The 69,417-nt window shown below is 41.1% G+C and overlaps 6 protein-coding genes, 1 long non-coding RNA gene and 2 other non-coding genes across 15 annotated transcripts in view; 4 read left to right on the forward strand and 5 right to left on the reverse strand.

Annotated features, from left to right (window-relative positions):
- The first annotated feature begins 14,322 nt into the window (after positions 1-14,322).
- On the forward strand, positions 14,323-43,931 carry fdps (farnesyl diphosphate synthase (farnesyl pyrophosphate synthetase, dimethylallyltranstransferase, geranyltranstransferase)). Of its 2 annotated transcripts, XM_062423399.1 has the most exons (11): positions 14,323-14,332; positions 38,668-38,729; positions 39,111-39,263; positions 39,349-39,489; positions 40,493-40,573; positions 40,684-40,806; positions 40,925-41,013; positions 41,140-41,212; positions 41,389-41,466; positions 41,606-41,740; positions 43,120-43,931. In XM_062423399.1, the coding sequence occupies exons 2-11, from the start codon at positions 38,727-38,729 to the stop codon at positions 43,318-43,320; spliced, it is 1,077 nt and encodes a 358-aa protein (XP_062279383.1). In that variant the 5' UTR covers positions 14,323-14,332; positions 38,668-38,726; the 3' UTR covers positions 43,321-43,931. The 2 variants fall into 2 exon arrangements, with proteins under 2 accessions (XP_062279383.1, XP_062279382.1); XM_062423398.1 differs by lacking the exon at positions 14,323-14,332 and having other exon boundaries at positions 38,567-38,729.
- rps27.2 (ribosomal protein S27, isoform 2) lies at positions 14,721-20,441 on the reverse strand. Its single transcript, XM_062422642.1, has 4 exons — positions 20,369-20,441; positions 18,974-19,082; positions 18,286-18,396; positions 14,721-16,233 (listed from the first exon to the last, which is right to left on the reverse strand). The coding sequence occupies exons 1-4, from the start codon at positions 20,372-20,374 to the stop codon at positions 16,205-16,207; spliced, it is 255 nt and encodes an 84-aa protein (XP_062278626.1). The 5' UTR covers positions 20,375-20,441; the 3' UTR covers positions 14,721-16,204.
- On the reverse strand, positions 17,000-17,131 carry LOC133984155 (small nucleolar RNA SNORA13). Its single transcript, XR_009925405.1, has one exon. It is a non-coding gene; the product is annotated as a small nucleolar RNA SNORA13 (small nucleolar RNA).
- Positions 18,509-18,640, reverse strand: LOC133984154 (small nucleolar RNA SNORA13). The gene has a single exon (XR_009925404.1). It is a non-coding gene; the product is annotated as a small nucleolar RNA SNORA13 (small nucleolar RNA).
- Positions 22,082-28,324, forward strand: rab13 (RAB13, member RAS oncogene family). The gene is made up of 8 exons (XM_062423405.1): positions 22,082-22,663; positions 23,351-23,411; positions 24,287-24,347; positions 24,591-24,668; positions 26,071-26,160; positions 26,452-26,517; positions 26,640-26,690; positions 26,775-28,324. The coding sequence occupies exons 1-8, from the start codon at positions 22,540-22,542 to the stop codon at positions 26,844-26,846; spliced, it is 603 nt and encodes a 200-aa protein (XP_062279389.1). The 5' UTR covers positions 22,082-22,539; the 3' UTR covers positions 26,847-28,324.
- On the forward strand, positions 30,271-36,396 carry fam189b (family with sequence similarity 189 member B). Its single transcript, XM_062423386.1, has 14 exons — positions 30,271-30,504; positions 30,605-30,661; positions 31,389-31,496; positions 31,659-31,769; positions 31,891-31,998; positions 32,129-32,289; positions 32,639-32,738; positions 32,846-32,918; positions 33,670-33,952; positions 34,072-34,433; positions 34,515-34,556; positions 35,565-35,734; positions 35,853-35,999; positions 36,142-36,396. The coding sequence occupies exons 1-14, from the start codon at positions 30,271-30,273 to the stop codon at positions 36,394-36,396; spliced, it is 2,211 nt and encodes a 736-aa protein (XP_062279370.1).
- On the reverse strand, positions 34,188-39,305 carry LOC133984129 (uncharacterized). The gene is made up of 4 exons (XR_009925396.1): positions 39,168-39,305; positions 35,474-35,615; positions 34,466-34,544; positions 34,188-34,325 (listed from the first exon to the last, which is right to left on the reverse strand). It is a non-coding gene; the product is annotated as an uncharacterized LOC133984129 (long non-coding RNA).
- Positions 43,932-50,694: 6,763 nt separating the features above from the next.
- Positions 50,695-60,434, forward strand: rusc1 (RUN and SH3 domain containing 1). 2 transcript variants are annotated; one of them, XM_062423385.1, is made up of 10 exons: positions 50,695-50,741; positions 53,784-53,906; positions 54,017-54,093; positions 54,570-54,744; positions 55,097-55,202; positions 55,503-55,549; positions 55,629-56,137; positions 56,221-56,465; positions 56,759-56,926; positions 57,787-60,434. In XM_062423385.1, exons 2-10 carry the CDS (start codon positions 53,837-53,839, stop codon positions 57,950-57,952), a joined length of 1,563 nt encoding a protein of 520 aa, XP_062279369.1. In that variant the 5' UTR covers positions 50,695-50,741; positions 53,784-53,836; the 3' UTR covers positions 57,953-60,434. The 2 variants fall into 2 exon arrangements, with proteins under 2 accessions (XP_062279369.1, XP_062279368.1); XM_062423384.1 differs by lacking the exon at positions 50,695-50,741 and adding an exon at positions 51,402-52,602.
- Positions 60,435-60,711: 277 nt separating this feature from the next.
- Positions 60,712-69,417, reverse strand: part of LOC133984106 (histone-lysine N-methyltransferase ASH1L-like) — a 14,550-nt gene continuing 5,844 nt past the window's right edge. The window contains exons 3-15 of one of the 5 annotated variants that reach the window (XR_009925393.1): positions 67,768-69,417; positions 65,591-65,942; positions 65,237-65,410; positions 64,961-65,055; positions 64,804-64,877; positions 64,626-64,671; positions 64,475-64,515; positions 64,309-64,379; positions 64,004-64,179; positions 63,377-63,468; positions 63,126-63,268; positions 61,017-63,045; positions 60,712-60,985 (exon numbers count right to left, since the gene is read on the reverse strand). The exon at positions 67,768-69,417 is cut by the window's right edge and continues 2,485 nt beyond it. Coding sequence is in view for 2 of the 5 variants with exons in the window: in XM_062423369.1 (XP_062279353.1) it covers positions 63,140-63,268; positions 63,377-63,468; positions 64,004-64,179; positions 64,309-64,379; positions 64,475-64,515; positions 64,626-64,671; positions 64,804-64,877; positions 64,961-65,055; positions 65,237-65,410; positions 65,591-65,942; positions 67,768-69,417 (2,900 nt within the window). In the remaining 3 variants the exon portion in view is untranslated. Of the gene's footprint in view, positions 63,046-63,125; positions 63,269-63,376; positions 63,469-63,990; positions 64,180-64,308; positions 64,380-64,474; positions 64,516-64,625; positions 64,672-64,803; positions 64,878-64,960; positions 65,056-65,236; positions 65,494-65,590; positions 65,943-67,767 lie in introns of those variants that run through there. The other 4 variants (XM_062423369.1, XR_009925394.1, XR_009925395.1 and 1 more) reach the window with 4 other exon arrangements.

Here is a 69,417-nt window from a genome sequence, read left to right on the forward strand (position 1 = left end):
GACAATATTCAAAACTGTCTCATAGCTACACGCTGTGGCCGGAATACTGAATTACATACGCTTGGAATATTGTACAGTATGCTGTTAACGAAATCTAGCTTTGGATTGCTTAGTCTTTTCTACCATTATGATTAAACGCAGTTATAGCTGATATCTAATATTACTAAACTATAGTATTCTTCTCATTCGTTATGACAATTATGATATATGTATTAACAATATGTTAAATAATTATGAAGAAGGAAAGTGCCGTTTGAGGTTGAAATTATTTTGTAATTTTATTTTATCAGAGAGAATTAATAAAGTATATATCTATAACATTACAGCTTCCATGTTTTCTGTGTCGCTGATTGTTATTTATTTATTTTATTCTGTACTTTCTGGGCCGGCGAGGGGACTTAAAATTGGTATCGCCAGTTTCTTCTCAATGCAGCTGTATTCAGCAACAACTAAAATGGTTTGTGTCTTCATTGGGATTTAGTCATAGTCAGGGGAAGGGTATATCAGAGATGTTGACTTGTGTTGCTTGTGGGTTTACATTTGTGGTAAACTTCTTACAACTTTTACCTGGCATGCAACACTCAATGCAAAAACAGTGATTATGCAATGATGCAGATGACTCAGTGCTGCTGCAAAAAAATTAAGACAGATTAAAGCATGCATGAATACAACACATTCCCAAAACTTCACTGGACTGAAAGACAGCAGGAATAATCTAAATTACTGAAAGGCATGTTGTCTAAAATAAAAACAAAAATACATGAAAAAGAAAGCCATTTCCTACTTACTGGAATATGCATTCATTAGCACTCATGTGACTAACTGATTTTCAATTAGGTCCTTGTTGAATGCCTGAAAGCTTGTGTTAACATTTCTGGTCAGTCATACCGCAAGACTGTTTGCCCTCTTTTCCATTTTTCTGTAATTCAAATTGCAGTTGGAAGTATTTCGTGCCAACAAGAGATGCATTTTACAACACAAAATTGTTGGTTTTCGGATTTGCATATTTGTCAGATGTTTTCATTCTAATTGGGTGTAATCCTTTGTTGTATTTATAATATCACCATAGCAGGCCTAGCTAAGTGTGGGTTGTAATGTTTTAGCAGTGAAAATGCTCACAATAGTCAAATAGGGTGAAGTCGGTTTTCTCTTTGTCTTTGATTTTTTTTTTCATTCATCTAAACAATTTCTGACTTGTCTTGTGGATTTGTCAAACTGATATTGGCAGAGTATAAAGAGACAGAGCAAAGGAATACATACATTCCAGTCTCATCTAACAAATATATAACAAGTTATTGTATTTTGCTGTAATTCTGGCCAGGGCTCTAAAAAATGATCTTTTGTCTCAAGAGAACATCCTGAGAGGTCTAATGGAAAATAGCTGTTTAGAATAGTCTAAAAATGTGCCAAACTTGATGTAATAAGTCACAATCTGAATGTGAGCACAGGTAGGTCCAGTCATTTCAGCCTGACACACTTCCTATAGTGCCACTGTGCCGGGTGACAGGTCGTCAGCCAGGAGCCACCCTTCACTGATGTTTCACTCCTTTAATCCCAGAACATCTCAAAGTGGTGGAGCAGCAGCAAGGCAGCAAAGCTCCCTTATTCTGCCTCCTCCATCAGGTATTTGAGAGCCTTCCTCAGTTTAGATCCTGGGATCCCAAGAGACTTCAGGAACAGCTCTGTGAATGCTTCAGCGTAGCCTCTGCAACTGACTTCCGCTGGATAGATGAACGCCCTCCACCCTGCTCCCTGCTTGTGAGCACGAAGGCAGCCTCCATTCACTCTTCCCATGGAACAGTCAATTCAGCCATAATGACTGTCCTAATAGAGGTGGACCACAGCATGATATCTGGCCACAGCATGATATCTGGCCACAATTCATACCAGCCCTGCATCAACATTGTCCTACAGGCTCAGGTTCTAGGAATCACAGAGTTGGTAGGTCTCCTCTGAGTTGTACAGAGGTGCAGATTCTGAGGACTGGGCAGCTTGTCATATTTGGCCCTCACTTGCAGTGTCCTCCACATATAAGCCCACATAACAGCCCTGTTGGTCACAGCCTCCCAAGTTGTCCAGCTCCCTTGCTGATCTTTCTTTCTCTATGACGCAAATCTGTTGACCACATCTTGAATACTGTTCCCCATCCAAAATCGGCTGTCTGGATAGCATTCCACTTGTGTCCTGTGCAAACTTGGGCCTTGTTTTGGACTGACAGGTCAGATGAGTCTCTCAGCTCGAACACAAGCCTTACATTCTCCTTTAGCCCAAGCTAATGGATTTCAAAGCTTCATGGTGTTTTTCTCAAACAATGCCATCAAGGAATGTCCAGCCATTTACAGATGTAGTAGATATAGTTGTTGGCCTATGAGTCCATCTTCAGATAATATATGGCTTAAGTACATAATATATAATATTAAAATATTTTGTACCTTCCCTTTATTCATGTCTTCTTATTCATTAGTGATAGTTGAGTCAAAGCTAAATTAAACACCTTCCCATTAGTTCACACCAATGTTTGTCTCAAAGGTAACCACATGCTAATATTTTCAGGGTTTATCATGTATAAGTAAATCAAGGTGAATGTGACCATTCACACTATTATTCTTTTACAGACAAAATTGATTTTTTTTTTTTTCATAAAACAGGCATCATATAAACGTAGTCTGTTGTGTGATCAGCCCAGGGTGAAAATAAAGTAACAGTAACAGCGGTGTGAAGGCCAGGCAGCCTGAGGCAGTGCTCTGCCCGGGGCACGGCAGATACCCAGACATGATGAGCTTGTTATCTGTGTTATTTACTGGCAGGCTCTACTGCACCCATGGCTGTTATCATCCTTCCCAGGCTATGTGTATTTTCATGATTGGGGGTCATAATTTTTAGGCCAAGGTAATGTCTGTGATGCATGACATCTTTTTTCCCACAAACAGTTTACTCTCTGCTTTTCTATTTCTCTCACCACCTGTTTTTCAGTCTCTCTTTTTCAGGAAACTCACCCACTTTCAAGGTGGGTGTTTGGGCACATAGCAAAGAAGATACAGCTCAAGACATACAGACGTAGAGACATGACAGACTAAAGAAATAAAAATGGACATTGGATAGGTTTTTTTTCTTATTCCAATCCAAACTTAGCCTAAAAGGTGAAAGAATATGACTGCAGAAAAACTTAAATAAAAGCAAAGGCAAGAAATGGCCATGCATGTAACACCAGAAAGATTAGAGAAACATTAGCGGAATTAACAAAATAAAACATTTATAGAAATGTTCAATGTCAGTTGTCTGAACTGAAACTAAACTGCAGTTGTTCACGATGATTATGCCAGTGCATTGCTTGGTAGGTTGATGACATCAGCAATAAATAAAGGATAAATAATAAAGAGCTTTGACGAAATGTACTAAATGTAGTCTATTAAAAACACACAAATCATTTGCTGATTAATAGCTTTGACTATTGTGTCTTTTAAGATGTAGATTCAATGAAACAAGTGCTTCCTTATTTGTCTTTTTATTATCTTCCTGTCTCTTCCTGCCCAGATGTGACCCTTGGTCTGGAGATCAGTTATGTGTCGAGCAACAGCGCCCAGACAACAATAATTATGTTGTCACTGTGAACCAAGACAGCCACTCTGACAGCTGTCTGCTACAATAGAGCAATCTTGTTTTGGGTTTTTTTTCTTCTTCTTCTTCTTCTTCTTCTTCTTCTATTGGGATTCTTGTGACCTACTGAATAGGTAGTTGTTAGGTATAAAAAATAAAAAAAGAGTGATGCCTGAATTCCATTTGCTGCTTTGGTTTTGGGGCAATGGTGTTGTATATGTTAGCTTACTGGGACTTTTAAAATAGAACTTGACCATTGTTAATGCTATTACAAAAAACCTGAGCTTATCCTACTGCTGCACAACAAGTCAAAATATCTTCTGTGAGAAAAGCCTATTAAGGAACACACTCTTCCTGGCTATGGTTCATCCCCTCATCCCAGCTTTATTAAGGTGACTTTGTTTATAATTTGAATTCAAAACCCTGGTCTGTAAAAGTAAACTTCAGCAGAGTGAATTCTCTGTGGACTATGCAGTATATATAAAGAAAGTGTGGCTCACATGCAGTCACACAAGCCACAGATACACAACATGGTCTCTTTTTTCAGGCGTTGAACTCTGTGTGTCCTGCTGCTCTGCCAGTGTGGCAGAATCCAGCTGCCTCATAATGCCTAAGGTCCCACCCCAAATATCTGTTTTTCTTCTTATTCCTATAGTTGGATGTTCGAACTCCACTGTGTAGAATGATGTATGTGCAGAGTTTGACACAAGAAGGCTGTTTTCACATTCATCTGCTGAGAGTGGAAAGTTTCTCTGTGCTCAATGAAAATCTGATTTTAAGGGTGGTCAGGTTTATGAGCAGGATTTGTGACATCACAGGTAATTTGTCAATCCTGGTCCAATCTTCAATTTACACAGGTGTGATGTAGAGACTTAAAGCCTGCAGTGCACAAACACTAAGAATGAACTTTACAGTGAACTGGGAGACATCTTCTCTTCATCAGTTAAACTTCTGAAATTAAACATATTTATAGTACCAGACAATTGTTTGGACTCATCAACACTACCTAGACACAACACAACTGATGGTCCCAAACACAATACAAAGGCAAAAAATACCAAGGCACTCCTATCAATTGAAAACGCTTCCAGGTAACAACCTCATGAAGCTGGTTGAGAGAATGCCAATACTGTGTAATCAAGGCAAACAGTGGCTACTTTGAGAAATCTAGAATATGAATGATAGTTTGGCTTGTTCAATAGTTTTTTGTTCACTACATCATTTCAGATGTATTATTTCATCATTTTGATGTCTCCAGTATTTTTCTATGATATGGAAAATATATATATTTTTTTTAAATAAAATAAAATAAAAAATAAAGAAACACCCTTGAATGAGTAGATGTATCCTAACCCTTTAGCGGTACTGGACACATTTTTAGATTATGGAAATTTTAATGAGGGATGAATGAGTAGGTGCAATTTTAAGATGATTAAAGAGTAAATTATACATGTTTGTGGAAAAGCCATGTTAGACACACATTATTGTTCCAAGCAGAGAATTTGTATATACCTTAATACATGTCTGAAGGGGATCTTTAAAAACAGTAAGTCTGTTTAAGGTGCTGGTACTAATAGCAGAATTCAGACAGGATAAATAGGAAAACGTACCGCGCACTGTACTCCTGTAACAGTTGGGATTGCCTATCTGTGAGTGTTTCTGTTCAGATATGTGTGCATGTAGCTTTATTGGTAGAAGAGGAAGTAGACGGTTTATTGCTGGAGGTCGGATACAATTTTCACCTGCCTTTGCTCATCCACGATCATGTGCTACACCTGTCAAATGTAATGTCATCATCATAACAAGCGGCCCAAATGTCACCTGGTTCTGTCAGCAGGTCACTATTCCCATCATAATGGCATCCTTTTATCTCTTACTTCTCTTTGTGTAGACATTGCAGATGAGTCGAAATGCATACCTGTACTGAAAGCTTCTACTACCAAAACATATTATGTTGTGGAGACACACATAGCTCTTCAATATTGCAGCAGACACATGGAAATGGTGCATGTACTCACACATACACAAACACACACACTGACTATTATTCACGCTCCCTCCCTTTTCATGGCAGTAAAAACCCTCTGATGACCCCACCAGTCATAGTTGACCGGGAAGTGCAGATCTATGAACCCCTCATTCTGATGCAGGGTGTCTCCTTGGCAACCAGAGACAGATTTGCCAATATATACAGGTCTGTACATGTGTGTGCATGCATGCTGTGAGCTGGTCAGATAGTGACAGTCATGTTGCCTTGGTGATGATGAAAGGAGGGAATAATATCAGAAAAGAAACTAGGGCGGGAATTTGATTCAGGTATGAGATGTGCTTAACCTTCAACACACCACAGCAGGATAGATGAGTGTATACATAAACATTGAGTAAATAAATTGTAGATTCATACTAAAAAAAGCTAAATGTTCAGTCACTACTTGTGTCATATTGCCACCAGCTCTGTGTCCTTTCTTCCTCTCTCTAGTCCCTGTTTTCTCGGTTGATCCGGTCTTTTCAACAGATGCCCTTAAATTTTCCCAACCTTTGCTCAGGCACCTGATCATGCTCCACTTACACACCTGTCCCCCATTACCCATTAAGTCCCAGAGTGTATATTCTAGCTACTTTTCACTCACCTCCCATTGTTGCATCCATTCCTGCCAGCCTGTTCCATGTTGCGTAAACCTGCCTGCATTTACCGTCTGTGATCTGCTTTCTGACTTAACCATATCGGACTGGTTTGCACATTTGGACTGCCTCCATTTACCAAACTTGTACAAAAGCATGGTTATTGACCATTGTTTCAAGTGTGGTAGTTTCATGTTGAATCAAGTGCTGTTAACTTAACCCAGTCAGCTTTTAGTTGTGTGTGCATTTTGGGCTCTCCTTTCCTGTAGCTGTTCCTGTAACACCTTGACTTTCTCCCAGTTTTAAACTTCCTCTCGCTCTCATCTGTCCAGATGTCTGTGTTAAGGCCAATTCATCTTGTTTTCCTCCAGAGAGGAAACTGCAGGGGTGAAGACCATCATGCTCCCTGTGTGGGGAGCGAGAACCAAACCAGTGTGCTGGTTTTAGGCAATCTCCAGCCCTCTTCCCTACATCCAGGGTCAGGCCATTCCACTTTCTGTTGGAGGCCACAGACTGCACCCTGCTCAATCTCCTTATCAGCATGTGGCCTTAAAGCATCTTAATTGCAGGAAAATGTGTTGCAATGTCTTTTTTTATAATAACCATACTCAGTGAAGCTTAAAGATGGTGTGACTATATAAAATTATAAAACTGCAAGACTATCACACCTCTGTGTACAACATATTAGTCAGTTAACTTTTATGATGAGGAAGGATAAGTGGAGAGGAAACATGAGTGGAATTTAGTGTCTGGAGCTGATGATGCCACCACAAGAGTGGGGGAGGGCAGCTGAGTCAGTGTCTGCCCAGCATCTTCTCTACAGCACACACACTTTGTTACCTCAACACTTTGCATCTTACATTAATGATATGTGCAGTCTTCAGCTCTGCATGGCTTGGTCCAAGATAGCTGAGGAAGCAAATTGCCATCCCTTACTTGTTTGCTTATTGCCAACCCTACCTTTTACATTACTACTTCTAAATGCTAAGGAGTTTATAGCAATATGTTATCCGTTTTTTTCTGTTCAATTGACTTTTCTCATGCCATTAGAGACATAATTGGTTGAGAGGGGTCTCTCTCACATAGACAGTCCTCGAAGTAATGTTGACACTCCATTAGCATTACTGTATAAAATCATTAATGCATGCGCGTGTGTGTGTGTGTGTGTGTGTGTGTGTGTGTGTGTGTGTGTGTGTGTGTGTGTGTGTGTGTGTGTGTGTGTGTGTGTGTGTGTGTGTGTGTGTGTGTGTGTGTGTGTGTGTGTGTGTGTATGTATGTGTGTGTTGGTACAACAGATCTGATTACAGGCTCTTAAATGTCCTGATCCTTTCAAGCTTTAGTTAAGTGTGCCGTCAGCTTCCTGTGCATTAAAATCAAACAAGCCCTGACTGTACTGCAGTCCTTTTTTGTTTTTTAAAATCCATAAATGGTTTATGTAGATTTCATGCCAAGACCTGAAAACATTTAGCCAGCATCTTAACAGCAGTTTATACAGTAACGTGGACTGCATCTACTTTCAGCTAGACAGGTTAATGAAAGGGAAAAGATACATTTGTTGAAGTGTTACTCTGATGGTGTCTAAAGAGCTATCTGCTGTGTGTGAGAAAATTCCTTGTCCTTTTTTCCAAAATGCATCAAATTTTTTGTTTGTAAACCTTGTTGATTTGATCAAAGTCCTGATTTCTGCGCAGGTAGAAGCAGTGGTACCAGGACATACCCATGTCACCATCACCACAGACCGGTATGATATTAGCTCCATGGCAACACTGGCCGCCCACACTCCCATCAGGCTGTGTACAGGGGATGTGCCTATATGTATATATCTGTGTGTGAGAGAGAAAGAGGTAGTAAGAGAGCAGAGGTTGTTAATTGACCTATTTTCAGGCTGTTCAGTTGAATTGGGATGAAGGAAGAAACGATAGGGTTTTTAATGATGCCACAGGGGAGTTTTGCATTGCTTCCTCCCCTGACAGAACTTCTACTGTAGCCACTTCCACTGACACAACTCTGCTACTGTACCTGTAACTCCTCTGCATACTACGCTCAAAGCCCAGTACCACTCATGCGTTTAATTCCCAGTTCACTCACTGTGTCTGATGTTTTCTCTCTCTTTCTAGGTTTCTATGACTGAGGCAGTACTCTCTGTTAGTGTGTCACGCCTCATTATATATGAGGCAGTCCCAATTTGTGGCCTCTGGCCCATTAGAGGAAGCCATGGTAAGGCTGAAGGTGGAGAAGACAGTCAGCCAATTAAAGCCTAGGAAGGGCAAGCAACATGCCAGCAGTGTGTGGCTTTTGGTGTCCAGGTGGCAGTCCGGTTTGTGGTTCAAGTCAAATGTGATATTTTTAGTGTCACAGCTTCATTCCACAGTTATCTCTGGACCAGTTGGTAGCCTATATTTTTATATCAAGGTTGTGCATGTATGTCTGTCCAGCAACTGGTGTTTGTCACTGTTACAACTTTAGGGCTCTAACCAGCAGCCATCGAAGAAGAGAACAAGCTGAAAGTGGTCCCCTGCTACTTTGTCTCATTCTCTCCTCCTCATCTTCATCCTCTGCTCTATCCTTCATGGGGGCCAAACCCTGCCCTCAGTCCCACTACCCCACAAGCACAGAAAATTTCTTCTTTCATTTTCATTTCCTTTGTTTTTACCATCCTGCCTCCTCCTGCTAGTGCTATAACTTATTCTTCTTATCACACTTATGCATTCGTAGACAGATGCTGAGGCACGCACGTGTACGTGTTCACACACAAACACCACAAACACAGACAGAATTTTATATATATTTGAACTCTGTGCTTTTACCCCCCCCCCCCCCCCCTCAATCTCTACCTCCTCCCAGCCCTCTCCATTTACTTGCCTGAGAAGTGATGCTGGTTTCCATAGCAACCATCTGTGTCTGTATTAGAGGGGAGTTTCCTTACACAGACTAGAAAGGATGCGAAGCAAGGGGAGTCACAAAGACACTCGCTCGCATGCACACATTTGTAAAACTGTTGATTAGCAATCAGCGTGTCCTTCACACCGACTGTTTATTTTTAATGAGCACAGACAAAGCTGTTGATTGGCTGATTCCAACAGGAATAGAGTTTAGTATGTTACAAATTGGATATTCTAGTTAAATTGATTTTGTGGCACATGATATAATATGAAACCCAATAACTATAGCAGTGACAGGGTTTGGTTTTTTTTTAGGATGAACATGTGTACAGTAGATTTTAGTGATTGGATGATGACTCTTATGTCACAGGTTGTTAGGTTATTTGTGTTATATATGTAAGAATCTGATTTTTTATATACTGATATTTTTGTGTCTGTTTCTGTGCTGCTGTGGTGCTCTCTCACTTTCCAGAGGAATGTAGGTCAGGTGGACTGGAGACTGTAAATTGCCTATTGTTGTGTGTTTCCTGTCTTAATCCAAATGCATGCTCAGACAGATCCCACATTTATGACACTGAATAATAATATGTGGGTATAGACAATGCACATAATAGGATGAATGAATGGAACTTTTGTATCAGCCCTATACAACAGACATTCAGTCTGATCCTTTTTATATTTTTGCAAGCATTGTGTCTGAATTTTTGAAACACTCTTTTATAAATTATCACTCAAATACACAAAAATACTTATTTTTTTGTAAACTACAGTTGAAATAGCCATGTGTACACTTTTATTATGCACACAAATTATTTTTTCCAGACTTCAGGATGTCAATAATCCATTTGTCACCTGTGTGTAAACAAAATCCGTAACAACTTGGCCAACCAAAACAACCCAGTGGCAGCCTGTCTCCCATGTAAACTATTGATAGCAGTCCTTACACATTGAGCAAGGCTGCAATTAGCCGACACAAAGCAGTGTGCTCAAACATACTCAGTGATTGGAGCAGACTGTTTACTTCTGCCTGCCGCCCTGTTTTTCTCCCTGCAGCTCATTTCCCTCCACCACTCATTACTTTGCTAAATGACCTGAACAGATATTTTTGGTGTTTTCATATTTTTGCCACTGACAACTGCATTAGAAAGTGACTTTTCTAATCAAAGTGTACTGACTGAATTACCATCATCATTTTGTGAATTAGTAGCTTGCCATTGTCAGCTGAGCCTGGATTCACACTATGTTATCTCTTCATTAAAGCATTTTAAAAGACAGTGATAGCTATAGCCATAAAAACAATCATAGAGAAAACCATAAACCAACAAGTCTGTCATAAAGAATAGGCTGCTGAGCTATTGCTCATTGCTATGTGCAGTGCTTGTATAGACTAGTTTTGTACTGAACTGGATATGACAGCTTAGACAAGCATCTGACTAAAAGAACTACTTAGCTGAAAACAGAGTCAGCACTGGACGTCAGACCACATGAATGGTGATGTGCTCACTTATTATATGGGCCGACTGACACACAGATGAATAACTGTGGTCTATTTGAATGGTTATGAGGCCTCTTAGTTTAGGGGTAAAAAACTATATAATCAGTGACTAAGAATCTTTGAACTGACCTGGACAAAGTGATTCAAATCAGCAAAGTACCGTAATTCCTGATTTCCATCTTTCATTCCCATCTCTCATCTTCCCAGTGTCATGCAGCAAGTGTGCTTAGCCGCAATTAGTAGAGTGAGACTAGAAGAGGATGCAGTTTGACATTCTTAAATCCTCCTCAGTGACTCCTCTAACTCTTCTTGCTCACTGCAAATACTCCTTCACACATGGTGCTGGCAGACACTCAGAGTGAGACTATTTAAGCTACATGGTCGGAATAATTAATGCAGGAAATGATCACAGACACAAGAATGATTAATTTCAAACTGTGACAAACTGACATGACTGATTGTTTTTACCGGGTCGCCAGGTTTTTACTGCTCACGGCCATGCAGGAATAGCATCCATCACTGTGACCCTCACTCCTGCAGAGGTGTGTGTGTGTGTGTGTGTGTGTGTGTGTGTGTGTGTGTGTGTGTGTGTGTGTGTGTGTGTGTGTGTGTGTGTGTGTGTGAGTGTGAGTGTGTGTGTGTGTGTGTGTGTGTGTGTGTGTGTGTGTGTGTGTGTGTGTGTGTTTCTGTTTGCCTGCATGCAAGCTTTTCTGTATATGCATAGTATACGAGCATTTGCATGGTTTATACGTGTGTGTGTGTATGAGTATATAATTACTAATTTATTACAGTACTCTGACTGCCTCTGTGAGATGGTGAAGGATTACCAAGAGCAGAGACTCACCCTCTCTGATGTAACCCACAAGGGACACACAATTACATTGATATTTCATCATATTTACCTTCTTTTACCTAGACATGTAAAAAGTATAACTTGCCCAACCAAAATATCCTTTTTTTACTGTCTGTCTTGTCTTCAGTCTCAGCCGTCAGTTATTTTCCCTCATATTTTATGTTTCCAGCTTTAGGTTTTTGTGTTTCCTATTAAAAACTGTTCACCACAGTTTCAAAAACAGGATCATATAGTAAAGACTGTTCAGGATGAAAGGTGGAGAAAATGGAGAGACAATGCAAATGACCTGCTAATTGTGCTACAGATCTACTCTAGTCATCAAAGTCATTACCAATACAATACGCAATTCAACTGTGAGTGTGCTGCAAATGTTTTTTTTCCAATCCAATTACCACCCATGTTTTGGCATTAATAATTTATTTTAATCCACTTTTCAGTCATTTTTAAACCAAAAACAAGTTTTCCTGAAGGGTTTAATAAACTGTAGCAGCAGCAAATACATTTTAGCCAGAAATCAAGAGTCTGTCATAGACACTGTGTGTTGTTGTCTTGTGTACCAGAGACGCCACCTGCCCCGTTTACCACGCTCTGTGTCAGTGTGTGACAGGACACGGCTTGTCACTGCAGACTCCCAGGGGCTTCTGACAAGTGCCCAAGACACTGGCTCTGCTCTGCTGGAGGTTGCTGCCATAGAGACACATGGGGTCAGCCAGACCCTGCTCATCAATGTTTAGGTCAGTTAATTGTGCCTTGGACACTAATGATGGGTAATGACTCTGTCCTTGACAAAGGAGAAACTCAAGCAAACAAATAAAATCCTGTGTGTGTGTGTGTGTGTGTGTGTGTGTGTGTGTGTGTGTGTGTGTGTGTGTGTGTGTGTGTGTGTGTGTGTGTGTGTGTGTGTACATTAACTCCAGGTCTCTCCAGTGTGATGTGTTTCCTTTTTCATGGTTTTTTATGGTTTCATTCCTGTGCATGTGTGTTTGAAGGCAGCGTAGGAAGAGAGGAATAGATAAAAGTGAGGGTAATGTATGCATAGATAAATGCAGACATATTTGATGGATTTTGTGACCTGGGTTGCCCATTTATCTATGGAATTGTGTCTTTTCTCCAGGTCTGAGTGAAGCCATTCACTATCAAAGAAATTCAACACCAACTGGACATACCCGGAAAAAAATACTTGTTGCATTTATCTTTGTGCAAACATGCACATTATATTTTCCATGCATGCCAGCCCACAACTTTAAATCCTCAGATGGGACCCTTCTGGCTGTTCCAAAATTGAGGCTGAAATCTTTTACCAACAGGGCCCCTTGGTTTTGGAACGACCTGCTTGAGGAGATAAGGCTCACAGAATCGGTAATTTCTTTTAAATCACTTTTTAAATCTCCTTTGTACAGACTTGCTTTTATGTGATGCTGTTTATTTTAATCTTTTTATCAACTCTCATTTTTCACTGTTTTCTGCTGTTGTCTTATTAATGGCAGCCTTGTTATGGCTTTCTGTGTCATTGTCTTTGCTTTGTCTGTCAAAGCACTTTGTAAACTGTTTTAAAGGTGCTATATAAATAAAACAATTTTGCTTATATGCACCATAACTATTGCTCTCAATCAGCATCATGAAATGTATCACAGAGGAAAGCTACAGAGAGTAAGCTGCACCCCTTACCTACAATTTAACATTCTAGTCTGTTAAAAGTATCACCTCAATATGATCACATCACCAGTAACAAAAATAACACATAGCCCTTTATAATACTTGGCTCAGTAGGGTTTCACTGTGCAACGTGTACTCTCCCTCTGTCTCTCAGTCTATCCAGATGCCGATTATCTGTCTGGCCTCAGGAGGGGTCTGTTTCCCAGCTGCTCTCTACCGTCCCCTTCACCATTTTTTTCTCAGGCCTCTTTGCAGGGTCAATCCCCTCTCTGTCACAACTGCTCTCAGGTGTCCCTGAGAAGCTGTCCTACCTGCCGGCGTTTCACTGCTCCGTGTCGGCCCTGTCCCTAAGAGGCCCTCAGCCCAGGGTCAGGCTCACTGCTATGGGTACCAAGGACATACTCTCATCCCTCAAGGTGTATCCCACACACAAAAACCCACACTGTTTGTGAACCAGCCTTTTGAAACTTCAATGAGCCTTAAAATCAATTTGAAGTCTTATGAGCACATTAAGCAAATCCAGTGACAGCATGAAATATGGACATCCACAATCTTGGTGAATCAGTTATATGTATGGACAAATACAAGTTGTATACATGTTGTCTGTGGCAATGACGCCTCTGATAAGGAATTAAAACCCAGGAAATGTTTCACTTTTGTTAAGTTGTTCAACCCCAAACCTCAATTTGGTGTTTATTTCTGTTTTGTTTTACTTTTGTCATATTTCCTTATTACTAGTTTTCCAAATATTAATACTTATGTCAGTATTAAACTGTGATTACACTTTGAAACTCAGATTAGGTGGATAGCGAAGATGAGAACCTTAAGTTTTATTGTTGTTTCTGAGTATTTGAGACACTTCTGAATTCAGCATCAATACTGAGTCCCCACAGAAATGGTTACTGATAAAACACAGCAGTGCACAGATATCAATTTCTGTTTCACAAGTTTTGGGATAGTTCGGGAATTTAAGTTTGGATATGACATGTGTCTCCTGTTGGGCTTAGTTTCACAGCAGCAGCCTGAACATTGTGGTTTCTGACCCTTGACAGTCTGAGAACAGCTCTTCACTAACAATGTCTGACTCAACCTCCTTGGACATAGTTCAGACCCTGTCTCCACTCAATCACGCTGAAACAGTGTAAGTGTCCACAGGTCTGGTTCAGAGGTTGCACCACAACTATAATTATATGTGTAAAAAAAAAAGAAAAAAAGAAAAAAAATCAGCTAATCACTTTGAGTATCCATGTGAGCCACTTTTTTCCACTTCCTGAATGTCTATGGACAATGTTAGTGACCTGGACGTGTTGTGTTGTATGCAAGTCTGATTTTCACTGAGAATCTTCAGGTTTGATAACTGCACTAAAACCAACACTGCTGTCCCTCATTTCCAAATATTTGGGTTACAATACAGTGCAAACAAGAATATAAGTTATTCACCAAGAGACAGTTATATGGGTATACTGCGTAAGTGTAAATCCATTACAAGGCTTTACAAGTATGAATCAGACCTAGGGAGTAAATCAAACTCAAGTGGCAGCACTAGAACGTCCTATTAAAAATGAACACGATCATCCTGTATTAGTCATTCAATAACCAGAAGGCACATCAGAAACGCATTCCCATTCACCAAGATTTTATTTGTAAGCCTTTTTTAATATACAAGCAAGACACAAACAATATCACCATGGCAACAAGTAAAAAGTATCATTGAATCACTCCCTCTCCTGATTTAATTCTTTATTAAATGTACAACTCAATGCTGTCATGGAGACTGTGCAAATGGCCTACATGCCCAGGAGACTGAACAAAACCTAAGAGTTCTGTAGGTCACACAGCTTCAATTATGTCATTGATTCTTTTAACAGTGTTGTTTTAATCCCGGTCCTGGGGCTCCCCTGTCCTTCCAGCACACCTCATTCAAATAATTAGCTTGTCATCAAGCTCTTCTGAGCCTTATAATGATCCATTCATTTGAATCAGGAGTGCAGGGAAACAAGACATGCAGGGTAAGGAAGCCCAGAACCAGGATTGAAAAACACAGCTTTAACAGTTCCCACTTCATCCAAGCAACAGTGATTTTTGTGCAACTTCATGAGAATTGATCTCATTTTTACAGGAAGGTTGCAATCACATGTAAATTCACAACTTCAGTGTTCTTTAGGATGACATTTAAAATTGTCACGTCACTGTATTTGTGCTTTACAAGCATCAGAAAATGGAAGCAGAACCAGCGACGGCTTTCCCAGAATCTGAGAGCGGGGCCATGTGCCGACACAACCGCCTGTGGAGCAGGCACTGATGACATCATCTACCTTACATAAAATGTTGACTTCACTGTGGCGTTAAATTGACAGATGTATTTAACCATTTAGTGTCGGTAATTATTGCAAGCTCTAAACACACATCAATCAATATTCAATTATGCAGAGTGTGGCTTTAACGTTGTAAAATTCTGTAGTAAAAAGACAGTTTCTTAGATGTAATTTGCAATTTCAGCCACAGTGTGTCTCCTTTCCTGTAACTGGTCTATATTTATGAAAAGAAGTTTGCATAAATCTATATAGTGCTGAGCATATGTTAGAAAATATCTGCAGGCTCACTTCATACCCTTATCTTCCTGCAAATGTCTGTGCTAAAATCAATTAAATACAAACAGCACTGCAAACAAATGCAAATCTCTTGCCTCAAAACATATTGAGACCATATATGTGGATGAGTCCTCAAATGCCCTGATTTGTTCACATTTTAAACATTGTTCCACCTGAAGTGTTCTAAGTTGTCTTTTACAACACAAATGACATCTAATGACTTTCATGAAATGCAAAGAACAAACTTGATGACAAACATGCAAGATTATTTTAACAAAAAACAGCCTACGTTTATTAAGAGAAGAATAAATGGATGTTTGGGGTCTCGACAAGGCAAAGTATTTCTCTGTGCATATTATTATTTAAATAGGCTTCTTATATTACATGATTTTTGTTTTCCCGCTCTCCATTCCCTTTTCGCTGCTTCCGCTCCATGGCAGTGTCACTTGATGACCGTCAAGTTGTGGTTCATTTCACTTAGCTGTTACTCACAATCAATCTGGTCAAACTAGTGCTGTTTCCTCCTGAATGAGCATCCTGGGGAAAGATAGAGAAAGACGGCAGTTCAGCTTAGGGGTAAATTTACCAAAAACACATTTATATATTTATATACTCAGTTGTTTATTCATGACTGTGTAAATGTTTAGACTGTTGAAATTGTTTGAGAGGTGACTTTATGGTCATTTTGGAGACCTGAGTGTGTTTAATAATATTCTGATACATGTTTCTAATATTTTGTCCAACTTCGATGGTAATGGTAAATGGGGTTGACATTTTTAAACACTTAAGTATAAAGCACTAGAATTTAATAGTAAGAGAAACTATGTCCTTAAAATCGGAATCAAAACATTTTAAAACAGCCTTTTAAGACTCATGAAGGTAAGATTTTTTGCATGGCTGTTCTATTAAACTGCATTAATTTTAGATAGGTGTACCTAAAAAGACAAAAACAAATCATCGATTTTCGAGAAATATATGGCACCCTGTAAACAAGCTTCAATGCTGTATAAACTGACTTTCTGACAAGGATATAACTGAAAAAGGAACACTATAACTAACACTATCTGCCTTTTAAAAGACTGAATCGGTTCCAAATAAGTGTGGTTTTAGTGCCAAGGGTTGCAGCTGCACCCATAGTGACAGGAAGCAGAGCGCCCTTGGTTACCACGGCAGCAGAGTGCAGGATAAGGGTTATTATAAGGGCTGTATTCTGACTGATGAAGCAACTCTTTTATCACAATATTTATCACAAGTATCAAATTAGCTACTTCCTGTTCAAAGAAGTCCAAAACATATCTTTTTTGTGTGTGCTTGCAGTCGATTGTGTAGAAATGGATCATTGATGATGAATTTCTTTCACAACCACAAGAATCAATGTATGCCTTAGTTGACACCCTGTTCATGAAGATAACAATGAGAGGGCAACACAAAGGCAAATATGTACATGTCAGATGTGTACTACACAGTAAAACTATACAACATTTTATCAAAAACGCTTAAAGTTTGAGTGTGTTACACTATTTCCACAAAATGAAATGTACAAAGGAAATTGAAGAAAATCTAACTGCGGATGTTCCAGAAACACACAACAAACAAAAAAAATAAGGGTGTGTGATATGACGATATTAAATTAAAATGTCTCCACGATCTGCCTTTACAGAGTTCTTGTTAGTATTGCGCTACAGTGCACATTGTTTCAGTTTAGCTCTGTGATGGAGCACAGGCTGGCTGCAGGTAAACGTCAACATTTAGCAGTTAGCTGGCCTGCTAATTAGTAGCACTAACTTCTGTCATGCTGAAAGCTAGTGTGATGTCAGCTCTGGTGTACTGTGTTGGTTACACTTTTAGTTTGGTTTCAAATTCAGTTATTTCCGCAATATCCATTTCAAATAAGACCAAATAGACTGTCACAACTTTTTAATGCGGCTCTGAACACCTACTCCTATGTTGTTCGTCAGCAAAAGTTTTATTGAGAGGACCAAAACGCCATTGATAGCATGTGAGTAGGGTGTAGTTATTGGATTTGCCACTAGGTAGTGTGCCTACAGTTTGTGGTACTTATGTTGTGGCTGAAAAGAAGAAGTTGCTACCGGGGAAGAAATCCAAGAAGAAATACATGGAGAGAGTTCTTTGAAGGGGATAAGAGAGGTATTACTGTAAAATTTATAATGACAGTTTAACAATTCCAGGATTTTTTAGGCCCCCCATTATATATAATTTTCTGTTAGTATTAAACAGTTACAGTTACTATAAAGATTAGTATGCAGTTGGGACACAGCGACAGCTTTGATTGGGTTCAGGTCTCAATTTCACACTACCACTCAAGGTTTGATTTGGGTCCAGGTTTTTGGGCTCATGCAGAACTCTGCTGCCCAGGATTGCTTTTTTCATTTGGTACTAAACTGCAGTACGAGTACCCAGACTCTAATTCATGAATGATCTATTATTAGTGCATGCATGTGTACACACAAATAAACTGTAGAAAAATACACACTTGTGAAACATCTACAATATGTGTCTGTGTGTATTTAAGATGCACAGGTAGACCATTTTCTTCACTATACGTAACGGCATAACAGGGATCTGTACCTTCTGTCAGACGAGCTTTGCCTCCTGTAGGCTGGCAGAGGACCGTGGAGCAGCCGACACACAGCACTACAGTCTGAGCGTGGCTGAACACTGTGGTGATCTTGTAGCAACCTGCACACACACAAACAAGATCATTGGATGTGACCGCTGTGAAACGGTGATACAGCGAACAACCTCCTGCCAATGTCTTAAAATCATTACATAATCAAATGTTCTCCATTACTTGTGTCCTTACAGCAGTTTGAGTAAAGGAGTCAGTTAAAACTCACTTCACTGACAGCCACAAGTGTCACTGTATGCCTTATTTGACACCCCTGTCACTAAGAAAGCAATGAAAGGGCAACACATAAAGGCAAATGTAGATGTGGAAGAAGTTCTCAAACCCTTTAAATGATCAAAATTACAACTTAATTACATCCAATTAAGACTTTGACCTTAATTGCATTTAGAGTTTCATTTTAAATTCCGATATCAAGTTTAATTTGTGTAAAACATGCTAAAATATCAAAAAACAAAAAGTAATAGTTGAGTATAAACATTGTCTACTTTACTTTTTACTCAAATGAAATACCACAACTTTAACACAAAGTTGTAATATACATTTTTAAACTTTGTTCCACTGTTTATGATGCCAATTATGATCCAGGTCTGGTGGTTTATTCCCAGACTCCCACATAAACAAACTCACCTGGACATTTGACATCCATAAAATATGAATTTGGACTCTGCACAAGCCGTTTTTTCTTGTGTCTCCTCTTTTCCTCCTCAGAGCTGGGATGCAACAGATCCTTTGCAAGCTGAAAAGAAATAGACAACAGCTGAGAATCAGTCTATAATAATATTTTAAGTTTATCCGGGACGTTTTGAAATTATTCCCACATAATGAATTTCAGTTTTAGTCAGTCAGTTTTACAACACTAGACAACGGTCAGAATTACAACACACACACACACACTTTAAAATGAAAGTAAACTTATTGGTAAAATTAAGAAAGACAAAATATTCCGAGACTTATCACAGTGACTTACAGAGCCCTCCTGGGGTCATCTGAGAAACAAAAAAATGTGTAAATCTGTGTACACAGTTTATAAAAAGCCTTCGAATTACAAATCCTTCTCTGTGGATCTATGATGTATTATAGAACTATAACAAGATTGTATTATTAATTTATCATTAATACTAAAATAGTACTTATATAAAAAATATAATTCTCAATCTACTAATACCTATGTACTATATTATTATATGCTAAAGTAGGGCTTTGGATAGTGTAATATCGTGCCATGACATAAGCATTGCCTTTTCCTGGTTTTAAAGGCTGATTATAGGAAAGTGAAGTGAACATACCACTGTTTTACCCACCTAGTCATTATATCCATATTACTGATGATTTATCAAATATCTCATTGTGTAAATATTTTGTTAAAGCACCCTACAAAATTGTAGGGATGCCCATACTATTGCAATATTGATATTGAGGCATTTGGTAAAAAATATTGTGAAAATATGATTCTGTCCATATTAACCAGGTGTATACTATGACATACTACAATTTACTATAATATTATAACATAATACAATTAATAGTGGGCTTGTATTGTTCTTGATACTATTTAAACATGGATCTTTTACCTCAATGGGCTCTGCAGTGTTAACATTTAGAAGATATATTGGTGTCTAATTTGGGAAAGTTTGATCCTCCATAAAAAGGCGAACATGTGACTGAAGACCAACGCAGCAAATTGTACTTCTTAAAACAAGCTGTTTTTATGTTAAAGCCAGCAGCGAGTTTGACCACATATAATCTCCATACTGACGTTTATTTATCTACAACATCTCATGTTAAATGTAGCAGTATATTGTATTAATACAGCTGAATCTTTCTGTACCGACAGGCAACGTGGGCTGCAGTCGCTAACACGTGTTCCGCCATGTTAACGCAGATCTTTACAATTAAATAACAGCGACACCGAAACATTGAAAACATCGGAAACAAAACAGAATTTTACGACTCATTAAACTCTCCCTGTCCAAACACTTTTAATCGATCGATGGCTGTTGTACAAACCGTGATGTTACTTACTGGCATGTCTGCGTGTGTGGACTCCGACCGGAAGAAGTCTCACTGACTGTACACCGGAAACTGTTGGCTGATGTAGAAACACGCGGGGAGGAGAAACTTAGAGGCAAATGTGTTTATTTAACCAGCTGGTGTTTTACTGCCATATTTCTGTCAAATATTAACCGAATGTTTGATAAAGTGTTTTTTATCATGTGCACAAGGTTGGGAAGGTTACTTTGGAAATGTAATAAACAGATTTCTAGTTACCCTGTTTAAAATGAAATAAGTAGCCCTAATGTAACTATTTCAATTAGGCTACTTAATCAAAGTAATGTAACTTACTAATCAAATTACATTTGATTACTTTTTGATTACTTTCTAATTTTCTAACAAATGTTTTCAGCTGTTGGGGTGAGTGTACCCATTATGCCAACCGAAATCTAAATTCAGGTGTTTTTTATGGATACTGACATGATTTATAATGGAGATAATTTCTTATAAAGCAAGATTTATATATATATATAGGGATACATCTTATATATAGGGATAAATATATATATATATATATATATATATATATATATATATATATATATATATATATATATATATAACCCTCCTGATCAAAATCTTAAAGGTCTGACTTCAGATTTAACCTTCTTTGTAATCATCAACATTTTCATATGTAACTGTGATTTGCGCCTGTATCGTCGACGCTCTTTGACTACCTCATTGCACTGATTTGTTTTCCATTGAATTGCTGCTATCTATTTATTCTTCATTCTTTTATATGCTATATATTCTTTTATTCGTTCCTTTTTTAACCAAATGTACTGCAGAGATGCCTTCGTAAATTTCGTTATACATTGTATAATGACAATAAAGACTATTCTATTCTATTTAATCACACATTTTTTTCTCAGTAAGAGATTACAGTTACATTTATTTTGCAATTAAATTGCGTGTGTTCTGCAGCCACCTCTGGACAGTTGATGTCCACAGATAATTTATCCAACTTGTGGTTAAATCACCACTTTTGAAAAGTTGTATAGTAAGTTATCATCCATTTACCATTTAAGTCTTGCTTGTTTGGAGAATAAGAACTATTAAACAACAGTTAGCCATAAAAACCAGCACATTTATAATAACAATTGTATGTACATGAAATAATAACACATAATTTTGAAATAATGTTTAAATGTAAAATAACATGTTTGTTTTTTTAAAGCCTGCAGTTATCATAGATTGCCTGTAGGTGGCGAATGTGTCAAAGTGAGATGAACTGTTACTTAACTGGCAATAGGTGACGCAGGTGAGACTGAAACTTCAGGTCTGAAATGATGGCACTGCGCTGAAATTAATTGATTTGGTGTTCATGTTTTCATCACTGCAGACAGGCGATTTTTGATGTAATTAACCAGTATCACTGCAGAGAGGTGACAGGAAAACGTCATATTTAGGTGGATTAATAATATGCCAGTGTGACTTTAGTGACAACATTGTACAAATGGTCACTAAGGTTCTGTAATAAAACACCTAAAAGCTAATATATTATCAAATAGGGAGGTTCGTGGTCTAACTAGAGGAAGTTTAGGGATCCTTGATGTGAAGAAGATCGATAGCCAATATTTTTAGCTGATCAAACAGCGCCATCTAGTGTCGGTACTGCATGTCTGCATGTTTACGCCGTTACTCCCATGAAGCACTCCCACACTACGTAGCCTCTTTCAGCAGATCTGGGATCCGGGCCGATAGCAAGTTTTTTTTTTTTTTTTGGGAGGCAGAAAAAACACGTAGCCACCCGGGTATGTTTGTAAACGGAGAGTTACTGATTGTTGGCTGAAAGTAAAATACCATGTGAATAGATTTGGTGATGAAGGCTGATCTGCAGTGGACTGGTCAACTTTGGAGTTTGTTAGTGTAATTTTTTTTTTAATCCAGCAGCCCAGTCCAAACAGAGCACAGAGGCACTGAGGGGGATCGGAATTTACCGGTGACAAGTCTGTGAAGAGGGAAAAAAGGAAAAGAGGATCCACTCATTACAACCTTTTTAAAAAAAAAAAACCCTACTTTATTTTCAATCACAGAGGAAATTGCGATCAAAAGTGAAAGCTCTGAGTCGATGAAAACGATCCAGACGCAACTTTTACCCCCTTTGAGTTCTGCTTCAGCTCTGAAGAACAGCACCAACCATGGCGAAAAAGTATGATTTCCTCTTCAAACTCTTACTCATCGGGGACAGCGGAGTGGGCAAAACATGTCTGATCATCCGGTTTGCTGAGGACAATTTCAACTCTACATACATTTCCACCATCGGTACGTTGCAACAGAGTAAACTTTGCCTAGTAATCTCATGATTGGCTTCCCTGTAACTCTGGGATATGAGTAAGATAAATTCTTGCTGAATGCTGACATTTCAACTATTTCCTCTATTTGGTGCGTGTCACTGTACAAACTGGTTTTCTCAGACTTTCATGCCTCAACTGGCCTTTGCTCTCTCATTTCTTCTTCCCTTTTCCCAGTCTGTTTCATATCTATTCTTTTTTTTCTTATGCTTGTTGAATGTGTGTGCTGTCTCTTCTCTGTGACCCTCTCCCCCATCTCTCCCGCAGATCTCATTCTTCTCACTTGGCTCTCAGAAGGTCCACCCACCCTCATTCCTATCTCTTTTACCATCTCTACGTTTCCCAGAAGAATGGTTGGCTGTCTGGCTTGTACAGGACAACCCCCTTTCTTCTGCCCCTTGCTGTCTGTCTGTTTGTCAGCTTGTCCATCCAGCAGGAAACATGCAGGCAAAAAAACACAAAACTCATAGACAGTGCGCAGAAGGAGTGGAGAGCACTGAGGGGTCAAATACAGTGGAAATGATAATGAATCAGTCTCCATCCAGCTGAGGGTGACCTATATATACAGTACTCTACAATGTGTGTGCCTGGGTGGGTGTGTTTTTAGTTCATATCTGAGGTATTTAATCCTCTTTCCTGTCCTCTTGTTGTCTCCCAGGCATCGACTTTAAAGTAAAAACCATTGAAGTGGATGGAAAGAAAGTGAAATTACAAGTCTGGTAAGAGACGACAACTTGTCTGGAAATGCCCTTGTATTGTGATTTGGTGAAGAAGATAACACTTAAAGGATGGGTTCACAATTTTTCAAGCATATCTTAAAACTCAAAAAGTGTGTCCACTCAGTCATTTTGTGTAAAAATGCATTTAGAAGTTGATCTGAAGCTCGTATGAGACTCCATCAGTCTGAGTCATTTAAAGTGGATATCTGCCACTTTTTAGCGTCAAATTCCCTCTTTGTGTTTCCACAGACAGTGTTTCCTTGTTGAGCTGCAGTGAAAGTGTAGTGACAAAAAGAGGGACTTTGGCACTAAAAAGACTATTGTTGAAAGCTACATTCTTGATTTGACTCATTCTGACAGCTGAAGCTTCATATTAACTTCAGGTACACTTTTAAATATATTTTTGCACAGAAGGAGGACTGTGGATTTTGGCCTCCATCACTTACATTGTAAGTGCATTATGAAGGGATCTTCTAATGGCCAGCATGAATGTGAGGAATAATAATGGCAAGAAAAACCTGTTTCAATGCACATATGGGCACCTCACTGTTGTTTTGGTGCTTGAAGTTGTGAGTCCATCAAGCTATCTGTTAAGTCCCGTTCCTTTGCACTCTGCCTGCCAGTGAGGTAAGAGAAACCTTCTTATTATCCAAATCAGGACTTTATGACAGGGTTCATCGTCCAAACATCCATCACTTCATGTCATACAAGAGCGACTTTTCGCTCATGCTACTATCTTTTTAAGTGGTTTACATTAAATATTTTACCATTCTGCCACATGTCCACCTTAGACTTTCTTTTGACCACTTTTGTTATTTTTAAGTCCATGCATCAGTGCACATTTATTTAGATTTGAATGTGTGTGCTTTGTGCAGGGACACAGCAGGGCAGGAGAGGTTCAAGACCATTACTACAGCCTACTACAGAGGAGCCATGGTGAGCACAGGACGCCTGCAGAACAAGCAGACTGGATAATCAGGCTGACATCACTGCTCCCTTTGTGTTCTCTGTGTACCTCTGACTGACTGCTTAAATCCCCCCTCTCTCTTTCTCTCTCTCTCTCTCTCTCTCTCTCTCTCTCTCTCTCTCTCTCTCTCTCTCTCTCTCTCTCTCTCTCTCTCTCTCTCTCTCTCTCTCTCTCTCTCTCTCTCTCTCTCTCTCTCTCTCTCTCTCTGTCAGGGCATCATCCTGGTGTACGACATCACAGATGAGAAGTCTTTCGAAAACATTCAGAACTGGATGAAGAGCATCAAAGAAGTGAGACTGTTTCCACATAGCCAGAGCAAAGATAACCAGGAAACACTTAAAAAGAGTGCTTAGTCAGTTGGATCCATATTAGTCATGAGTATGGACTTTTACTCACTGCAACAACAAGGCTATTAGAAACAGAGTCATTGCACTGTTGGTAAATGAGACACTTCACCCGAATCACACATTTTCCCTTTTTCCCCACCACCTCTGTTCTAATGAAAACTAAACTTTTTAAGTAATTAATAAACCTGCTAATTTGTTTCACAAGTAATTGATCGTTTTGTCTATAAAATGGAAGAAAATAGTGAAAAAATGCCTGTTATAATTTCCCACAGCCGATGGTGGTGTATTCAGATGTCTTACTTTGTGTGATCAGCAGTCTGAAACCGAAAGATATTCTCTTTATTATCAAAGAAAAGCATTAAATCCTGACATTTATCAAGCTGGAACCAGCAAATATTTGGCATTTTGGCCAAAAAAAAGATTAATTGGTACTGTAACAAAAATGACAAAAAAGATTGATTCGATTATCAAAATAGTTTGTGATTACTACTTTGTTGTTTGACTGATTGTTGCAACATTGAAGGATGTGGGCTTGTAGGATTTAATCTAATCTAATGACAGATGCTATCAGGCTGCATTATGGGAAGTGTAGGATCCAGTGTTTTTGGAGCTTGACTAAATGTCAGGATATTTTAGCCTCTGTTGCTTTGATTTGGACCATTCTTTTCTAAATATGTCTCTCACAAGTGCTCCAACTTTATGGAAGTCCATGATAAATCATAACAAATTGCTGAAGTACCCCTTTAACAGATAAAACCTCAACTCTCAAAATAAGTTTAATAGTCACATAGGAACCCAACCTTTTAAAGACTTTTAAAACAACATTTTATATATATTTATTCTTTTATCTTCATCATGTCTTGTATGTTTACATGTTCATTTATCTGGCTGTTGTGCTGCAGCCAAATTGCCCAATGTGGGATCTTAATAAAGACTGAACTGAACTGAACTGAACTGAACTGAAAGAAAAGAAAATCATAACTCATTTAGTTTTTCACTTTTTAGGAATTGTGAAAGCTTTCATACACAGAATGTACACTGTATTGTCAAATATAATACAATCTGACAAAAACTGAAAAAGTATCCAAACATCTGTGTAATGGATCTTGATTGTACCCTGTTTGTTATTTTATATTCTATTTATCTCCCACTGAACAGCAGCTGTAATTGTCTCTGAAGCATTCTGGCTGTTCAGTTCAGACTTGATGTGAAGATGTTTTCTCTGCCTCCCTTTGATCTCATCTTCTTAAATGCGCCTTTCCGCCAAGCGAACATTCTTATCTTATTCCACATTAACTGAATTCAACTTGGCCTAATCAATTAAATGCATTCCTGTCTTTCCCAGAATGCATCAGCCGGAGTCAGTCAGATGTTGCTTGGCAATAAGTGCGACATTGAAGCAAAGCGGAAAGTTACCAAGGAGACAGGAGAAAAGGTGAGATGACCCAAATAAAAACTTAATTTACATGATGTATTGTATAGTTTTTCCTTTTGGAAAAGAAGTGGTGAAGATAATTCAGTGTATAGTGGTACCGTTGTAGATCATATGAATATAATAATGACACCTTGTTGAGTTTTCCCTACCATTTCAATATCAGAGGGAGTGGTCATTTATGGAAGGGAGTGTGTACTACGTATGTTTTTGATGCACCAGCTTTTACAACATTTACTGAAGATAAGAAGCAGGATGTGATTATTATCCATATTGTGTGTCTGTTGTTGACAGCTGGCAAAAGATCATGGCATCAGGTTCTTTGAGACCAGTGCAAAGTCCAGCATTAACGTTGAGGAGGTGAGCCGGAATGTGACCACAAACAAAACAGTTTATTCATACCTCATTTAACTTTTAGTTAATATGCTACACATGCTGCGGATCTTAACCCTCACTTTATCTCACTTTATCTCTGTCTGTAGTCGTTTCTGGCTTTGGCACGTGACATACTACAGAGGTCCAGCAAGAAACCAGTAAGTCAGAAGACAATGACATATCATATGGATCCTTTACATTATGTCCACTGTACAAGTCATGGTTTTTTCTGTGTTTGACAGGGCCCCACAGGCAGAGAGGTGAAAATCACCAGCACTACAGAGAAAAAATCTTCCAAATGTGTTCTCCTCTAGATGTGACACCAGCCAGCACAGCTGTTTAGTTGCCATTATAGTTTAAGAACACATCAGTATTACCAGGGAAAAATACAGCAAGTTTTCTGTCTCCATCTGGTGGGCTCAGATATCAAATGCATGCAGGTGCCAAATGTATGTTTTTATACCTAAACTATCTGTATTCCAAGTGTTTCTAGTGTGCCCCCCCCCCCCCCCCCCCCAAAAAAAAAAATGTTTGCCAGCAAAATAATCTATGGATTTCTCCTTTTATCTGAAATTTCACTGAGATCATAGTTTATTTCACATTGAGCATTTCTTCTGCCACAAAAGTGCTGAAAAGTGGAGATGACTATAAATATAACTGACACAGCATGTCATCAACTAGTCCCCTCCCAATAGTTCAGCTACACGTTTCTGTTCCCACCCTGCACAGTATTTCCATGCCTTACATCCGCATTATCAACTGGAAAACAGTACTGCTCAGTGTCCTTTTAAGAATTAGATCTGCGTTTTTATATATATATATATATATATAATATTTCTAGGCATGTGTTCAGTACAGTAGTGGTTTTTAAACAATTCAGTGGCAGAAGAGAAGTTCGATGGAAATTGTTTTTCACCTACAGTACAGGTGTTGTAGTCCTGAATCTGAAACTTTATCTAAATCCTGAACAGAAATGGTTAACTGACTGATTAAGAAGTCTTAAAAATGCATTTTTTTTAACAGTGCACACAACACTTCTCTCAGTTAACTGTTTTTAAATTCACAGAGATACAGACAAGTCGATAGCTTATTTCTTGAGCGCCATATTAGTAACATTTTGTTTCCCCATATGTTTAGTTTCACATATATATCTTCCCCCTTTGAGAGTTGATAAGATGTTTCAGTAGTAAACATTATCAACATAATCTATGCCATTAAATATGACTTTATAGCATGAAAAGTGATCACGTCCCATGAGTAGCTGAAAACCTTCTCTTCACCCTAATGAATGCTGCATGGAGTTCAAGCTGAAATAAACACTGGTGGTAAACAAGCCTGGTTTTAATAGATGAAGGGACTGAGAATGTGGAAGATAGGAACAGAGATAAGTGCAATATGAGAAGATGAGTGGTGAGATGAAAGAAAGATGGATAAAGCAAGTGAATGGACAGGATGTGAGAGCCTGGGAAGTAGTTACACGTCCCTCATTTTGAATTGATTTCTTGCCTTTTATCTGAAGCGCCTGGTAAATCTCTCACTAAACACTGCCACACATTATCTGTGTCAAACATGACAGTTTCCCTGTTGTAGCAATTTACAGATCATTCAGGATTACTGTGATCACAGGTGCTCATCTGCTCCTTACAGTTTTTTTTCCTGCACAGATGTACTGTATTATCCATATCTTGTTTTTCAAGTTTCTTTCACACTCTCTGTAGACCTGCCACAAGACTTTGTATGTAGTTTACCAACCTGATGCTTGCTGAATAAAAATGAAAAACAGTAAAAAATATTGCTTGCGTTGTAGACAACTTTCTGTTGGCAAAATAAAACAATCAGAGAATGTATCTTAGATAATCTGGACAGTGTAGCTTCTAGACATTGTGGTTTTCCCCGTTTCCCGCCATTCATAAAGTATATATCTATTTAGCTTGATGAAAACAATAAAAGAGGGTTTCAGCCTTCACATTTGCAGTCATTGTCATAATATATATTTTATATATATTATATTTATATCTTTTTTTGTTTTTTATATGTTTATCTACTTTTTGTGGTTGTTCAGTGCATTCGTGCTTACAGTTATGAATTTTAATTTTTTCAACATAAAGATTGATATTCGTTGAGTTCACACAGTCGAGACTTTGTGTTTCAAGGACATAGACCGATGTCCATAACAGACATATTGCAGGTTATTGTGTAGATGAAACCAGGCACCTGGGCCTATGGGACACTCCTCTCTACTAAGACCCCATGCCACCTTGTTTTTAACTACTATCCTCCAAACACAACAGCCAGTAGCCTACCGTTTATATATATATATTTCTCATTGCTGCAGCAGCAAGAGCTGGAGCCTGTCGCTTGGCAACCGCCCCTCCTTCGCAGCATCAGCACCACCACGGTGTGCGCGCGCTCTGCCGCATCTTCAAGTTGCCTGCACGTTTTGCGTGCCTTGTCATCACGTATAGGGCAGGTTTCGGTTTGCAAACACGGTACATTTATTTCCATAGTCGGAGGTCCGCCGAGGAACAGAAAAAAACGCGAGGGCAGGAGAGGAGAGAGAGGATGGACAAATAAAAAGAAGAAAATCAAACTTGGACGAGTTTAAACATGTTATTCCGGATATAGGTAGGCTATAGGATGTTGTTATGTTCATGTGACGTTTGGTGGGAAGCAGTGAGGTAAACGTCCGGGATACATACACACACATACATACACACGGGCTGAACGGGATGCCCGCGTGACTGCAGGGAGGGAAGAGGCGGCGGAGGAGGAGGGGGGTCTAGGTGCGTGTGGACCACCGCAAAACCCTTGAGGTGGAGTTGTCAAAGATCGAACCCAGCGAGGAAAGATTCATCCCAGCCCGGCTGCTATTTTTGGTGCAGTTTGAAAATCGATGGAAGATATTTATTTCCTGCTCATGTTGAGGTAATTAGTCTCGTTCCCGAACGAACTGATCTGATCTTGGGCTTTGATCTCCACACCGTCTTCCGTAACAGTATGAGGACCTAACCTAAGGTCGCGAGAGGGGAGCGCGTGTGTTCGGATGATGCTCCTCCTGACCGGACACGCGAACTGACCGACTCATGTCATATCTGCTGGGGGTGAAACAAACGAGTGATCAGCTGCTTTCTCCGGGATGCTTTAGAGTCTGCGGCCTGCTCGGGTCTCGAGTTACCGCAATGCCACTGGCGAGAGGAGGGAGAGGTGGAAGGCAGAGGATGGAGAGGAGGGAACAGAAAAAAGCAAATGAGTGTAACAAAAATGTACAGTTTGCTAAAAATTAGCCCTGCTTTTGTGCTCGTGTTTTAATCAGGGAAAGACTGCGAAGGAGAATGGTATAGACTGCTATAGTTTTGGCTGTAATGGCCTGTGAACTGCATTGGGTGAAAGAGACACTGCACTAACTGAAGCAGTCTTCATATCATGGCTGAAATGTCAAATGAGGTGAGTACGGTGGCTGTGAGTGTGTAGTAGCTGCTCAATTCTCAACTTTCTGCTGACAAAGTGCTTGGACTCAGTGACGGGACTATAGTGCACACCATGGGGCATTGCGCAGAAACTATGGCACCTGCCAGTGGAGAGCTTGGTGCATAATTGTGACAGAGTGGAGTTCTCATGCCAGAATTTATATCTCCCCCTCTTCTACTCTCCTCTGCATCTACCCACACAGCTAAACTTTGTTTTATGAACCCAGAGTGAGCATCAAACCTCCTTCCTCCAAACACAGAAGAGCCTAAAATGCCTTCACCATCAGACTCTAGCAGCGTGGCTTCAGCCTCGGGGTCTCGAGGCTGGTCGGACAGCCGCCGTGGCATGTCAGGCCGGGGGCCAGGTGGTGCACGGCTGCTCCTGTACTTGGGGCTGTGCCACCTGGGCCTGGGTGCCATGGTCTTGGCCTTCTCTTTCACCAGCATGGCCTTCACCTCCTCAGCACGTGTGAGGCAGTCCTGCCCATTCTGGGCTGGGTTCTTTGTAAGTATAAACTTGAATGACAACACAAAACACTATTAAGAATATGACAATAGAGATCTTAAAGGATGTGTTGTCTTGTGCGTGTGATCTCTGTTTCCAGGTGGTGGCATCAGGGATAGTTGGAATAATCTCATGGAGACGACCTTTAACGTTGGTGGTGTGTATATTTTCATTTGATGCTTAGTATCCGTTAAGTGCCAAATCATGTGACATGGAGCCAGGCTGGATTACCAACAGGACAAGCAGGGCCCCAAGACCTCCAAGGGCCTCCAAAAGCCAGAAATTCACATTGCGTCAACTAGACAGTTGTAATTTGATTAACTGAAAATTGGTTTTGTAGCATATACAACTAAAGCTGATATTTAAGTGAAAGCTTGAGAAAATCCCACCACAATGTCAATTTAGTAGCAATTCTTTTGATCATATAGTCTTCATGGGCAGGTGGAGCTTGCCCAGTGAGATGTTCTGTTTTCTTACTTTTTGGAGCACTTGAAGCACTTCTCATCCATGTTGGTTTAAAATCTGAGGTTCAAAGTTCATTGTTGACATTGGAAACAGCAGTTAAAAAACTGAAAGGCCCTTAAGATGTTTTTAGTTTTTTCCTAATTTTGGAGCACGATTTAGATGGGACCTCTGTGTAGTTGTAAAATAGATGTTTTTAAATAATATTATGTTATTCTTATGTGTAAACTTACTACAGTGTAGCCATGCCATGTAAAAACTAAACTAGGTATTTAATTTATTAGTTCCTCTCTGATTTAAAGAATACTTATCAGTGAAACTGACTGTAGTCTTTGTTTGGGAGAATACAACTCTCGGCCCTCTATGTGACACGTCTTGACACCCTGCTGTAAATCAAACCCTGGCTTTCTGCTCCTCCACAGGTGTCACTGTTCATGCTGCTGTCTGCAGTGTGTGTGATCCTCAGTCTGGCCGGCTCAATGCTCTCCTGTCAGAATGCACAGATGGTCAAGTCCATGCTCACCTGCCAGGTACACAACATTATGCAAGTATTGTCTTCTGCCTCATGCTGAAATGCCCTTCAAGCCAGATGCCTGGGGAATGTGCCAGGAATAGTTTTTGTTAAAGGAATAGGTTTTTAGTGTGCAGATGAGTGTTTTACACCAATTCTCTGTGTTTGGGAATGTGTGTAGGTGGAGAATGGTCTCTGTGTGTGTTGTGCTCACTCCTGCTCCATCACAGAGGAGGAGGCCCTGGTGCTCTACCTGAATGCTGACTGCCACTCAGTCAGACATCAGCTGAAGGTACGTGGAACATTATCTATACCGGGGATCCAATTTGAACATAACATTTTACTTATTCCTATGACTAAAATGCCCATATAATGTAGAAATTTGAGTTTTCTGAATGCATATTGCTCTGCAGGACCTTTTGTTCAGTGCATGTGGTCTCAGCATTCTTTCCACCATCATCTGTACTCTGTCCACTGTGACCTGCAGTATCCACATATTCTCGCTGGACCTTGTGCACCTGGTGAGCACAGACACAACACATTTTACATTTAACTGAAAAATGAAAAGTACTAAGCAAAAGAACCATGCTGTACCCTATTCCCGTCTATGTGTCATAAGATCTTGATGTGTCTCCTTCTTTTACTGCCTAGTTGGCACCACATCGCTCTCGCTCCGTCAACCCAGAGTGCACCACTCCTCAGGACGCCTTCCTGACGAACATCATGGACTTTGAGGAGTTTGTTCCACCCATCCCTCCGCCCCCCTACTATCCTCCTGAGTACACCTGCAGCTCTGAGACAGACGCTCAGAGGTACCAAAAGCTGAATAACAAGCATTTTATATGTACTATTATACATCAACGAGATTCATAGGTCCTCAATCTCCCAGGTTTAGATATTAAAACTGGGTGGAAACAATTGGGGGGGTGAGCACTATTTCCAGTAAGGTGTGCCCTTGACAAAATGTAAGGGGTGTAGCTTTGTTCGCCACCATTCAAGCAACTGTTGTGCATCTAGAAATTCCTAGACTTCAGTAGACGGAGATGATTGTCTGGTATGGTGAGACCGTACCAGTCAGCATCCTAGCTAAGTCTTGTACAGTATGTAATAATCATGCACTTGCATCATCTGATTGCTGGATATTTTTGTAATTATGTATAGCATTACATATAATGGCTCTATGGAGAGCCCTGTTCCCCTCTACCCCACTGATTGCCCCCCTCCTTATGAAGCCGTGATGGGACAAAGAGCTGCCAGCCAGGTGAGCATGAGTATGTATGTATTTGTGTGTGTCTGTGTCTGAGTGCTTGTGTGTTAGTGTGATGTATCTTGTGCCCATGCTGATCCTTGTCTATTGTGACTGTAAAGGCAACAATGTTCGACCCCCATGGCACTGAGCTGTCTGGAGAGAGAGGAACGTCCACTGCCTTCAGCGGAGAGGGTGACAAAACATCACATGTTGTTACAGATCCACTTGTACTTGATAAAAGAAGTAGTGTTATTACGCTTTTGTAGGGGGTGGAAGCAGTAGTAGTAGAACAACTTAAAAGTGCTTTTAATTTTAACATAAAGTTAAGCACTAGAATCAATTACCTTATCAAACAAAAAAAAGATTGATGATGGGTTTCTCTTGTTTATTAACACTTTTTTAGGTACTGGACTGCTGGTCAGACAAAACAAGCATTTTGAAGACATCATCTTAGATCTTGAAAATTAGATTCATGTTATTTATTTGGTACAGTATTTTAATATGAAGTATCACTAATGCCCCAAATCTCAAACTTCAACTGTGAAAAATGATAATATTAAAAGCTTAAACATCATGCTGGGAGGACATTTGGAGATTTAGTTGTGCTTTTGGGCACTGTGACAAAATCTAAACAAATTTTCTGTATATGATTAGACAATAGTCTAAATTATATATGTATTTTAAAATCTGTTAATAAAAAGAATGACATGTTTCTCATTTAAAAGATGTCTACATTTTAAAATGAGCAATGAGCAAAGTAAATTAAAGTAAGTCATAACTTACTTTAAGGGGGTAGACAAAATTAAGTAAAATATAAAAAACAACAACAACAAAAAACAACCCAAAACAGCATTTTATCTTTAAGTGTTGAGAGTGCTGTAAGTTTCAGTTCTACTTAAGAGTTTGGCTGTGATAATAAAGATGTACCATTTTATTTCTTTAGTGTCCATGGACAGTGGCTCTCTGTTGATGTCAGAGATTGTGGACATCCCTGATGATTCCTCCCCTTCTGAGGACTCCTGTCTGATGGAGGTGGGTCTGAGGTGCAACAGGACTGCTGGTGAGGGTGGAGAAGGGGGAGATGGAGGGGAGCACTTCGGCTTCCGTGGTCCCCCGTCCCAAACACCAGAGAGTCCACTGGCAGGAGGACCAAGAGCCAGGCGCTTTCTCAGAGGAGAGAGGTCGAACTCCTGCTCTTCACCCAGCACAGCTACCACCACATACAGGCGAGGACAAACATGCACTGCCACATAATATTGTCTCAAATTTTCAATATAATGAGGGAGAGGTATTTTGTATCCAGAAACAGAAATATTACTTTATGCTCTCCCGTATTGTCCTCCAGGTCTCCAGTATTGCGTCGCCAGGCCATGCTGGCTAGTAGCTGCTCCCAGCTAGAAGCAATAGGGGGCTCCTCCTCTCAACAGCAATCCTCCATCCCAGAGGTTCGAGTTCGCCCCTCCACTCCTTCACACCAAGGAGCTGGCACCGACTCCTCAGCTGCCCATACTTCATCGTCCTCAGCTGCCAGTGAGCAGCCTGGTGGTCAGGGTAGTGGGCCGCCCCTCCCGCGTCAACCTTTGTATCTTCGACGAAGGGCTGGGAAGAATGAGAAAGATGGAGAGAGTGTGAGAAGGGATAGCGAAGGGCTCCTACGCCTTGTGAGGTCACACAGTGAGCCAGGCCTCGGCTCCTCTACTGATACAGGTAATAAGGACCCCAACATGAAAATGTCTCACCTATCTATGTCTGTTTCCATAACTTCTTATTGTGTCTTCTCTTCTGCAGTTGACTTTGGCTCAGGGGGCAGCAAGGCATCTACAGACACAGGTACAATTTATCTAATCTAAAGGGCTTTAAGATGTCATTTTCTCATGTTTAAATTTATTTTATTTACACTTTAAAAAGCAAACAAAAATAAAATTAAAATTGAACAAAATGTAAGCACACATTTAAAATCCAAAGAAATCAGATAACAAATAAAACAGATTAAACACAGTTAAAAGCCAGAGAATAAAAGTGAGTCTTTAGATGCCATTGGTCTAAAACATTCAGGGTTTAAAATGTTGCTCAAAGCCTTTGTTGCTTGTTGTCACTGCGTCTTTCTTCTCTGGTGTCTAATGTCACATTTGACAGTCTAATTGAGCATGAAGCCCAAAAGAAAACACTTTTAAGTTGTTTTGAAGAGATACAATTCAACAAATTTGCAGTTAATGGCCATCATTTATCAAACCGTATTAGACAGTAGTGCAGATTTAAGCACCAGTGGAGACATGCAAATCATACTACATGTGCATGCGATTTATGAAACTCCTCCACAACATCTAAATTAGTCACGATTTGATTACAGATTGATAAATTCAACTCCATTGTAGGAGAAAATGATGTGATTCACCAGTTCAGCATTTACATATTGTTTTCAAATGATACACCCTAATTTATACAGTGCATTTTTGGCAACATTAGTCTTTTCCAAAGGATTAAATGGCAATGTCTGAATACAGCACCTGACATGCATGTCATAGAGCATAGCACAATATCTTCCACAGTTACTGGACTTTACTGTAAGAGTCATCTTACATGAACCTGCATCTTTGAAATTTTAAGTAGCATGACATAATTTCTAATTTACTACCTTTTTGGCCTGGGCTCTCCCTAAAGTTAGATTCAAGCTTCTATATCTGTCAGTAAAAATAGAAAATATGCAAATTGACTTCTCATATTCTTCATTTAGTTTTTTTACTCACCTCTCCCCTAAACCACCTTAGGGACAAGATAGTTTTATAACTTGACGAATGAGGACCAAAATCTCTTTTCTTCTGGCTCCATCTCTCAAAGGTCCATCCTCTGAGGCTTTTCTGTTGCCCCGCACTCTGCCTCCTGCTGCAGCTTTGCCAAGGAAAGAAAGCATGAAATCAACTGCAACAGGGGTGCAGGTTCCCTCCAAACCACCCACCTCCCCACTGCGTTTACCAAAAGATTGCCACCGTTCCCTTGGGGACCTTAAGGTTAGTCTAAAAAATGTTGATGAAAGATACAGGAAAAATAAAAACATAAAATAGTATGGTATGTGACTTTTGTTCCTTCTTTATCTTCGCTCTTTTGGATTTTTTTTTTGTCCTTCAGGTGACTCGTGTTCTGATGGCTCGCTTCCTGCAGCGCTCTAAACGCAACCTTGCACCCTCCTCCGAGCATGTTGGTAGCACAGGGCAGGGGCCTAAGAGGAGAAATGGAGCTGAGGGTGCTGCCACTAACCACCTGCCCTTGGAACAAGTATGACCATGAACTCTGTCTTAACTAATTTTACTTTTTCTTTTCTGGATTTGAAATATTACGTCATCTCGCCTCTTACAACAAACTATATGTACAGATCAGCCATTTGTCTAAATTTCCGCTTGATAAAATCATCCTTTAGGTTCTGCGGACCCCTTGGAGTACCAGCCGAGGACACCCCAACCATCATTCCCATCACCCTCATCACCGTGGACACCATCATTCCCATAGTGACAGTCGACACAACCGGCATCACAGCAGCCGAGCCCCAGAAGGGATCCACCTGCGCAGCTGTGGAGATTTAAGCTCCTCTTCCTCAGTGTCGCTACTGCGATTAGTGACGCCTCATCTACCACATGGGTCATCAGGAGCTCTCTACTCAGAGTCTGCACTGTAAAGAGGAGAGGACAGTGAAGGAGGGATGGAGGTGAAAAATAGGGCACAAGCAAGATGGCAGGCTTGTAAGAAAAAAAAGGCAGGTTGATGATAAGGATTTGATTTAGTGGAGTCATCTAGTACTGAAGTTCTGAAAGTCTTCCCTCCTTTTTCTCTTTGTCAACTCCGTTTCCTTAAGCCTTATGGCCTTATTCAGTGGTGCTCTTCATCACTCTGAACAAGCCAGAGTTCACTCTTATTTCACTGTTTAAAAGCAGTGAGATGGTCACTAGATGCTAATTTCTGGCCAGAAACCAACCTACCAGAAGCATCCTCTCTACTGTATTCTCCACTCCGTCCCTCACAATCCTCATCTGGAAACATCTTTTCCTCAAGCCTGGAGACAGAACTCTTCTAACATTCATGCTGCAACAACCACTTAGCGTACATTCAGTCTGTTACATAATAATGGGTTGCAATATGCTTCTGGCCCTTTTGTACATTGCTGTTCACCCAGAGGGTCGCTCAGGTGGAGTGATCATAAAAATCCCTTATTTTGTCTTCCATTACAAAAAAAAGAAAAAGAAAAAACATTCATAGTAGACTATTTACACATAGCTTTACAGTATAATGTAAAATAAACAGATGGGGATGTATATGAGGACAAATACTTTCACATGGAAAACCCTTTAGCTACAGAGTTTTGTCTTTTTTCTTCTTGCAATTCAGAGGATGACTTTCTTCACGCCTTTTCCACCTCCACATTGGCCTTCGATGAAAGGCAGCCAGCATTTCTAACACTGACATTAATGCATGGAACAGACACATGCTCAGCCTTTTGAAATGTATTCTCTGTGGGTGGCCTCTGGACACGGTGGTTTGATTTGCGTATGTATGCATGTTTTACTGCAGCCTCCCGATTACAGCAGGAAATCTTGTGCATTAGATCCTGACCGTCTGTGTAATTAAGTAACATGTCCTCAGAATGTCTTTATCTGCATGTTTTGACAATGCTTTTTTTTTTCTCTTGCACCCAAGACCTATGATAGGCATTTGAAATGTGTTTGTGTTAAAACATAGTTGAAAGGGAAGGTCGGAGTCAAAGATATGCAGCGTTCCCAAAGTTTTTCCAGATGGCTCCAAATATGGCTGTGCATCCTAATTTGATTTTAATAGGATTTGAAAATGCTTCATATGCACAGGCATATCTGTGACATTGGCTAATGTAGCCTGATCCTGTATGATAAATAGGTGTAAATTGCACAGTGACGCTGATGACATGAAGAGTCTCTTGCTATAAATGTACAGACTTACTTGTTACAAGGTCAGGCTTCACACTATGTGTTTGCAGGGGATGTGTGTGTGTGTGTGTGTTGGGGGGGGGGGGGGGGGGTTAATTGAAAAAATGATGGGTCTGGCAGCTCTGGATACTGGATTTTGAAGCGTATCAATATATGTGTGTGTGTGTGTGTCGGATTGGAGTTTTTTTCTTTGGAAAGTCTTTTTGATGTGCTCACCAAGTGATGATTATTGGCTCCATATTGATAAAGGCACATTTTGGATACACTCATACGTAACTAATTTTAAAGATTTACATGCATACACACTTAGCCTTCACACAGGTACAGGCACACCCATACACCCCCTTACTAAGGCACTGAGTTTCTACCTCCTGTCTTGCATTATTTATTTGAAGAAATGTATATCTGTATGGCAGGCTTAACAGGATACAGCCTTGACACCTGAATAATAAATGTATCTAAATATGACACCTATTCCAGATTTTAAATGCAGTGTCAATGGCAAAAACTTTCAATGCAAGTTATGTATTTCAACATATGAAATAAATGATAGACATAAAATAAAAAAATACTTATGCTGATGTTTTGTACATTTTGTGCAGGGAAAAATTCTAGCCTATAACGAAAGGTTGGTTTTATTTATGTGTCTCTGTTTCTCCCTTTTACCTACTTTTATCAGTATTACCTGAGCCTCACTCATAGGTTCACTAATCTCCCCACTCCACTCAAACTCCACCTCTTCTCAAAACCTATTGGTCAGCCGGTGTGAAAGCCCATCCTGGTCCGATGCAACTGGCCAATGAAAATGCTCAATGTCTAATGGAGCCTTCCGAAGCCACGCCCACACACACCATTCGCAAGGGACGTCGGGAAGTATAGTCCAGCTACTTTATAATAAAACGGGCGGTAGCGCGACTGCGAACTACAATTACACATCCTGGATTTAGGAGACGTTCACAGACTCTCTGTTTGACAGCAAGTCGAAAAATCATAGGAGAGGCAACTTGGCTGTATTATACTGAACCGTTTGGGATAAGAGGACAATATAATTATGGTAAGTAAAGCTATGCGTGTGAATAAAACATATTTATATTTGGTGTGCTACAGCTAGCGTTGAAAACAGACCGACTGCCGTAAAACAAAGTACGCTAACGTCAGCCAACGCTTCTTTTCATGACAGGACAACATGGATGTAGTGTTTATCCTTGCTCTTGTTCACGGAGTTTAACTAACGATAACTAACTGTAAAAGTTATTAACTTGAACGAGGTTTAACTCAGCTTGTTATCGGTTATTTCAGGACGGTTGATTTGGGAATGAGACGCCTGCTGATTTTCCTCATTAATGCCCGTAAAATGATCCGGACCGTTTGCTTAACAGTCCCCCCGCTTCAGTTTAATAATAGAACATCTCTGCTGTGCACCTCATTTTTCCAGGGAGACAGCGTTTGCAACGGGACGCACGGACAAAAGGCGCTGAAGTCAGACGCTCACCTGTTTGAAGCCCAGTTTGACGAGCTGGTGGCGGACCTGGCAGAGAGAGACCTCGTCGATCCTGCTCTGGCTGATGCCCTGACCAGGCTGAGAGAGGTGTGTTGTCTTGTCTCTAGCAGTCATATCATATGCTTCTTTTGGCCACCCAAAGTGAATCGTTCCTCTCTTTTTTGCCCCCCAGGTTTTGGTGTACAATGCCCCTGGAGGCAAGAGGAACAGAGGCCTGTCTGTGATTGGCTCTTTGCGGGAGCTTCTACCTCCCTCTCAGCTCACCCAGGACACCGTGCAGCGGGCTCTGTTGGTTGGCTGGTGCATTGAATTGGTGAGTGGACTTGCCTCAATTGAATGTCTGAGTCTCACTGTGCAGAGTATAATATTGTAAGGCTCATTGATCATCTTAAGTGGTGGGCCTATGAGCATGATCTGACATGACAAATAGTTTGGAAGCCAATCCTGGTTCAATATTCAATTTACACAAGTTTTAGGTGGAAACTTTAAACCCAGTGCACAAACACAGATAATTGACTTTGCAGTGAAGTAGGAGACATATTGTATCCACCAGTTAAACATCTGAAATTAAATATATTTGCAAATTTATAGATTCTGTATATTTTAATGAGGAAGGAGTACATGTCATTTTAAGGATTTTAACAAAACAATTGAACCTTTTTTATGGGGAAACTATATCAGACACGCATTATTATCATTGACTCTATTTTGGACCCTTATTCTACCTGTGGACATTTCAGTTTAAAAGATGTTCCATATCTAGCAAACTTGAAGTGTTGAAATGGGCTTTAACCAGATCTCACGGAAATACGCGAAATGACCACAACCTTTTAACACTCCATTATGTGGTGGTGGCATGTATTAAAATTACGTGCCAGAACCATGATCCGGTTGAATGGGCTGAATCACACAGGCCAAAACAAAAACATTCTGCACATGAATGGAAATTTCAAAGGAGAACGTACTGGCTGTAATATTATTGTTGCAGAAGCCAATATTTCAACATGTTTTTTTAAAATCTCTAATAACATATCATGGTCATTTTTATGAGTTAGTAGAGTAAATATATTGCATATTGGTCCTTTAATTGGAATCTAGCTATAGTGTTTGTCCATATATTATCTTAACCTCATTTATTATCTTCAGATGCAACCACAAGAAAATTAGGTTGTTAAGTGTAGCCTAACACATTGCTAAAACTTTAGACAAGCAAAGACTCAGAGTGACTCAGAGTTGTAATAACTTCAGTTCACACTTTGAGAAGTTGTCACGCTCTTTGTGCTATGTGTTAACGGCTGTGTCTCTGTTGTTTGCAGCTTCAGGCTTTTTTCCTCGTGGCTGACGATATCATGGATGCATCTGTGACTCGGAGAGGACAACCCTGTTGGTACAAGAAGGTGAGACATGATATATTCCAAAAAGCTCTTTTGTAGTGTGGTGAATATTTTTTCTTTTGTTAATAGTGTTACTCAGTATGTCATGTAAATCTTGCCTGTTTGTCTTAAAGGATGCAATAGGTATGGATGCCATCAATGATTCATTTCTCCTGGAAGGGTCAATCTACAGACTACTTCGTAGAAACTGCAGGAATCAGCCCTACTATGTTCATCTACTCGAGCTGTTTACTGAGGTACTATAGCTTTTGATTTGAACACACACACACACACAAACACACACACAAACACACACACACACACACACAGACACACACACACACAGGATTCTTATTGTAACTCTGTTTATTTCAGACATCTTTCCAGACAGAGCTCGGTCAAGCTCTGGACCTCATGACGGCTCCCCCTGGTCATATTGACCTCAACAGATTCACCATGGAGAGGTAAGGAAGTGAAGACATGAAGAAAATAGGGATGCAACTCATACACGGTTGTAAAATTAAATTTATAAAGTAATTTTATAGAGATTAATGGTCTTTATATTAAAATTTCTTTAATTGTCTTTACAGGTATAAAGCTATCGTAAAATATAAGACTGCCTTCTACTCCTTTTACCTCCCAGTGGCTGCAGCAATGTACATGGTAAGAGTGTGTTTTATATTGAACACATGACAGTAGAAACTGATAGGCATCATGATGGTGATAACACTGAAAGGTTGGACCTGAACAACCTGAATGAAGCCTTTATAGCAGGGACAGTGTTGGCAGAGAAAATAAAGTACAATCTTCCTTAAAACTATTTTATTGTATCTTTTTAGGCTGGAATTGTGAGTGAGGAAGAACACAATAATGCCAAACACATCTTACTTGAAATGGGAGAGTTCTTCCAAATACAGGTAATTACTTTACTTGTCATCAATATTCATACATTATTCAAATTATTCTCCATTGAGCAGCTGCACAAATTTAATTATATGTTGCAGGTGACGTTGTGTCTAATAGAGTTATTAACCACCCAGTGTATTTCATTTGCAGGATGACTACCTAGACTGTTACGGAGACCCTGCTGTGACAGGAAAGATTGGTACAGACATCCAGGATAACAAATGCAGCTGGCTGGTAGTGAAAGCCATGGAAATAATGAATCCTGAACAGAGAGCAGAGCTTGAGGTGGGATTTCATATAACAAGCCTATATACTTCAAATATACAATGATATGTATGTAATAATAACCCATGTGCAGAGTGTAAGCAAGCGTTCTTTGGCTGGAGGCATTTACATGAATTTAAAGAAGTGTGTTATTACAGTACTGTTATTTACAAGCAACTGTAATTAACCGTTAATTCATTATTATGTATGTGTGTGCGTGTGTGTATGTATATATATACACACACACACACACATATATATATATATATATATATATATATACATACACACACACACTATAGATTAATCTGATGATTATTTTTTGAATGTATTGATAAGAGGTTTGGTCTGTAAAATGTCAATCACAATTTCCCAGAGGCCAAGGTGATGTCCTCAAATGTCGTTTTTTGTCCCAACCTTTAGTCCAAAAGATATTCAGTTTAATGTCATAAAGGAATCAAGAAACTAGTATTTTTTCCTTTCAAACATTACTCAAAATGATAAATCGGTTATCAAAAAAGTTGCTTATTAATTATCTGTCAATTAACTAATGATTGCGGCTCTATTTTCAGAGCACGGTTTATGCACTGTTTCCTTCACAAAATGCCAGAGGCATAAAAGCATACAAAATGTCAGGTTTTGCATAATAAATATAATGCTACTGTAGCACCACTCATTTAAAAATGAGCAATGACCCGATAACACATTATCTAATTTGAAGTAAGTAAACTTTAAAATAATGCTTTGGATTTAATTAAGGCATTGGATAACTGTGTTGTTTTTTGGTTGGGTTTTTAAAAAATGTTTTAACCACATTAAGAAATAGTGGTGGTTTTACACTAGAGTGTAGCCAAAGTGGTTCTTGATTTTATTTGTGGCATATTATTGGATGTTATTCTTTTAAAAGAAAGAAGTGCATGCAAGTGTTGATTGCCAAATCACATTTTCATAGATATATTCCGTACAGTTTTTTACTATGTTTTACCTAAAACATCATTCATCAATACAAACAAAACTTTGATATTCATTGTAAGGCCTATTGGTTAAGACACATACTATTAACTGCAATGTCTGCAGTTCCAATCCAGCCGGGAACCATTGTATGTCACCTCCCATCACTCTTTATTTCCTTCCCTTCAATTCCTGTCATGTCTCCACTGTTCCTAACAACCCACAGTTAACAAAGGTATAAAATGCTCCCACCATCCCCCTCTGAAAACAATCAAACTGTTATCTGCCCTCTGGATGCATTTGTTTTTATGGTTCTGATGCTTTTGACTCTTAAATGGTTTTGGAGGCTTCCAGTCTCACCTTTTTTTCATTTTTTTTTTTCAAAGGTGTTACAGTCACTTGTTGGTACATAAGTAAAAGTTCTTTTCATTTGTTAATCTCCTCCTCAGGCATGTTACGGGCGCCATGAAGATGCCAGTGTAGAAAAGGTCAAAGCTCTGTACAACACCCTGCAAATGCCAACAGTGTACCACAACTACGAAGACGAGAGCTACCAGCGGCTACAGAAACTCATCGCCTGCCATGCTCAAAACCTTCCTCACTCAGTTTTCCTCAACTTTGCCAAGAAAATCTACAAGAGGAACAAGTGAGAAAGTATGGTAGTCTCTGGAAGTTAAATAAACTGTGTCAGCTACATCAGCCTGGTTCCCCTTTTGACTTTTATCACAACACACAGATTAACTTTTCTCACCAGCTCTAGAGATGTCAGGAGCGGGACAAAGCACTGACCACAGTAGCATGAACTGAACAAGACTGTGATATTAAGAAATTCTGCAGGCAGTTTTGTTTTTACTTATATAGTGACTTGTAGATATTTGGTTGTGAATGTTATCAGATAGTCTGGCTATTTTGCTCCTTATCTATTTATTGAACCCAGCGCTTAATGTACAGTCTCATGTCTCTACTGAGGAGGAATGATGTTGGTATGGATTACGCACACAGATTGATTTAAATAACTCATATTGTCTTATGAATGTATGGCAAGATGATAATACAAATCAAATTGTCAAACAAGTCTTGATCCTGTAGTAATAGAGTTATTGGTTAGGGTTTAAAAAGGACAGAATATGTATTATGTAAGATGCATCCAGGCAAAGGACAGAAGATCGGCTTTCTTAATTCCATATATTTTTATATTGCTGCTATAAAGTCTGTACTGGCCTAAATGCTCTTGCTTTTAATAAAAATACATGACTCCTAATTTTGTGTCTCTGTTTCATCATATTGATATGTTTTGTTTTTCTGGGTAGTTTCTTTTTGAGGTTTATGTCACAAGTCTCTCTTCTATTCACGTGCCCAAATGTGCACAGAAATAGCTCCCTGTAATTGTTCTTGCTGTTTACACTGGCTGGGAAAAGATTGTGTTGTATGATGAAATTCAACTGTGGGTGTCCTTCAAAGTTTGCGGTAGAGGGATAGTTACACAAAGAGGGAATTTTGCTCTAAAACACTCCAATGCTCATATTTGATTTGTCAAACTCAGACTGCTGAAGCCTCATATTTCCTTCAACTTTTTTGCACATTATGGTGACCGTGAGTTTTATTCCTTAATACTTGCACCACCTGGAAAGTATCTCCTTACAACTAGTATGAAAAAGAAGAACAATTAAAGCAACCAAAACCTATTTCAGTGTCCATATGGACATGAATGTGGTTTTAACACAGACTTGGAAAAAAAATGTGAGCTTTCCTTTAAAAAATGTGAAATCCTTTAAACCTTATTATCCTTTAAAAATAAAATATTTTCAATCAGATTAAATGCGTACAATTACAGTTATGACTCAAGATAAATTAAATGTTATGATAAGGAGAGCAAGGGGTGTGGTTTTGGGATGGAGGCGGTGGTGCTGATGGTGGTAGCTGACGAGAGTTAGTTGAAGTGTCGCGAGAAGATATATGCTGGGGCTGTTAACGTCGGAGAGACGCTCGCAGTCGCACGGATTGGGATGCGAGAGAGCCCGACGAGATGGAGACCTTCATCCATCTTCAGAAGAATCTGACCGTGAGTCGAGTCCCATTTTATTATGTCTATGAATATGTTTTTTTGTTTTTAAAATAAACCTGAAAGGGCAAGTCGAGTAAGCAAAACCTCCTATTCACGAACGGAGCTTGCGTTGATCAAATAATTTCTGCTCTTAACAGTGATATTTATGAGACAGTTTTTTGTTTAAATGTTATTAATATCATCAGATTTAAATGATATGTGCATACAAGGTGTTATGTTTGAGTTATAATGAGGGCGGATGGGCCTAGATATCAGGGCGATGCGGTTGGAGGTACACCCCCCCCCCCCCCCCCCCCCCATCCTCCCCGTCTCCATCAGCTCTGTGGGATCAATAGATGCAGGGGTAAATACTGAACACAGCACAGTTGAATCACATGTGATGATATGCTGTTTTTTTTTTTGTCTTATTTCAAGGTTTGGTTGTCCTCTGCTGCCCATTATGACAAAGGCCCAGTGTAAGCAAGCACTTAAGTGATTTATATTCCTCAGTTATGTGAAGGGCACTGGTGGAGGAATATATGAGCAATAGCCTTCGGTATGCTCAAAAAAAAAAAAGGCAGGCTCAGTGTTGTTCAGTGCTGCCTGATTATTTCACGCTCCAGTTAAAATGTGCTTTATGTTCTGTCATCGCTTTAGGTATGGTGGGTGTTTTTCGTCATTTCTTTTGATGAAGATCTTATACTGCCTCTTGTCAGCTTGTAAAGAAGGACTGGCACAGATGGAGACAGCTTGACTACTGTAAACTCATGAATATCAGTGCTCAGTGAAGCAGGACACAGCAGATGAAGATGATGAGTGACAGTTATTAGGCTCAAAATTAGCTGACAGTTATTATGAGGGGTGGGGGGGTCATTTATGTGATATGCGGGTGTGTGGGTGTTTTGAACAGATAGGATTTGTCAAAGCTATAAAGAAAATTATGAAAAATGTAGACATGTACGTTGCAGAAACCTGCATTCAGAGTGAACTAGTAACATGTGTATGCATTTTTACTGCCTCAGTGCAAGTCCAAATAGTTGAAGCATTTTAATATTCCTAAAAATACATTCTCAAGATGTTAAATACTATTACAGGAATTTTGTAGAGAAGATACTTCGATATGAATTACAGTAATTCACTGTATCACAAAAGATGCTGCATTATTTCCTTAAGTGGTCATGCTTGATAACTGGCTTTTCTAATAGGAATGTGTGAGATATAGTGTGTGTTCACATCGCTGCTGTGTCTTCCCAAGACTCAAGCTGTGATAATTATAAAACAGAAAGCCCAAAAGCAATTGAGTTTTTAATGAATCGTCCAGATGATGGCTTTAACTTCAAAGACTTAGCCTAATATGAAAACATATGTAGAGAGCGAAAACGGTCTTTTGATGAGCAGAGTTTGCTCCTAGTCCTTATTCACTGTGTGTCTCTCCTTTGATGTTACAGGATCTTGGGAGTCAAGCCAAGATGTGACCGTCACAGCGCGTCATAGTTTGGAACATTTTACAACATTTGTTTCTATAGCAACAGAAATATCAGTGTATCCAAAAAGTCCCATTCCCACAATGCAGTCTTCTAACTGCTCCTCTCAGCCTCCAAAGGCAAGGCGTTTTGACGCAAGCCGACGGACCAATACCGTTGCTGGACCAAAGTCTCATGGCCCTGGTTTTCAGAGGGAGGATAAAAACATGAACACAATCACCACTTCCTCCCCACGTGGGGCTTCAAAAGTCCTGTCTGCTCCTTCCAGGACCAGGGTGGGAGTGCAGCCTCGAGCACCAGTAAGCCAGTCCAGGTTTGGATCACAAAAACAGGGTTCTACCATCTCCAAAACAGTAAAACCCAAACCCAAGAATGCTCGTTCATCTGCAGCAACACGAATCGCACCTAAGGCTGCTCCTCCTCCACTTCCCTCTGATCTAACTCTTGACCCGAACTGCAATGAGCCAAGCCTCCCGTGTCTGTGCTGCGATGGCCGCTCACCACAGGACAACAACAGCATGTTCAACCATAACCATAACAACAACAACACCATTTCTCTCAGACAGCAAATGCAGCTTCCTCCTCCTCCGGCCCCATTACCCCAGAGGCAGGATGGGACAGGGGCCAAAGAGAAGCCGCAGCCTCCCTCACAAGCACAGGCCCAGCTGGAGCCCTCTGCCCGCCCTGCTGCCAATCTGGAAAATGAAGTCAAGAATGCAGATGAAGACGCTGACCTGGACAACAAGAAAAATGTAAAAGTAGACGAAGCTGAAGATGATGATGAGAGCAGTGGGGATATTGATATTGATGTTGATGATGATGAAGGTGACAATGATGACGACGATGACGATGATGACACCCTGGTCCCCTCGTGCTGTGACTGTCCCCCCTCCCTCCTGGAGTTCTCCCTCACCTCTTCTACCTCCTCATCCTCCACCTCCATTAGCTCCTGCTCTGATCTGGAGTCTGACTGTGCAGATCAATCCGCCTCCATCTGCTCTTCCCACGACCAAGATAAGCTTTCTGTCGCTCTGTCTCCCAAAGACCTTTCTCTTCCGCAAGCCCCTGAATGCCAGCCTCCTGCACGTTCACCCCCCTCCCTTCCTCTCAGCCGCAATCCCTTCAGACAGTCCCCCATTCCTCCTTGCTCCCCAGATGAGGGCTACCCCTCTGCCCTGGACTCCCCTTCTCCTGACTACTTAGGAGTCAAAGGTGATTCAGAGGTTACCAAGCTAGGTTTGCTTGACTTCCTAGAATCAGTAGGGGAGTTTGGGAAAATGGAGCGCTTCAGCCAGGTGATTCAAGTGGCTCGTTGGGATCTGGAGGGGGAACAGCATTGGGATGTTCTGAGGGATCGGTTAGATCACCTGGATCGCTTGGAAAAAGTTAACAGGGAGGTAAAATTGTCATACATTGCCAGACTTCATGAGAAGGGATTTGATCTTGGAGATCTAGAGGAGCAGGACCTCTCGGATGTCATGGATGAAATGGGCAACATTGACATTTCCTGGAAGTTGTACAAAAGCCGTGGAGGAACAATGGGAGACTCTCAGGAGTTTTCTGATGCTGGAGTTGACCTCACTGCTCCTTCAGACTGTGATGATCCCCTTGCTCCGGATTCCCTCACCCTCACCTGTTGAACCACCACCTCGACCCCCCAAACCTCCAGCGCGTCATGCCAGCGTGAGCTCTGACCTCCACACCTACATCAATATCAGCAGGGAGACTATCTCCATGGCTGGTCTCCACCTCTCCTACATTGACGACTTTCTCCCCTAACTCGTCGTCCCCCACATTCACCACTTTTAAATGTGAGAAACCCTTACCTCCATCTCCTCCATCCATTCCTCCACTCCCCGCCTCTAAACCCGTCCCTTACCTCACCTCTATACCACACCCTCTCCTCTCCAGCTATCCCCACCCCAACTCCTCCCATCCCTCCGCCTCGAAAGCGACACCTTGCCAGGAAAGAAGCACAGCGTCTTGCTGCTCTTCAAGCTGAACAGGAAACGACTCCTCTGTCCTTCCCACCACCTACCACACGTCCTCCACCACTGCCTCCTCCACCTGTTATCTCAGTATCCTCCTCGTCTCCTCCTGCCATACCACCACCACCACCTGCCCTGCCTCCTCCCCCCTCCTTCCATGCACTGGATGTGGAGATTCGGAAGCTACTGATGCTTGCAGGATTGACCCAAGCTGAGCTCCTCAAACTCAGCCCAGAGCTTGGCGACTGTGTAGGAGGGTTAGAGGACGAGGGCAAACAGTGATAATCTTATCACATCTAGATCTTTGGAGCTACATGAGTTCAGACTAAAGGACAGGAGGAGGAAAAGGAATATGACTCCAAGTTGATGGCCAGAAATGGATGGAGCAGCAGAGAAAAGGTGGATGGGGACCGAAGAGTAGATGTACTCGGAGAAGCTGCAGAAGGCAATAAAAAAGAGGACACACAAAGAACCACCTCATTCACTGAGATGGCAAGAAGAAGGAAGAGGAACTGCGGTCTGACTTCGGACCCTTACTACAGCACCAGTCTTAGCAATATACATGAAACTAAAGTGAAGAATATGAGCTTTGAGACTTTCCATTATCCTCCAGAGTTACCAGATTCACCTCCCCCTCCTCCTCCTCCTCGTCCCTTACCCCCAATCCCCCCGTCTTTGCCAAACCCAAAAGTCAGCACTTTGTCAGCTAACTCTGCACAGCCTGAGCGATTTGATTGGCTCATAGCATTCACCCCTGAATGTGACGCGCCACCACAGCCCCCACCCATCGAAATGAGAAAATCACAGACAGAAACCACAAAGAAGCTTAGTTCATCAGGGGCATCTCCAGGATCAGCCCCAAATGTCACAACTTTCAAAGAGCTGCGTTTCCGTAACAAAAGCGCCTTCCCAACAACAAAGGTGATCACCGACCCAGACCCTGACCCCACAGTCATTACTCCAGATCCAGATATACTGTACAACCTGAAGTGGAGAAGAGAGACGTCAGGCACTGATGGCATACAATGGGAGTACACCTCTCAGGCTCAGGCCTTCTTCATGCAACCACCACCAGCCCTCACCTCAATGGCTGCTTTGAAGGAAATGCTCCAGAGGGCCGACAAGGAGGGTGGATGTCTGGAGCTGTGCCCCTCACAGAAGATTGGCTGCTCGGTCAGTGACAGCAGCCTGTGGACCACGGGCAGAGAGTGGGAGGGTCAAGAAGTTATGAGGGAGGAAAAGGAAGAGAAGGCAGAAGAAGAAGAAGAGCAAGAGGAGGAGGAGGAGGTGGAGGTGAGAGGACGAGCCGATGGAGGAAGGACTTTTGAATCAAGAACAACAGGTGAGCAGTAATTGTCATGGTGTTTTCTAAAGATAACAAAATAAAATTTTATGGCATCCTATAGCTGAGAGTACATCTTTATGAGTATTATGTTGATATGTTTATATGCACTGCAGAAAATAAACACATCAGCAGCTCAGTGTAATGTGGACAGCACAACAAATCTGGGATGGGAAAAAACAGATGGAGAAAGGCAGTCTAATAGTCAGTTTATTCACTTCCTCAGTGATGCACAAATAATGTCCTCGGGCAGTACAACAGAAAGAAACAAAAAATGAGGCATATGGTAAATATATACTAATTTATGGAATAGATATAAGGAACGAGAGTGAAGAGATGGAGGACGAGGAGGATGAGTCACAGAAAAGGATGATGCATGATGTGATGGATAACGAGGGACAAACAGAGGATGATTTCAGATGAGGGAAGCATATAAGACGCAAGCTGGAAAGGGAACATAAGAAAGATTGAGAGATGGATGGATGAAGCCTGAAGGTAATATGAGGAGAAAGGAGAGGTTGGAAAGTTTCCAGCCAGTTTTTCCCGTACTGGTCATCAGAGTGTGATGTCATCACTGCCTTATTCAATTATTCATCCTCTCTTCAGATCAAGGGGAGGGGCATAATAGAGAGCACACTGAGCTCACTACCTTTCTCTTTCTTTTTGCCTCATCTTTTTTTCTCTTTCTGTCTTTCTGTGTCCTAAAATGTTTTTTCTCTGCCTCTTTACTCGTTTTAAATCCCATCAGCTTAGGATGTTAATATGCTTTTCTCTTGCCGTCTATCCTGTTTCCTCAACCCCCCCACCCCCCACCCCTGCTCCCTGGAGTGGCACAGATAGCTCGGATCAAGTTACATATCTCATGCAGTGCTGTAGTTGGCCACATGGAAACTTACAAAGGGTTAGACTAGTCAGCATTACAGATCATCTCCAAATGCCAAATGACTGCTAAATGTATTTATTTTTCATTATTATTATTTCATCATTTATCTGTGTTTTCTAATTATCAAATGAACCACTAACTTGTATGCTGTAAAAAAAAAAATGTCCCTAAATCAATGATCTGGGAAGGAAGCAAGAAATAGGTGTGTAGACCTTTAAGAGCCTGAGGGGTGGATCTTAGTGCATGGACCAATTACTGACAGCCAGTGTCAGAAACATAGGAAGTATGATGTGTTGGTTACAGTTAAAACACAGCTCAAGTCTAACCAAGGTATGGTTGCTCTTTAGTTCATTTTCTAGCCTGTAGTCTTGCAGTCTATCACAGGTAATCGAGTGCAATGAAAACTGTGGTGCCAGTCTCTGAATCTTTACAAAGACAGACTCTGTGACTGAGCTAGAACGGACAAAACTCTGCTATCTGTTGACTGACTCAGCATTACACTGTATGCTGTACTGGTGGGGACGGGAGGGGTGATGGTGAAGGAAGTAGAGAGAGGTAGAAAACAAAAGCTGAGAACAAAGAGAGAGAAGGTGATCCAGAGGTGATGATGGCACGCGCTGCAGTAAAGAACAAAACATTTAGCATAAAGAATGGCACTTGCTGCGGTTTCTTAATATTTATACCTCTCAAAGCAAGTATAGAATAGAAAGTGAAACCAGATGCTGTAAAGAAAACTTGGATTCTTAACGTACATATGATGAATCTTTATGATTGATGGTGTCATTGGTGAATGAATGGCTGATTGACAGATTTAGTATTTCTACTGTACAGCTGTAAGACTACTTAACAGTTATTGTTTTATAGCAACAGTAACATTTCCTGTTCTGTCCAACCCTCCTAAGTGAAAGATTGTAGTTATTGCACTTCATAAATCAACCCCATTGACTCCCATGCGCCGTCAGTGTGTAACTGTGGATCAACTGTTTGACTTGTTTAAATACTGCATTACCGCATGATGTTACATGATGACGATTTCTGCAGAAATACACTCATGAATGTGCATTTTTCTCTCAACAGACACTAACATTTTCTGCATCTCTCTCTCCTTCCCATTTATTTGCCACATTTTTTGTTACTTTACTCTTCCTTGTTTTTCTCACCTATCCATCCCATTCTGTTGTTTTCATTGTTTGTCCATGGCTCTGCTTTGCTCCCTCATTACTCTGCTTGTGCGCCTGCCCTCTCCTGTCTTCTGCACCTTACAATTTTTGGCCTTTTTGCCCTTTCCAATAAGCAGTTTCCTCCCCTCCACTGTCCCTTGCCCAATCCTCCCAACCCTATTTCCTCCACTCAGCCCTCCCTTCCTATCGCCCAGGCTACTGTAACTCCCATCCCCTCACAGTTTCTAGGCCCCGCAACCATGTGGGCAGAGAATCCACAGACCAACACTGCAACACACAGTGGGCCCATACTTCCGGCTCATCTTATACCCACAGAGATGATGCCAGCACTGATTTAAGCTCCGGGTTTAACTCTGATTCCCTGGCTGACTTTGGTGTAGACTCTTCTCATGATTATGGGAATATCTTTAAGAAAAACACTTATTCTGCATACCAATATATCAGTGAATCCAAACCAAATGACAGGGACTTTACATCCAGCTGTAATTTTGACTCTCTCTATTGCACTGACACAGAGAATCAGACCAACACGCACACTAAACCCGACACACCTATTAGTAGCACCACTGAAGCACCAGGTTGCACCACCCCGTATAAGAACATCGACGTCTTGATGACGTATTCTAACAGTGCAAAGGATTCACTTTATTCAAGCAGAGAAAAGCGCACACAATCACACGCAGACCACAACAGCATCAAGGCCAGGACATCCAAAGAGCTGCCCCCTCTCCCCACCTATTACCTGTACCACCCCAAAAACTGCCCTCTGCACAGGGGTGCCCCTCCTCGCCTCTCCCCTATAGGAGCCCTCTCCCCTCCTCAGCGCTCAGGAGTGCCCCCTCCAGGTGTGGCAGGCTCCTGCCTCAGCTCCCCGCTTTTCCCCCGCTCGCACACCCTGCCTGCCCTCGCTGCTCCTCTCTACTACCCAAACCTCTACCCTCCTATACTGCCCAGGGCTCCCCCCCTACCCCCAAAACTCCACCAGGCTCCTCTGCAGTCGCGCGTGGCGAGTAAGATTTCTCTCTCCCTACATCTGACACTCTCTGTCTGTCTATCTGTCTGACAGCTTGCATGCATGTCTGTCTGTCTGTCTGTCTGTCTGTCTGTCTGTCTGTCTGTCTGTCTGTCTGTCTGTCTGTCTGTCTGTCTGTCTGTCTGTCTGTCTGTAATTATTCTCTACTCTTGATATGGTGGCCCTCACACTTTTGTCACTTGTCACTCAGCCCTGAAGGTTTGCAGATTTGAAAGAACTGGGTACCTGTAGCTGTTTTTTGTAGGAGAAGGCAGCTCCCCACAGGTCATGTGATATGTCTTATCTACGCTGTCCTTTCAGATCTGCAAACGGCCTTCAGAGGGCCTTCAGAGGGGTAACAGCTGTTCCTGTCAGAGGGTGTCTAGACTCACTCTCATCACTCTCTCTCTCTCTCTATGTCTTTGTCAATCTGTCTCTTTGTGTCTGTCTTGTCTGTTCTGTCTGTCTTCATGTTTTGGGTTTTTTGTTTTTTTGTTTTTGCACGGAGCGTTGACATGAGCAATTACATTTCATGCAAAGAACAACCCAAGTAGCTTGTTGATGATATTAATGTCCAAATTTCTAATTTAAGTTAAACCTTTTTTTTTATTATTGTTGTGTATGTGTGTTTAGGTGATATCACAGTAATTACACAGCATCCTGTTCATTATGTGAATGTTTGCATTTATATAACTAGTTTATATAAATATACTTATACAAACATAAGACTTTACATAACACCTGCCCTTTGCACATGTGTGTAATTGTATCTGACCCGATTCATGTGGTAGTTTATTGTCTCTGCAGTCTCTCCTATGTATTCTTATGCTTATATTAAGTATGTGTGAGTGTTTGAATTAGTGTATCTGTGTGAGTCAAGGTTAATGCATGGGATCCCGTTTATCCCTGATGCAGACAAAAAGACGTCTTCACAGATCCTGGCCAGAAACTGGCCACAGTAAACTAATATTTACAGGATGCGCTCACATGCTGTTTGTCGTCAGTATCACCATCTGCTTGTATCTGCCTACTCCAGTGCTTCTCATTGCTTAATTGCTCCCACTAATAACACAAATATTTGAGTTATGGTATTTCTCTCTGTCGTGATTTGTTTTGCTCCTGTTGAATTTACATTTTTTTTATAGTAGTAAGTCATTCTTCTTTTACTGCTGCTGTCAGCTGTTCGCAGTGTGTCATTCGCTGGAACTGTACAGAGAGGAGAGACATCCTGGATGGGCGAAGATGTGAAGCATCCAATGAGAGGTCTTGGCCTGTCCTCTCTGTGCCTTCAGGAAAAGAAAGGTGTGGATGCACATCTGTGTGTGTGTTCCCCTGTCCAGCTGTGCATGTTTGTCTTTGACGCAGCTAGAGCTCTTTACTGTTTAACTGTAAACTTTTGTTCCTCCCTCCAGCTCTGGTCAGTGCGGTCAGTGTAGCCGTGGAAGCCATCTTGGCCCAGTTCAGCTCTTCTCGGACTGTAGTTCAGAAGGTCAGTCACTGCTGAATTTTCCTAGGGGGTTTCATTCTGTTTGAATGCTGTTGTTATTGTTTCAGTCTTTTACTGTCTAGAAACAAAAGTCATATTTTATTGAATTAATTTAAAAAGGCTTTCCCTCCCTTTTTTTCTTGTTCTGACTCTACAAATTGTGTTCCATCTCTCCTCAGTCTGTCTCAATTAACAAGGTACTAGAATATCTTTAGATAACCTAGTCTCTTAGTTGTTCAGTTTTGTTGTAAACTAACTCCAAATCCCCCTTCCAAATCATATCTCATTACATCATACCATCAATCATTGCCCCGCGTGTCTCTCAACCCACATGTGTGTGTCCCATTTTTTCTTCCCTCGTTCTCTTGACTCATCATTTCTGATCTCTTCCCCTGTCTCTCACCATCACGGCACATCCTTTACCTCACTCTATCCCATTTCCTCCCATGCCCCTCATCGCCCTCCTCTCCTCCCCTCAGGCTTTATCAGGAGACAGCACTATAAATCCATCTCTGGGCCGTCTGGTGCTGCAGTGTCTTTGCCCCGCCCTACACAGCTTGCTGACCGATGGCCTAAAACCCCACCAGAGTGACCTGATTGCAGGCAGGAGGCCAAATTCAGCCTGGGGCCTGGTCCAAGCCTCCACTAAGCCAGGTAGCACTCCTAAGAGCAGGGAGAAATTATCATTTATAAACTTAAATATATAGAATAGGATAGAAATCCATTTTTTCTGTGGGTTATATTTCCTGTATTGCCTGTTAATGATCAACCCTGGATTCATTTTCCCACACATCAGTCAATACTTGTTGATTTTAATGTCTGAAATGCTGATTAAAGTGAATAACAGGATACATATATTGATTTGCCTGCAAGCACTAGAGCTTCACTGCAATTGTTTACTCACCTCTGTAAGTTTTATTGTTGATCACTCTCTCAAACTGTGTCTCTCTCTCCATCCTTCTCTTTATATGTAATTTCTCCTTGTTCACTCTACCCTTTAATCCAGGCCCTAAAACACAAGCCTTGTTCAACCTACAAGTTCGAGTTGGAGAGCTGCCGCAGCTCAGACAGGGCAAGCACAGGTTCAACGCATTCCTCTTTGGACTACTGAAGTAAGTACTGGCTCTGAATCCTTTCTGGTCTTCACCCTTGGCATGGAAAGTGTTATGCACAAATCAATAGTGTAAATATCCTCTCTGTATCTTCAGTATTCTCATTCTCTCTCTCTCTCTCTCTCTCTCTCTCTCTCTCTCTCTCTCTCTCTCTCTCTCTCTCTCTCTCTCTCTCATCTCTCTCTCTCTCTCTCTCTCTCTCTCTCTCTCTCTCTCTCTCTCTCTCTCTCTCTCTCTCTCTCTCTCTCTCTCTCTCTCTCTCTCTCTCTCTCTCTCTCTCTCTCTCTCCTTTACCTCTAGTACCAAGCTTCTTGATTTCTGGCTGTCTCACCTTCAGTCTTGCAGTGGTAAGTTTCTTTCACTTTCTTCTCACATCATTGCTTTTTGAACGGGCATGTGACTAAACTTAATTTCTCTTTCTTCCAGATGTGCTCGAGACATACTACCGCCCCTCCTCCTTTATGTGTCTGTCGCTAACCGCCTGCCAGCCTCTGTTTGAGGAGCTGCTCCTGGTGCTGCAGCCTCTCAGCCTGCTGACCTTTAACCTGGACCTGCTCTTCCAGCACCACCACTTAGAGGCAGACGGTCACAGTCCAGAGATACCCAGTCCACCCTGTCAGGATGCAGGATTCCAGCTGTCAACAAGGGGATCCCAATCCAAGATCGAAGGCTGCAGATATATTGAAAGCCTCTCAGAAGTAGACTTTGGAAGTCCAGAATATCAGGAAGCTAAAGATGGTGAAAACCTGTCACCATTGGCTCATCCAAAGAATGGAGGATCAGGGGGGTCAACAAATAACAATGCTGAACCCATAAAGGCTTCAATCACACTCGGGCAGACAAGTCCTCAGCTGTTGTGGGTGCAGGAGAAGGAAATTGGGGAATTACCTCCTCCAAGCATCGAGGAGGACAGCCTTGCTCAGCAGGCTGGCCTGGTATGTGAATTTTCAGTGTTTGAGTCATTTGTGATTGTGTGATCCTGCAGGGCTGACATATTTTGTTTTTTTTTAAATCCTAGGTGATCCAGCAGGGATGGGGGGCTGTGGTGCGCTGGGGAGGCAGACTGAGCCAGAACCTGGCTGAGCTGAGCCTGTCTGCAGGGAAAAGGGAGGAGATGAAAATGGATCTGCCAGATCTCCAGGTTCATGCAGCCAGCGACTTTGCACCAGTCAGCGGTGGCACTCAGGTTCCCTGGGGTCTGGGGCGTCTCTTTGGTGCCTCTAAAAGCCCCAACAGCCCAACAGGTCACACACCACCATCAAGGTAAATCAATGAACACGTGTCTTCTGTTCTGTGGAGGTTTCTGTGTCTCTAGAAAACACCACAGCAGGCTATTCCACTGATTATTAGCTTAAAAAAGGGCACTGGAGCAAACAGATCCTGTACTGTTTTGAATTGAAACTTGGTCATTATTACATTCGAAACTGATCAGTGAACTGCATGAATAGTAACTGTATATATTTGCCATTTGCTCCCTTTTTCATTCTCTGTCCCCCTCCCATCCCATTATTTCTGTCTCTGTTCCTCTCTCTATCCTCTTATTTCTGTCTCTTCAGGCGTCCCTCTCAGTGGTTGGCTCCTGGTGTCACAGCACTGACTCGAATGGTGAGCAGCAATTCCACCCCAATGATGAGGAGGACTGTGGAGGTCCAGGGAGGAAGTGAGCCAGAGTCAAAGAGAGAGGTCTACACGCTGGAGATGAAGGACAAACCCAGACCTCTCAGGTACAGCAGACATGAAGTGATGAACATGGTAACATGAAGGGTGGATTTCTGTATTTGTGTTTGCTGCTACAGAATGAGATTGGGTGAGGGGATGATAGATAAGGCCGTGTCTGTTCTTCAATCTATGAAATGTTATATTACAAGTGATATCTTACGCTGCCTATCTATTTTTAATGAAACTTGAAGGATGTTACATTTGTGCAGGCTAAGGGTGCTATTATTAAAAGTATTTAAGATTTGATTGAACTCATGGACACCAGATGGTGGTGCTATAATCTAAGTTTAAAATGTAGGGTTAACAGTCTGATTTATATACCCATTCTTTATAATTATTTTAGAAATGATACAGACCTATACTTTAGACACTACAGATGTTCTGACATTTAAAAAAAAAACCCAATTGAAGAAGAATTTTAATATAAAAATGTCATTATTTGAAAGACTATATAGATATTGTAATGGGAAAAATGTGCAATCATCCATGGTTAGGGTGTCTTATAAAAAAATTTCAGGCACCAAAGTTAATGGTTAAAAACATAAACCTTTAATGAATATATAATAAATCAAGACAAATCTGCGCACTCGACTTCCTCAGGGTATCTAGTCGCTGCATGATTTTTTTTAATGACTTATTTCTCCTCTAAAGCACCAATGGGAGAAGGGAACATCAAAAATGCTCCTGTTGTCATTCTTTCTCTTTGAAAGACTTCTATTGTTAAATCACCAGGCAGATATGGAGCGTTCCTTCATTGTGACTCATCCAAGAGTCGACTACATGATATGTAGTGGATAACATTATTGTTTGTGGTTTGTGTATATGCAACCCATTGAGGCTGAGAAAATCTGTTTTCTGTTCTCAGGTCAGTACGAACGCTGTGTGACCACAGTGGAACGGGTTCTGAGCTCAGCTTCTGCAAGGGGGAGGAACTCATAATCTTAGGAGGTGTTGATCAAGACTGGATCCGCTGTCGTCAGGGAGATAAAGAGGGGCTGGTACCTATTGGCTACACCTCGCTCATCATGTGACTCTGACACCATAACTGCTGCACTCGATCAATGAAAAATAAAAAAAATTATTTTAGGCGAATATTGAGAGGTTATGGTAATGCTACACTACTCTGAAAGGGATATTTCACACTGGCATGGTTCAAGTTTGATTTGAGTGCATTAACACCATCTGCTCTGCTTTATGTGCATTAGGAGTTGCCTTCAGTCCCCTCTCCGTTTATGAACATATGGGAGTTTTTTCCCATCGCAATCTATCCAGTTTGGTAGCATTAAACTAATGGATTTTAGCAGCAGGAATGCAGCAGATGGTGTGAAATGACTCAAGTCAAATTTAGACCATTTCAGACTGGAAGAACTTTGATCCTGGAGTGAAGTATCCCTTTAAATGACCTTTCTTCAGTGTCTGCCTTCCCTTCCTTGTCAGCTGCCAATCTGAAAATGATCACGGGGGAATTCTATGGGATCAACCACTAGCAGATCTAAGTGCGCTCAGATCAGCAGCTGCCAGCTGTGAGGAGGCGACAGTCGACAGCCTGGCCGTAGCTACATTAACATTTCGAGCCATCAGCAGTAGAGAGTCGTGACTCGCAGGTTTGTCGAGTGGAGAAAGCATGTTAGAGTACTGGGCCGTAGCTCCTGTTGCATACTGCGTAGTAATGTAGTGAATTGTAGCTGTGTAGATCTGTGCTCTATTGACCTTTTACCCCTATTGACCTCCCACCTTTATCGCCTGGTTCATGCGTGTTTGACATGTTTCTGCTATATTTGACTGTATAAATATACATAAATATATAAATATATATATATAGGTATATAAATTGAGATTGATATTAAGATAGAGAGATAGGTGAACAAGAGAAAGCAGGTAGTGGGACACAAGCAGCAGCTTAATACTGTGGCCGCAGTGAGGACATGGATTAAAATTGAGTGGATTACTTCTTTATCGTTACATTTGCAACTTCACACACACATTAAGTGGTTGTCATACATGCAAAAAGAAAGGTGTATGTGTTTGTTTTAAGTATGAAATCCAGTATCTTCCCTCTTGTGTGCTTCATGTATTGCCATTTGTCTTGAGATCATATTCATAAAAATGATTAGATTTAGCCTCATACCTTTTAAACACTTTATGCATTGTAATGTGCCATGAATGCTTCGACTGAATGCCAGAAAATATCTATTCATCTCACACAGTTATAGAAGATAACCTACCGGGATCGCAAACCCAGACAACAGCAATCTGTAGCTAATCTTTCTACTTGTCCCAAAACCTCACAGGCCAACCCCACGAGAGTTAATGCCTCACAAAACTATGCTCCGCTCTTGTTCAACACTATCTGAACTCCAATTTAATGCAGTAAGAGAAACCCTGATGTATGTAGTTCATGGCTGCTACTGTAAAGTCTGTAGGTTTGGTGGCTGGTCTTCACCTCATACCTCAGTTTTTTTTATTTATCTTAACCCTCCCTGCCATGTTTGCTCATCATAATCATTGTTATTGATGACTGTGGTAGTAGAAGTGGTAGTGGTGGAAGTGATATGTTGATTCTAATAGTATTCATATAAAGTGCTTTGCTTTGACATTAGTTCTTCTCTAGATTATGTGTCAATGACTATGCACATGAGTAAATGTGCAACCTCATGCCTTTTTGTTTGTTAAACAGTTATTTTAGTTTCAAAATAGTGCAAATTGACACCTAAAGCCTGTTAAAATGATAGGCTTAAATAGCTAAAGTAAAATTAAAAGCACCTGATCAGGAAAGGCTAATGATAATTCAGCAGGGAAGTTTCATACTTGAGTCTTGTTATCAGTCAGGCAAAGCTAAACTCTTCAAGGTTTGCTTATGTTGTGTCAGTGCCATGTAGCTTTACTGTCACCATGGCAACAGTTGCATCAAGTTAGACCAGTGCTCAAAACTTACTAATGAACACAATAAAATTGCATCATCATTGACATCAAATGGATAATAACTAGATTTTTGCAGGAAAATTGTTAAAAGATACAATATCAGCTGACACATTTAATTGGGTGTAAGGTTTTATTTTTGTTTGTGCATTTTTCTAAATGTGAGATAATGGTCAAAAGGCATTTGTTTGAAAGCTGTTAATTTATTGGATGTACTATTTATTGATCTTGAGGTTTCTGGAATGAATCACTATCTATCTGGGTTCTTTATGTTTGAAGGAGAGAGAGAGAGTGTGTGCTTGTATGTGTGCGCACATGACAGTGTACGTGGCAGGGAAAGCAGAGATGAGTGTGAGCACATCTGTGTGTCTGCACATCCTGCACTTTCACTTGAATGTGTGTGTAAGTGTAAAAAAGAGTTCTGTACCTCCTCCCTCCTCCTCCTCCTCCCTTTCTCTCTCTGGTGTCATGTAGCCTGTAGACATCCCCTGTGTCCTACTATTACATATAGTTCAGTGCCCCTCTAGTGTCAGTCACTGTCCAACTCCTGCATGTGCTTGTTTGTAAATACACCAAATAAAAATGATCAGTATAAACCAAACCTACTCAGCTGTTTGAGTCATATTTTTTCACTAAAGTTCATGCAAAAAGCTTTAAAAATCAGGAATTCATGTATTAAGCCGCCCTAGAAAAATGTAGCTCACATCTCACTGAGAAAATGTAAAAACATAAATTGCAGGTCTTTTATTTGTTGCTATTTGAGATGTGACAGGAAGCTACCTGTCACCACGTGTGAGATTATAAAGGAAGTGAAGACTCATGTTTGTGTTAGTGCAAAAACATTTTTAATATCTGACTATACTCTGTCCTTCTTATGTTCCTGGGGAGTACTGTATCTCTCACTTCTTTGCTCTGATAGAAAGATTCCAGGATGCCCTGAGATGTTGTGAAAGGCAGAGAGAGGAGAATAAATCTCCAGAGCAAGATGCAGCCCTCCCCCACCATATAGCCCCGTTCCTTTGATAGCGTCCTCCATTGTGGGTCATTATGGAGGACAACACAGTGTGAGATATACAATCTAACACCACTAGATAGCACTGTTAGTTCAAGTTGATTAACATCACTGCAGCATTGCTCACAAAACACTCACACACACACACACGCACACACGCACACACGCACACACAGCAAGAAGGAGGCCTTGATGCGAAAAGAGTGTGCAGGGTTTAGTACTGGTAGACATAAAATGCTTTTATTATTATGGATATAGGAGGCAAAAAGTCTGAACTGACATTCTATGGCATTGAGTTATAACTGTTTTTGATGTTTTGTTTTTCAGATGCACATTATCAGAGGCAACAGGCAAAGGTTACATGTCATGCAAACTAGATAAATAACTCTTTATGTGTACCTTTGCTATAAAGTTAATCATCCACTGGCAATAATGTAGTGCTCTTAGTTAAAAAAGTAAAGAGGAAAAATATACATACAGTATGTAAACAGTCAAAGAAATTGCACTTCTTTGGCTTGTTATTAGAAGCCACACTACTGAAAGAGAGCAGGAATCTAACACTGGAAAAACTAATTCACTGTCACTGATTGTCTGACCAATAAAAACAAAAACAAACATACACTCAGCTAAAAAAAGACAAATTATGTATTCTATTAAAAAAAATCATATACAATCATAGTCAATTTTAAAGAGAAATGTCTGATATATTGGTCAGCTGTTTAATTTGATAAAAACATCTTAGTAAAATGAAGAATTTGATTATTAACCTTTATGTATATCCCGGATAGTATCATGTATAACACTAATTTTACACGCTACTGCTGATAGAAGGAAAACAGGTCTCTCTCTATGTACATTCACAAGAAACTAAACGCTTATGGTTACTTCCACTAAGTGGATAAGCCCGATACTCCTAAAATGAGAACAATCTACTATGCATCTGTACAGAAAAAAAAGACCTCCAATCCCCAAATATTCACAACTTAATAAAACACAACAAAGGAAGTCCTTATATAGTCCTTATCACGGGAGATATTGCTTTTAAAGACTGCATGAGCTCGCTTAGGTACGTACACAAGACAACATGGCACTTCTACAGAGCATTTGGGGCGAATCACTTCCATGTTTCATTCCCTTTCCTCTCTCCTTTCTCCCCCCACCCCTCCCCGGACATTCTGATTGTCAATGCTCTGGAGCAAAGAGTGAAACATTCTCAAAGGCAGTCTGAAGTAAACAAAAACACTTTTTTTTTTTTTTGTTACCCTTCCCGCCCACCCTTCCCCAGGAAGCAATACTGAAAATAGTTAACAATAAACATTCCTATCATGAATATATTTTATCCATTTCTTTAGCAGACAAGCGGTATTTTTTTTTCAAAAATAACTTCTTTCTTAAAACCTCATTAGAAATTCTCTTGCAGCGATGCCAACATTCCTATCACTAAGCCCACCCCCTCCCCTGTCTATTCACTGGTACATAGCAGACACTGTCTTGGTAAAGTGAAGAAAACCCTAACACTGTCTCAACAGCTTTTAAAACTGGCTCACTTCTCCTCATGTCATTTCCCAAAGGTGCAATGTGACTTTGAAAGCTTAACGATTAAATGAGGGTTCAATTTTGACCTACTTAGGGCCCAGGCTACATTTTTGTTCCCCCCGGGCAACTTGTGAGCTCTTCATCTCTTGGAAACTTCAGAGCCAAAATTCTGAATACCATATATGTCCACTTTAAATGTCAGACCAATGTCTGTCTTTCCCACATTTGCTTAAGGTGCTGAAGTAAGAGCAATCAAAGTGTATGTGTGTGTGTGTTTATAGTGTGTCCACTCAGCATACATACAGTCTTTAGTGTACTTGTTCATCCAGCACTAGTGCAAATTCATTTCAGCTGGTCTGTTTCTTTCATCCGGGACAGTTTATCTCTGTTTCTCTCATCCTTCGCCGCATGGACAAAAGATGTGTTGCCATGGTTTCATCCTTGGTGTGATGCCCTTCAGAGCTCTATGTTCAACACACTCATCTGTCAGTGTGTGAGATGTCTTTCTTGCATTTTCGGCCACTATAATTGTCCAGCTCTCTTCTCCTTTCTCGCTTTTTCTCTGTGGCACTGCTACTGTTAATAGCCATGTTGTGACATCAGTTCCTGTCCATCTGTTCTGTGGTGGGCCTCGTCCTTTTCTCGGAGTGGTCCCACCTACGCAGAGGCATGGTCAACAAAACAATGCATATACATCTGATTCTCTCTCCTTTTTCTGCACCTTATGCTCAGCTTACCTCTCTCCGCTAGCTTATGAATGCTGCAGGGTTAAAAGTAAATCATTCAGTCGTTTCGTCCTCTGTTCTCTGCTGCAAACCTCTTCTTCCCCTCGTTTTTCTTCCTCTCCCTCCTCCTCTTGTCTGTTTTGGGTTTTGGTGGGCTGTGGTGAATAAGAATGCACAGCTAATTACTAAAACAGATCTTTATCCTTGTGGAAATTTGAGAGAAACGATATTTTCCATGGGTAGAGTTGCGTTTGTTCACTCACACAGGGGCTGGCGGTGAGCAAGCTGGAGGTGTCCTGACTCTGCTGGCTGGGGTCACTGCTGATTACCGTCACCTCCACCCCCACTGGTTGATCTGTAGGTCAGAGGTCACACAATATACTGTATATGTTAGTGAAGGCAGCGCGGGAGGGAAGGGATCAAAATAGCACATCATTTCTTTTACAGATATATCTGTAATTATGTGAGTGTCCTTATTTCCCTTTGATTCCTATCTGTAATCATTCAGGGAGTCTTTGATGGAAACTGTGTGGTTTCACTGTTAATGGGGAAAGCTGGTGCCTGCTGGGTTCTTGGACACCACCGGTGGATGACAGAAATAGGGAAACATTTCTGCAGGCTGAAATTCTGTGGTTGGAAAACCACTAAGTTTGTACTGCTGAGTATGATATGGAGAGACAAGCCAAATATGAGGACAGCGGGCTGTAAGCACAGAGCACACACACACACACATACATACATGCACACAAACTAAAAGACACAAACACAAGACACCAAAAGAAGTCTATACAGATGTACAGTAGAAATGAAAACCTGTTCAACCACATACACGTATGCATACACAAACACCTACAGAAACAAAAACTAACACACACACTTGCTTCATGGACCTGACTTGATGTGGCTGTCGTCCCCATTGGCTCCATCACAGGAAAGACGTCGCGAGTCCCTCTCTTCTACCTCTGCGTCTCTCTCTCGCTCCCTCTCTATCCTCACTCGGATCTGTCTGTCTCTCACAAGCTCCCAGTTCCTCACAAGGAACACGTGGTGTTTCACCACAAAGCTCCTGGCCCAGCACACAGGGAGAAACATTCAGCACATAATTTAGCCGTCAACGCGAGCATTAGTTCAGTAACAGTGCATTAATTAGTTCATCTTGAAATGTGAATCACTGTTATCTGTTTTATTTCCGTACCTCTCACTGCTGGTCAACGGGTCCATGTCAAGGTGAGGAAAGAGGCTGGTAATGTCACTTGAGCTCTCTTCCTGTACAACATAAAGCAGATGCATGTCAGTTTTGGAGATTATCAAAGCTGCAATCTTTGCCCAAATAAAACAAACTTGTAGTGACAGAAACTCACTGCTGTCTGGTGAGAAGGTACGGTTCTCTCCTTCACCCGGCCTGAGTGAAATTAAGAAACAGAGAGAGAAACAGAGTAAGATACTGTATCAGAGTATTCCTCTGACCCTTTACTAAAAGTGAAGATGACACATCCAGTGCAAGAAACTCACAGTAACGTCGCTTCCTTTTCAGGGGGACAGCTGGCGGTCTTTCAAGCTGTAACAAAACAGCATGATAATTACATCTTTCTAAATTCCACCAATCTTTTTTTAATACTCTTTTTACTCTAATGATGCCTCAGCTCGACATTTTAACTTCCTGATGCTGTGTTGTGGAGCTCTAAAGTACCTGGTTGTTTTGCCAGAGCCACATAACATCATAGGGTAACTGGAAATGAATTCGCTTCAGCCTCAGGTACTTCCCTGGTGGACACAAGGGGAGTTTAGATAAACTATCACAGTTACAAAAAAACTACAGCAAAGTTTGCATATTCTTTTCTACTCACCAACATGGATAGGAGCAGGTAAAAGGCTGTACTCATGCTCCCCTGGGGTGTATTCCATACTCCCTTTGCAAAACTGCTGGGTTTGGGAGGGCGGACTAGAAAAGAGACACAACATTAAATAAAGGCATGAATAAATGATGTTGTTTTCAATTGTTTTTCAGTGCTATGTAACTCCAGCATTATTTAGTTATATAATTTCTTAAAATGTAAATTACCAAAAAGAACAAATTATACCAAAAGACTGTTATACTAGTTTGTATAATTCAGTCCACTTACTCTGTAGTTTTATAATCATCAGAGTAAAGACCAGCCCTCAGAAACTTCTTCCTGGGAGGACCATCTGCTCTCTCCTCTCTTTGGACGGTTACTGGTTGGGACGGAGCCTGATCGACATCTGATTGGCTAAAACATTCAGTGGGGGTGTCACACTCTGGTTTATCCTCAGCGACACTAAAAGGAAAGAGATAAGAGAGAGATAGAATGATAGAGAGGAAAAAGAGAAAGAAAGAAAGGCACTGGTTTAGCACACAGTGCTGAAAACGATGGGTTAATATAGCAGTAGTGAGTGGTTGTATTGTATTTTTAAGTCAACCAGCTCAGGTGCTATGTGAAGGAGTTGTGAGTGTTTACCTCTGATGACAGGGAGAGTCACCATGTTTTCTCTTTCGTCCTCTCTTCCTCTTGGCCTGCAGCTCTGACTCTGTCACCTGCTGCACTGTGTCGTTTCCTCCTAAATCTCTCTCTGACCCTCTTTCTTCTCTTCTCCCTCCCACTTCTCTCCCATCTCTGTTGTGGCTATATCCTGGCAAGAGGTCGGGTGATGACATGGGGGGAGCTGCAAAGGAGTACGTGGGGGAAGATAAAGTGGAGGGCAGTGGGTGCTTCCTGGGCCGTCCTGGCCTTCTTTTGTTTTTCACCTCCACACTGTCTGGTGTTGGCACACTTTTCTGCTGCCCCCGGCTTCTTGAGTCACCTTGTAAACCTGCAGTCGTTGAAACAGAAAGAGGGAGAGGGAGACAGGAGGGGAGGGTGGGGTGTAAGTGGCAGAGAGGAAATGAGACAGATGTGGATCAGTGATTGAGCCAGCAGGAGGTGTGAGGTGAGGCCACTCTAGGCTGAGTCATACGGATGGGCCACAGAGTAGGTGAGTCACAACATTTCCTCTGACCAGATCACTTCTGGGAAATGCATTAAGAAATGATTTATGTACACACACAGCAAAAAAACCCACAAGAATGGTCACAAACCCAGTGCTGCATGCATACTTTTAATGTGCATAATGTGCACACTCTTGTACAGAAATTGTTTTTGCACATTCCTTTAATGGGAAGGCTGAACAGACAGTGAGAGAGACAGAGAGAGAGAGAGAGAGAGAGAGAGAGAGAGAGAGAGAGAGAGAGAGAGAGAGAGAGAGAGAGAGAGAGAAGTGTGTGTGTGTGTGTGTGTGTGTGATTGTGCCCATGCTAGTGTGCTGTACTTCAAAACGCATGTGTGTTTAATTAGATGATGAACTGATGTCAAATGTATTCCACCTTCTTGAAAAACAACATTTTCCCCTCACAAGCTCTATTTGTCCCCATTCTGACCTCTATGCTATTCCTTCATCAATCACTTCTGAGGTCATCTATCTTTTTGTTCCATTTTCCGCAGTCCCTAACAAGACTGACCACTCTTTCCTTATTGGATTTTTCCAAGTCAAATAGGCCCTGTTGGCCAGCAGTGAGGGATAGGCCAGGCTTTAAATAGCCAATGTGGCGGTTAACTAATGACTGTGTTCGCTCGGTAGCCCTGGGCTGCAACTGTGTGCGGTTCGCTACAGACCGGGAGGATTTTCTGGCAGATTCCCATCAAGATGCTGCCCTCTTGGTATAACACTTTTTTAAAAATTCCAACAGAGTGGTTGCTGAGTGGCTCCGTGTAAAGCACGTCCCCTGCTCAGCAGAAGGAATCAGAAATTGGCTATAAAAAGAACGGAGACTGATTTCCTCTCAAACAATCTCCAGGCTTTGATGCGTGGCTCAACAACACCTGAGAAAAAGCAAACTACTGCTTCAAAAACCTAATCTCCACATTGTGCAAATATAAATATATGTCATACTGTGAAAGTAAAAAGAGGCTCTTTTCACTCAGCTGGCTATCATGATTTGGTTTGCTACTGTTGTATTCAATGATAAGCATAGTTGATGGTCTATTTCCCATATTATCTAGATTACTGTCAATATTCAAATATATTCACATTTTCTGTCACAAAACAGAATACAATTAGATTCGCACAAGTCAAGAAATAATGTTAACAATGAAGCTTTGGTTGTATTTATCAGCACAGACAGTTTCCAACCAGAGAAATACTAACAGTGCAGTATGCCCAAATGTTTGCATCTACAGCAGACATAACCTCATTACTGCTGCAATGATTACTTGATTATACAAGACAAAAAGGAAAAATAATCAGCCACTATATTGGTAATCGAATAATTGTTATTTTATAAGAAAAAATGCCAAATATTTGTTGGTTTTGTCTTATGATTAGAGGCTTTTCTTTATCATGTTTACTTTGTCACAGTAAGCTGAATATCATTGGATTTTGGACTTTGGCTCACACATTTGAAGTTGCCATTGTGAGCTCTAAGGTATAACGGGCATTATTTACAATGTTCTGACATTTCATAGTCATAATGATTAATCAAATAGTAATTAATTCACTTATCTATAATGAAAACAATGATTAGTTTCAGCTCTAAACCGCAGGCATGTCTGTGATCCCTTCATTCATGCACCTATTAATTAAATCATTCACATATACTCACCTGCTTCTCTCCTCTCTGTCCAAGCTGGCTCGTCTCTCCTCCATGACCGGTCTCCGCTTCCTGGATTCCTACTGGCCAATCCACTCCTCAGACCCCGCCCCCCTGTTGCCATGGCAGCGGATGTGAACAGGTTGGTGTGTGTTGGGGATGGGGACGTCCTGTACAGATGTGACTGTGGAATGTCCTCCCCATCTTCGTCCTCTCCGTCTGATTCAATCATTCTGCCTGTGTGTCGCTCCCCATTGAAGGATCTCCAGCTGGAGTTTCCAAATCCTGTACCTCCAAGGCCCCCAAGTTTAGTCCAACTCTGACCCAGCCCACCCCAGCCTCCTCCAAATGAAGAAAGGTGAGAGGAACCCAGGCCCAGTGAGGTGAGGGATGTATGTTTGAACCTCTCTGTTGAAGATGATGATGATGAGGCAGCAGCAGAAGAGAAGGAATCATTTCCGTTTTCACATAACCAAGGCGACAGCATACTCCCCATTCCTCTTGTCCCTTTCCTTACTCCTTCTCCTGGCCCCAAAATGAATCTTGATCTTGGCTTTGAACTGGAAAGCCCTTCTCTCTCCATACCGTCTTCCTCCTCATCCTCATTCAACTCCTCCTCCTCATCCATGTCTCGCTCACATTGCCTGTGACGATGTTTATGTTTATGTTTGTGTTCGCTCCTGCCACAGCCACAGGAGAGGCTGGATGTGAACCCTGAGCTGAGGTGTGGGCTTCCTCCACTGCCTCCTCCCATGTCTCCCTCAACCTCTCCTCCTAAAGCCCCCTCCCTCAGCAACCTGCTCCTGCGCCGGTGGAATCTGGCAGGGTTGAGGAGGAAGTGGGCGTGGTGGGGCTGATGCGGGGCGTACTGGTGAGGAGATGGAAGTGGGTAGGAGCTGGGAAGGTGGTGGTAAAGTGTTGTGGCCGGGGGATAGCTGCTGTAAAAGCCCATATTTTCAATGGTCTCCTGGAACTTCGAAGGACAACCACACTGCCTACGGTCTGCCTTTCTGTTACAATGCACTGGCTGGCAGGGGTAGAAAGGCTGGGGGGAAAAGGAGGGATTAGTGGAGTAAGAGGAAGGGTGAGGCGAGTAAAAGCCATTCAGATTAATCCTGAAGATGTTGGAGCGAAGAGAATGAGAGGAAGAGTGATGGCGCCTTCCCCCAGCAGCATTCCCACTCCCATCAAAGCCCTGTCCTAGTCCTGTCCTCGCCCAACTTCGCCGTCCGATATGGACTTCGCTGAATTGACCGATCAGATCTTCTAGTTCAGACAGAAACTCTGGATCCTGCATGTGCAGCTGCTGGTGCTTCTTCTTATGTTTATTTTTCTGTCTCTTCAGTGCATTGTGCCCAAGGCAAGAATAATAGTCCGAATGAGTGCACTTGTTGTGTCCTGGGCAGGGGCACGGGCACAAGCAAGTACAGGAAGAGGAGCAGTCGTAATCCCTCCGCCTATGCCTGTGTCTGTCTCTGTGCTGCTCCAGAGTAGTTGAGTTGGTGATGGGGTTTGTGTGTCTAGGGATGTGAGAGAGGGGTGAGGAGACAGAAGAGGAACGGTCCATAAAAGAGGAGTGTTTTTGACCCCCTAGAATCATTCCTGACCCTTGACCCAACCTGAGCATGCCTCTAGCTCCCCTCATATCCCCTCGCTCAGAGA

This window comes from Scomber scombrus, chromosome 7 (assembly GCF_963691925.1).
Source record: "Scomber scombrus chromosome 7, fScoSco1.1, whole genome shotgun sequence".
Lineage (NCBI taxonomy): Eukaryota > Metazoa > Chordata > Actinopteri > Scombriformes > Scombridae > Scomber > Scomber scombrus.

Coding starts and splice junctions, on each gene's coding strand:
- rps27.2 (XM_062422642.1), bottom strand. Junction 18,397..18,973: donor TATGGATGTCAAATGTCCAG/GTGAGTTTGTTT, acceptor GTGTGTGTGCAG/GTTGCTACAAGATCACCACA. Junction 16,234..18,285: donor CAAAGCTCGTCTGACAGAAG/GTACAGATCCCT, acceptor ATCTTTCCCCAG/GATGCTCATTCAGGAGGAAA.
- rab13 (XM_062423405.1), top strand. CDS start 22,540: ATGGCGAAAAAGTATGATTTCCTCTTCAAACTCTTACTCATCGGGGAC. Junction 26,161..26,451: donor CCAAGGAGACAGGAGAAAAG/GTGAGATGACCC, acceptor TGTTGTTGACAG/CTGGCAAAAGATCATGGCAT. Junction 26,518..26,639: donor CCAGCATTAACGTTGAGGAG/GTGAGCCGGAAT, acceptor CTCTGTCTGTAG/TCGTTTCTGGCTTTGGCACG.
- fam189b (XM_062423386.1), top strand. CDS start 30,271: ATGCCTTCACCATCAGACTCTAGCAGCGTGGCTTCAGCCTCGGGGTCT. Junction 32,919..33,669: donor CACTGCCTTCAGCGGAGAGG/GTGACAAAACAT, acceptor TTATTTCTTTAG/TGTCCATGGACAGTGGCTCT. Junction 34,434..34,514: donor CGGCTCCTCTACTGATACAG/GTAATAAGGACC, acceptor TCTCTTCTGCAG/TTGACTTTGGCTCAGGGGGC.
- fdps (XM_062423399.1), top strand. Junction 41,014..41,139: donor AACAGATTCACCATGGAGAG/GTAAGGAAGTGA, acceptor TTGTCTTTACAG/GTATAAAGCTATCGTAAAAT. Junction 41,467..41,605: donor GAGAGTTCTTCCAAATACAG/GTAATTACTTTA, acceptor TTTCATTTGCAG/GATGACTACCTAGACTGTTA.
- rusc1 (XM_062423384.1), top strand. CDS start 52,206: ATGACGTATTCTAACAGTGCAAAGGATTCACTTTATTCAAGCAGAGAA. Junction 53,907..54,016: donor GTGCCTTCAGGAAAAGAAAG/GTGTGGATGCAC, acceptor TCCTCCCTCCAG/CTCTGGTCAGTGCGGTCAGT. Junction 56,138..56,220: donor TTGCTCAGCAGGCTGGCCTG/GTATGTGAATTT, acceptor TTTAAATCCTAG/GTGATCCAGCAGGGATGGGG.